The sequence below is a fragment of the Aythya ferina genome, assembly GCF_964211825.1.
Source record: "Aythya ferina genome assembly, chromosome: W".
NCBI lineage: Eukaryota > Metazoa > Chordata > Aves > Anseriformes > Anatidae > Aythya > Aythya ferina.
This window is the reverse complement of record NC_140313.1, coordinates 8608326-8669273: the sequence shown is the minus strand read 5'-3', so window position 1 is coordinate 8669273 and position 60948 is coordinate 8608326. Positions and strand designations below refer to the sequence as shown.

The 60948-nt window shown below is 48.5% G+C and overlaps 2 protein-coding genes across 2 annotated transcripts; both read right to left on the bottom strand.

The window, feature by feature from the left end:
- Window positions 1-22683: 22683 nt before the first annotated feature.
- Window positions 22684-26231, bottom strand: LOC311426358 (adenosine 5'-monophosphoramidase HINT1-like). The gene is made up of 3 exons (XM_084502815.1): window positions 26064-26231; window positions 23734-23839; window positions 22684-23029 (listed from the first exon to the last, which is right to left on the bottom strand). The coding sequence occupies exons 1-3, from the start codon at window positions 26198-26200 to the stop codon at window positions 22775-22777; spliced, it is 498 nt and encodes a 165-aa protein (XP_084358941.1). The 5' UTR covers window positions 26201-26231; the 3' UTR covers window positions 22684-22774.
- A 23711-nt stretch (window positions 26232-49942) lies between these two features.
- LOC311426341 (adenosine 5'-monophosphoramidase HINT1-like) lies at window positions 49943-53533 on the bottom strand. Its single transcript, XM_084502790.1, has 3 exons — window positions 53323-53533; window positions 50993-51098; window positions 49943-50288 (listed from the first exon to the last, which is right to left on the bottom strand). The coding sequence occupies exons 1-3, from the start codon at window positions 53466-53468 to the stop codon at window positions 50034-50036; spliced, it is 507 nt and encodes a 168-aa protein (XP_084358916.1). The 5' UTR covers window positions 53469-53533; the 3' UTR covers window positions 49943-50033.
- Between the last annotated feature and the right edge of the window lie 7415 nt (window positions 53534-60948).

Genomic DNA, 60948 nt, shown 5'->3' with positions numbered 1-60948 from the left:
CCTTTTAACCCATGGTCCACCAGGCAGCCATGAAGTTTAGTTTAGTTTCATTTAGTTTTCCACACCCCACCCCCCCCTTCTGCTAGTAAATAGCAGAACAACATTCTATGTTGAAAAATAGCATTCCTCATCTGGGTGGACTGGTCAGCTAAAAGATCCAAAGCTGTCGCTGTTTGATTGGTTATTATTTCGAGGACAGCTTGCAACCTAATTATTCGATTCAAATTATAAATAGGTTCTCGGGCTCCAGATATTACCTCATTCGGGTTCCAGGTAGCTGGTCCATAATACTGTATGATTCTTTCAGGGGGCCATTCATTTTCTCTCCATTTTTGAGCACTACCTCCGGCTAAGGAAGCATCAATAGATCGTTTTTCTCTATTCAGATCATCATATAATTTTATTCCTAAGTGATTTCCTTGTATTTGTGACAATAAAAAGGACAAGGGCCTTATGTACCCCACATAGCATATTCCTGACCAGTCCTTTGGTAGCCTTTTATAGGCCTGTTTGCCACACACCCAATAATGTCCCTTTAGAGCCCACGTCCCATTTGGAAAAGGACCGTCCCATTCTCTTTTATTCCTTGGGGCGTGAAAATACAAAGTGTTTCCATTACCAAGCTGTCCTGTTACAATGTTTGCCCCATTAGTACTCATATATATATACACCTCCAAGCTCCCGCACTAGATTCCCACTCACAATGACGACTAAGTTCTCCTTCACGACTTGTCATATTACGAGCTGACCAGAAATGTTTAAAGAACACTTGTGTCCCATGCTCTTTTTGCCACCTCCAGCGGTAGACTCTTACCACATGCTGCTCCCTAGTGGTGTTATCACGCTGACAACTCAGGATTTGAACGTCGAATTGTCCCTTTGATTGTGCTCTTGCCATGGCTTCACATCCAGGTCCAAAAACTTTCTTATATGAGCATTTCAGCCAAGTCCCGTTTTTCAGCTGGACATGCCTAGCATTCCATTTTCCTTTACTTGCTGTACAGTTTATAGGTCCACATTCAGGATCAGTACATTCATACCCAGGAGATAGAGCCCATTTACAAACGCTTTTTCCCACCTTTACTGTTCCTGTTCTGTTTAAACAGTATATACCTTTCTCCGACGAGTGCAATTGCCACGGGCCTTCTTCCTCTTTCCAGAATTGTGTACCATTATGAACTTCACTCAAATTACTAACCCACCGCTTAGGTTCAACCGGGCCAGCTACCCAGGGCCAACTTTCAGCTCCCCCTGGTCCCCCACAAACCCAGCAATTGCTAAGGTTAAAAGCCTTGGCCACTTCCTCCCCCAGAATGAAAAAGTTATTCCCATGGCTTAATTGCCCTTGTAAAAATAGTACCAGGAAGTATAACATCTTTCTGCGTCGTCCAGGGGGTATCGTGGGGATGTGAGAAACGCCTTCAATCAAGGGGTTGGGTCCACTTCCAGGATCTATTTGAGCTTGGGTTACTGTTCAGCCTTTGAGGGTGATCCAGCTCCTGGGAAACTAATTACAATAGGTTAAAAAAAAATCTTATTTATTATATACATATATCTTTGCTTGCTTGTTTGTTTTTTTTTCCTGGGACAACCTGGCTTTAGTGCGGGAGAAGTCCGGTCGAGGCCCTCTCACTCGGCAGTCAATACCCGTAGGGGTTGCCTCCCTCGGTAGACCATACACACCGCAGTGGAGAGTCCTGCCCCGGTCTTGCCTTCTCCCTTTCTTCCCTTCAGGCTCGTCCCCTTCTTCTGGCATCCTTAATTTATGCAGAGCCTTATTGCCAGAACATTAGTTCTTCTTTAGCTTTAATTTCAGTTCCCCAGGAGCGGACTCAACCCTCCAAGTTTCGGTATTTATTGGTCCTTTTACCCTGGATGCATGGGTCCAACCCCTTTCTGCTGTTCTCACAGCTGTTTCAGTAGTAAGTAAAACAAGGTACGGTCCCTCCCATCGGGGGTTCAATGATTCTTCCCTCCAGGTTTTTATTAAGACCTTGTCTCCTGGTTCTATCTTATGAATAGCAAATCCTAAAGGTGGTGTTTGAGCCATCACTCCAATTTCTCTTAGCTCTTGTAATCTCCTTTCAATAGTAATTATATATTTCTGGATGCTACGACCCTCAACTACATTGTTGCCTAGAGGCATCCCTTGAGAATAAGGCATACCATATAACATTTCATATGGCGATAATCCAGTCTCACTGTGTGGTTTAGTTCTTATGTTTAGAAGTGCCAATGGTAAGCATTTCATCCAGGGCATTTGTGTCTCGATCATTGATTTAGCCAATTGTTGTTTTATTGTTTGATTCAATCTTTCTACTTTCCCTGAGCTTTGTGGGTGCCACGGAGTATGATATTCACAGAATCACAGAATTTCTAGGTTGGAAGAGACCTCAAGATCATCGCGTCCAACCTCTGACCTAACACTAACAGTCCCCTCTAAACCATATCCCTAAGCTCTACATCTAAACGTCTTTTAAAGACTTCCAGGGATGGTGACTCCACCACTTCCCTGGGCAGCCTGTTCCAATGTCTAACAAACCTTTCGGTAAAGAAGTTCTTCCTAACATCCAACCTAAAACTCCCCTGGCGCAACTTTAGCCCGTTCCCCCTCGTCCTGTCACCAGGCACATGGGAGAACAGACCAACCCCCACCTCGCTACAGCCTCCCTTGAGGTACCTATAGAGAGCGATAAGGTCGCCCCTGAGCCTCCTCTTCTCCAGGCCGAACAAGCCCAGCTCCCTCAGCCGCTCCTCGTAGGACTTGTTCTCCAGACCCCTCACCAGCTTCGTCGCCCTTCTCTGGACTCGCTCAAGCGCCTCGATGTCCTTCTTGTAGCGAGGGGCCCAAAACTGAACACAGTACTCGAGGTGTGGCCTCACCAGAGCCGAGTACAGGGGGACGATCACTTCCCTAGCCCTGCTGGCCACACTGCTTCTTATACAAGCCAGGATGCCGTTGGCCTTCTTGGCCACCTGAGCACACTGCTGGCTCATATTCAGCCGACTATCAACCAATACTCCCAGGTCCTTCTCCGCCTGGCAGCTTTCCAACCATTCCTCTCCCAGCCTGTAGCTCTGCTTGGGGTTATTGCGCCCCAGGTGCAGGACCCGGCACTTGGCCTTGTTGAACTTCATGCAGTTGACCTCAGCCCATCGGTCCAGCCTATCCAGATCCTCCTGCAGAGCCTTCCTACCCTCGAGCAGATCGACACACGCGCCTAGCTTGGTGTCATCTGCGAACTTACTGAGGGTACACTCAATGCCCTCATCCAGATCATCGATGAAGATATTAAAGAGGACTGGCCCCAGCACCGAGCCCTGGGGAACACCACTAGTAACCGGCCTCCAACTGGATTTGACTCCATTTACCACGACTCTTTGGGCCCGGCTATCCAGCCAGTTTCTAACCCAACGAAGCGTGCGCCAGTCCAAGCCAAGAGCAGCCAGTTTCTCGAGGAGAATGCTGTGGGAAACGGTGTCAAAAGCCTTGCTGAAGTCAAGGTAGACCACATGCACAGCCTTTCCCTCATCCACCAAGCGCGTCACTTTGTCATAGAAGGAGATCAGGCTCGTCAAGCAGGACCTGCCTTTCATAAACCCATGCTGACTGGGCCTGATCGCCTGCTTGCCCTGCAAGTGCCGCGTGATGACTCTCAAGATAATCTGCTCCATGAGCTTCCCTGGCACTGAGGTCAAACTGACAGGCCTATAGTTGCCCGGGTCTGCCCTACGGCCCTTCTTGTAGATGGGCATCACATTTCCTAGCCGCCAGTCAACTAGGACCTCCCCCGATAGCCAGGACTGTTGATAAATGATGGTAAGCGCCTTGGCCAGCTCCTCTGCCAGTTCTCTCAGTACCCTCGGGTGGATCCCATCCGGCCACATCGACTTGCGCGCATCCAAGTGCCGTACCAGGTCACCAACCATTTCTTCGTGGATAGTGAGGGCCACATTCAGCCCCCCATCCCCTTCTGCCAGCTCAGGGTACTGAGTATCCAGAGAACAACCGGTATTGCCGCTAAAGACTGAGGCAAAGAAGGCATAAGCACCTCCACCTTTTCCTCATCTTTTGTAACAAGGTTTCCCCCCCGCATCCAGTAAAGGATGGAGATTCTCCTTAGAATTTTCCCACTGAATACCCAATTAGATTACCACACCAGAGGAAATAATCTAGCAGATAAAGAATACCACTTAGAATATTCCAATACCACTTAGAATATTCCCACTGAATACCTAATGATTGACATAATAATCTTATTATTTTAGAAGTAAAGTGTGTGCCCTGATCAGAACCAATGTACTGTATTATCCCATATCTAGGTATCAGGTGTTCTAATAAAATTTTTGCCACCATTTGTGCCGTAGCTCGTGCTACGGGATAAGCTTCTACCCATTGCATTAAATGATCTACTATTACCAATACATACTTTATCCTCCCTACCTTGGGCAATTCAGTGAAATCAACTTGTACTCTCTCGGAAGGCCCATAAGCTGTTTTTCTCCCTCCCGTGGCTGCTTGTCGAAACACTTTCTTATTTATCTTCTGACAAGTTAAGCAACGTGGTGTAATTGGCTTTGCTATTTCAAAAAAAAAACAAACAAAAAACAAAAAACAACAATGCAACCAAATTGTTTTAGTAAATGGTCACTTAACACCTGTGTACCCCAATGTGTTTGTGCATGCAAACGTCCCAATATTTGCTTATCGGTTAGAAGACCTCCGCGCTCGCTTCGGAACTACGTTCCGTCTCAGTCACACTCTTACACACACGCAGGCAACCGAATCCCACCCAACCGAACGGTATACGCCTTAAACACTTACGACTCTGTCGTCTTCGTCCAGATCTTCGCGCGCAGAATTACGGGCAAAAACAATGCTGCAGCCGGCAAGGGAGCTCATAACAAAAACAAAATCTTTGCTTACCTTTATTCAGGTTCAAATGGCATTGGTTCCGGACAGGAGCCACCAAATGGTGGGGCGCCTCTCCTAGATTAAAATCCAGGAACCAAAACCATCCCGGACGAGCCCCCAAGTTGTTATAAATAGCTCAGTCCCAAAAGAGGACTATAATCAAAGTTTACAATTTATTAAAAGAATAGAGGTAAGCAAACAGCGCTGGGTGCGCCAGGAGTCTCCGCTCCACCTAGTCGCACACCCGTTACATCAAGATGCTGATTTTTTATGCTCCTAGACTAATACATATTCATTACTATTTCTAAAAAAAAAAAAAAAAAACCACAACAGAGTTATTATAATTAGTTCCGGAATCTGAACCCTCCTACTGGAGCATGCGTATCAGTCTCTGGTGGTCCCTCTGGAGGTCTTCCATGATGAAGCCTCATAGTCTTCCCCTCCGGCTTTTTTTTTCTTGTCCTTCTTCTTTGTACTCCTTGGCTGCATGTCAAAAGCTTGCACAGCGTTCCCTGCGAGCTTTGTCTTTTAGCCGTCCTTCAGCTTTTCCCTTCTCCTTAATCTCCTGGCCAGATATCAGGGGCTTGCATAGTGTCCCGTTCAGAAGCCAGAACAGTTAGCAGTTGTTCTGAAACCCCCAGGTATCAGAGACTTCAAGGAAAGAACATACGAATACATTTTCCTTCAAGCTCTCCATTGACACGAATGGTTAAAACATTCCTCACAGATCATAATAGGCAAGACGCCTTCAATCAAGGGGTTGGGCCCGCTTTCAGGGTCGATTGGGGCTTGTGTTACCATTCAGTTCAGCCTGTCGGCGTGATCCAGCTCCTGGAAAACAAATCACAATTTTATATGGGTTTAAAAAAAAAGGTTCTTATGTTATTTTCTCGGGACAACCTAACCTTAGCGTGGGAGAAGTCCGGTCGAGGCCCTCTCACTCGGCAGTCAATACCCATAGGGGTTGCCTCCCTCGGTAGACCATGCACACCGCAGTCGAGGGTCCTGCCCCGGTCTTGCCTTCTCCCTTTCCTCCCTTTAGGCTTGTCCCCCTTATTTAGCGTCCTTAATTCATGCAGAGCGTCACTGCCAGAACATTAGTTCTTCTTTAGCTTTAGTTTCAGTTCCCCAGGAGCGGACTCAACCCTCCAAGTTTCGGTAGTTACTGGTCCTTTTATTCTGGATGTGCGGGTCCAACCCCTTTCTGCTGTTCTCACAGCTGTTTCAGTAGTAAGTAAAACAAGGTACGGTGTTGTCGACGGAAGGAAGACACAGACACTCAATATGAGTGAACAATGAACTTCAACTTTCATTGATAGCTCAGTCGCCTTTTATCTAGTTTGAACATAATCAACTCATACATATTGCAAAAACTAAGCTCAGGATTGGCTAACATTTCCCACTCTTTTCAGTTAGTTCCTCCTTCTTTTAGCCACCGTCCTGCCTTAGGGACTTTCCCCATCGCTCAAGGGCATCGTGTCCTTGATCCTGATTGGCTCTCAGCCAGCTGCGTATGTGCCAGACTCATGTGAGTTGAGTACGGTACTTTACTAGCCCATTGCCTCCTAACTGCCCAACATCCACATGTCCTATTTTACTTAACCATTCCTCCACAGTACGGTCCCTCCCATCGGGGGTTCAATGATTCTTCCCTCCAGGTTTTTATTAAGACCTTGTCTCCTGGTTCTATCTTATGAATAGCAAATCCTAAAGGTGGTGTTTGAGCCATCACTCCAATTTCTCTTAGCTCTTGTAATCTCCTTTCAATAGTAATTATATATTTCTGGATGCTACGACCCTCAACTACATTGTTGCCTAGAGGCATCCCTTGAGAATAAGGCATACCATATAACATTTCATATGGCGATAATCCAGTCTCACTGTGTGGTTTAGTTCTTATGTTTAGAAGTGCCAATGGTAAGCATTTCATCCAGGGCATTTGTGTCTCGATCATTGATTTAGCCAATTGTTGTTTTATTGTTTGATTCAATCTTTCTACTTTCCCTGAGCTTTGTGGGTGCCACGGAGTATGATATTCACAGAATCACAGAATTTCTAGGTTGGAAGAGACCTCAAGATCATCGCGTCCAACCTCTGACCTAACACTAACAGTCCCCTCTAAACCATATCCCTAAGCTCTACATCTAAACGTCTTTTAAAGACTTCCAGGGATGGTGACTCCACCACTTCCCTGGGCAGCCTGTTCCAATGTCTAACAAACCTTTCGGTAAAGAAGTTCTTCCTAACATCCAACCTAAAACTCCCCTGGCGCAACTTTAGCCCGTTCCCCCTCGTCCTGTCACCAGGCACATGGGAGAACAGACCAACCCCCACCTCGCTACAGCCTCCCTTGAGGTACCTATAGAGAGCGATAAGGTCGCCCCTGAGCCTCCTCTTCTCCAGGCCGAACAAGCCCAGCTCCCTCAGCCGCTCCTCGTAGGACTTGTTCTCCAGACCCCTCACCAGCTTCGTCGCCCTTCTCTGGACTCGCTCAAGTGCCTCGATGTCCTTCTTGTAGCGAGGGGCCCAAAACTGAACACAGTACTCGAGGTGCGGCCTCACCAGAGCCGAGTACAGGGGGACGATCACTTCCCTAGCCCTGCTGGCCACACTGCTTCTTATACAAGCCAGGATGCCGTTGGCCTTCTTGGCCACCTGAGCACACTGCTGGCTCATATTCAGCCGACTATCAACCAATACTCCCAGGTCCTTCTCCGCCTGGCAGCTTTCCAACCATTCCTCTCCCAGCCTGTAGCTCTGCTTGGGGTTATTGCGCCCCAGGTGCAGGACCCGGCACTTGGCCTTGTTGAACTTCATGCAGTTGACCTCAGCCCATCGGTCCAGCCTATCCAGATCCTCCTGCAGAGCCTTCCTACCCTCGAGCAGATCGACACACGCGCCTAGCTTGGTGTCATCTGCGAACTTACTGAGGGTACACTCAATGCCCTCATCCAGATCATCGATGAAGATATTAAAGAGGACTGGCCCCAGCACCGAGCCCTGGGGAACACCACTAGTAACCGGCCTCCAACTGGATTTGACTCCATTTACCACGACTCTTTGGGCCCGGCTATCCAGCCAGTTTCTAACCCAACGAAGCGTGCGCCAGTCCAAGCCAAGAGCAGCCAGTTTCTCGAGGAGAATGCTGTGGGAAACGGTGTCAAAAGCCTTGCTGAAGTCAAGGTAGACCACATGCACAGCCTTTCCCTCATCCACCAAGCGCGTCACTTTGTCATAGAAGGAGATCAGGCTCGTCAAGCAGGACCTGCCTTTCATAAACCCATGCTGACTGGGCCTGATCGCCTGCTTGCCCTGCAAGTGCCGCGTGATGACTCTCAAGATAATCTGCTCCATGAGCTTCCCTGGCACTGAGGTCAAACTGACAGGCCTATAGTTGCCCGGGTCTGCCCTACGGCCCTTCTTGTAGATGGGCGTCACATTTCCTAGCCGCCAGTCAACTAGGACCTCCCCCGATAGCCAGGACTGTTGATAAATGATGGTAAGCGCCTTGGCCAGCTCCTCTGCCAGTTCTCTCAGTACCCTCGGGTGGATCCCATCCGGCCACATCGACTTGCGCGCATCCAAGTGCCGTACCAGGTCACCAACCATTTCTTCGTGGATAGTGAGGGCCACATTCAGCCCCCCATCCCCTTCTGCCAGCTCAGGGTACTGGGTATCCAGAGAACAACCGGTATTGCCGCTAAAGACTGAGGCAAAGAAGGCATAAGCACCTCCACCTTTTCCTCATCTTTTGTAACAAGGTTTCCCCCCCGCATCCAGTAAAGGATGGAGATTCTCCTTAGAATTTTCCCACTGAATACCCAATTAGATTACCACACCAGAGGAAATAATCTAGCAGATAAAGAATACCACTTAGAATATTCCCACTGAATACCTAATGATTGACATAATAATCTTATTATTTTAGAAGTAAAGTGTGTGCCCTGATCAGAACCAATGTACTGTATTATCCCATATCTAGGTATCAGGTGTTCTAATAAAATTTTTGCCACCATTTGTGCCGTAGCTCGTGCTACGGGATAAGCTTCTACCCATTGCATTAAATGATCTACTATTACCAATACATACTTTATCCTCCCTACCTTGGGCAATTCAGTGAAATCAACTTGTACTCTCTCGGAAGGCCCATAAGCTGTTTTTCTCCCTCCCGTGGCTGCTTGTCGAAACACTTTCTTATTTATCTTCTGACAAGTTAAGCAACGTGGTGTAATTGGCTTTGCTATTTCAAAAAAAAAAAAAAACAAACAAACAAAAAACAACAATGCAACCAAATTGTTTTAGTAAATGGTCACTTAACACCTGTGTACCCCAATGTGTTTGTGCATGCAAACGTCCCAATATTTGCTTATCGGTTAGAAGACCTCCGCGCTCGCTTCGGAACTACGTTCCGTCTCAGTCACACTCTTACACACACGCAGGCAACCGAATCCCACCCAACTGAACGGTATACGCCTTAAACACTTACGACTCTGTCGTCTTCGTCCAGATCTTCGCGCGCAGAATTACGGGCAAAAACAATGCTGCAGCCGGCAAGGGAGCTCATAACAAAAACAAAATCTTTGCTTACCTTTATTCAGGTTCAAATGGCATTGGTTCCGGACAGGAGCCACCAAATGGTGGGGCGCCTCTCCTAGATTAAAATCCAGGAACCAAAACCATCCCGGACGAGCCCCCAAGTTGTTATAAATAGCTCAGTCCCAAAAGAGGACTATAATCAAAGTTTACAATTTATTAAAAGAATAGAGGTAAGCAAACAGCGCTGGGTGCGCCGGGAGTCTCCGCTCCACCTAGTCGCACACCCGTTACATCAAGATGCTGATTTTTTATGCTCCTAGACTAATACATATTCATTACTATTTCTAAAAAAAAAAACACAACGGAGTTATTATAATTAGTTCCGGAATCTGAACCCTCCTACTGGAGCATGCGTATCAGTCTCTGGTGGTCCCTCTGGAGGTCTTCCATGATGAAGGCTCATAGTCTTCCCCTCCGGCTTTTTTTTTCTTGTCCTTCTTCTTTGTACTCCTTGGCTGCATGTCAAAAGCTTGCACAGCGTTCCCTGCGAGCTTTGTCTTTTAGCCGTCCTTCAGCTTTTCCCTTCTCCTTAATCTCCTGGCCAGATATCAGGGGCTTGCATAGTGTCCCGTTCAGAAGCCAGAACAGTTAGCAGTTGTTCTGAAACCCCCAGGTATCAGAGACTTCAAGGAAAGAACATACGAATACATTTTCCTTCAAGCTCTCCATTGACACGAATGGTTAAAACATTCCTCACAGATCATAATAGGCAAGACGCCTTCAATCAAGGGGTTGGGCCCGCTTTCAGGGTCGATTGGGGCTTGTGTTACCATTCAGTTCAGCCTGTCGGCGTGATCCAGCTCCTGGAAAACAAATCACAATTTTATATGGGTTTAAAAAAAAAGGTTCTTATGTTATTTTCTCGGGACAACCTAACCTTAGCGTGGGAGAAGTCCGGTCGAGGCCCTCTCACTCGGCAGTCAATACCCATAGGGGTTGCCTCCCTCGGTAGACCATGCACACCGCAGTCGAGGGTCCTGCCCCGGTCTTGCCTTCTCCCTTTCCTCCCTTTAGGCTTGTCCCCCTTATTTAGCGTCCTTAATTCATGCAGAGCGTCACTGCCAGAACATTAGTTCTTCTTTAGCTTTAGTTTCAGTTCCCCAGGAGCGGACTCAACCCTCCAAGTTTCGGTAGTTACTGGTCCTTTTATTCTGGATGTGCGGGTCCAACCCCTTTCTGCTGTTCTCACAGCCGTTTCAGTAGTAAGTAAAACAAGGTACGGTGTTGTCGACGGAAGGAAGACACAGACACTCAATATGAGTGAACAATGAACTTCAACTTTCATTGATAGCTCAGTCGCCTTTTATCTAGTTTGAACATAATCAACTCATACATATTGCAAAAACTAAGCTCAGGATTGGCTAACATTTCCCACTCTTTTCAGTTAGTTCCTCCTTCTTTTAGCCACCGTCCTGCCTTAGGGACTTTCCCCATCGCTCAAGGGCATCGTGTCCTTGATCCTGATTGGCTCTCAGCCAGCTGCGTATGTGCCAGACTCATGTGAGTTGAGTACGGTACTTTACTAGCCCATTGCCTCCTAACTGCCCAACATCCACATGTCCTATTTTACTTAACCATTCCTCCACAGTACGGTCCCTCCCATCGGGGGTTCAATGATTCTTCCCTCCAGGTTTTTATTAAGACCTTGTCTCCTGGTTCTATCTTATGAATAGCAAATCCTAAAGGTGGTGTTTGAGCCATCACTCCAATTTCTCTTAGCTCTTGTAATCTCCTTCCAATAGTAATTATATATTTCCGGATGCTTACGACCCTCAACTACATTGTTGCCTAGAGGCATCCCTTGAGAATAAGGCATACCATATAACATTTCATATGGCGATAATCCAGTCTCACTGTGTGGTTTAGTTCTTATGTTTAGAAGCGCCAATGGTAAGCATTTCATCCAGGGCATTTGTGTCTCGATCATTGATTTAGCCAATTGTTGTTTTATTGTTTGATTCAATTCAATTCAATGATTTCTACTTTCCCTGAGCTTTGTGGGTGCCACGGAGTATGGTATTCCCACTGAATACCCAATGATTGACAGAATACTTTTATTATTTTAGAAGTAAGGTGTGTGTCCTGAGCAGAGTCAATGTACTGGATTATCCCATATCTAGGTATCAGGTGTTCTAATAGAATTTTTACCACCATTTGTGCCGTAGCTCATGCTACGGGATAAGCTTCTACCCATTGCGTTAAATGATCTACTATTACCAATAGATATTTTATCCTCCCTACCTTGGGCAATTCAGTGAAATCAACTTGTACTCTCTCGGAAGGCCCATAAGCTGTTTTTCTCCCTCCCGTGGCTGCTTGTCGAAACACTTTCTTATTTATCTTCTGACAAGGTAAGCAACGTGGTGTAATTTGCTTTGCTATTTCAAAAAAAAAAAAAAAAAAAAACATGTAACCAAACTGTTTTAGCAAATGATCAGTTAACACCTTTGTACCCCAATGTGTTTGTGCATGCAAACGTCCCAATATTTGCTTCGCGTAAGCTTTTGGCAGTATCTCTCGCCTGTCTGGCAGCGTCCATTTTCCTTGTTCTAACTTAGCCCCTATTTTCTCCAGTTTCGTTTGTTTGTTTTGTTTTCCATTGCATTTCAAAGTTGGTCCAAAAGTTCCATAGGGGTTTCTTTTGGACCTTGTTGGAACTGATTCTCCATTCCCAATTTAACCAGATTTTGGTATTTACCGTTCATTATTTCCGGGGTGGCTATAGTCTCAGTGGGGGGTCGGTCAGGGGAATGCAATTGTCAACAGTTCCCTGAGCGGTCCCATCGGCAATCTGAGCTCACTCATAAACTCAGGTTGTTTTAAGAGTTAGCTGCCCTTCTGTTTCCATGACAACTCTCTCGGACCCATCATGGTCCCTCTGCCCCAAAGGGCTCACACCGGTGATTTTGAGATCACAGCCTCCTGTTGAGGCAGAACTATTAACATTCCTACATCCTCTTTCCCTGCTCATTCAACTTCAAACAGCTCTGTTAAATACTACATGCCACACCTTTAACACCGTCCACAACTCTTTTAACACTTCCTTTTATCTTTCTCCAGCCTGTACTTTTCTCATGCCAACACCAAAGGCTCAGTCAAGGGCCAATTAATTCCACTCCTTTTCTCTCTAAGATGCTGAAACAACGTATCAGTATACTACACTTCATCCTATTTTCCTTCTCTCCTCAAAAACATTAGTTGCAAGATAGTGTTACAGTCGACTGATCCATAAAGTGGCCATTTAGCTTATGTAGTGGCCACCACTGATTGCAATACTTAGTGGAAGTCCTCTTCCTTTCTGCGCTCCAAGTTCTAACAATATCCTTCGAATGTGCCAATATGCACCCAAGGAGGCTTTCTTTAAAACGTCTTTGTTTTGGATATTACTCATTTCTTTGATTTTCCATTCCCTTTTATTTATTTATTACTGTTCCTTATTAGTTGCCGCCCTTTGTTTCAATTTCCACGCAAACCTTTTTACTATCTTTTCCTAATCTTCTTCCCAAATGTCCCAGTTCTCTGGGATTAAATGCTTCTTCCCGCATACAAACTTTACTATTTCAGATTATTAAGGAGCCCCGTTCCAATCATAAATCCACGGAACTTCAGGAAAAGAGCTGAAGCACTCAGCCTTCCGTCTTCTAGACGAACATGACCACCTTTTCCACAAAATTTACATTTCAACAGGACCGAATTTCAAGCCGAATGCCGATTTTTCTCATGCACTTTCTTAGTAAGCCCATACAAAACAAGGGATCACTCCTGTGTATCCGTCAATATGGGGGCTTTAAAAAGGTATTGAGGCCTAAATAAACTCGCTCTCCCCCTTCTTACCGGATTCCCAGGGCTCAAACCCGAACCACCAAAGAAATGACTCTCTCCGTTCTACCGCTTCGATAATCAGTCAGCCCCCTCCCCCTCTCCAGTACTTGGGAAACTGACCAAACACCACAGCAAATACACCAAGGCTTCTAAACTGTTAGTTACTTAGATAATGCTCCCGCCTTTTTTCTTGTCACACTCAAAGCATTTAAGAGCAAAAATAGGATCACAAGATACACTGCCAGGCCCACATATTGGGCACCACCAATCAACACTTGGATAAAACAGCACTTCTTTTCAGTCTGTCACGCACTTCGTTCGTCTCCGGACGCTCCCCTCACGGAGAACACGGAACCGCGGATCGGAACTCCGCACTCGCTTCGCAGCGACGCTGCGTCTCACTCCCACAGCACAATCATGCAATCACACAGAGAGGCCTCTAGCACATCTCATTCATACCACAAGAATATAATTTAGAATGATAACCAACCAAACAAGTATTGCCTCTGACTGTGTTCTTCGTGGAGTGACTCATTCCACTTGGTTTCAAACCCTTACACAAACGCTTTCAACACAAAATACCTGCACGTTTAAGAATAAGACATACAATTATTAACACTCCAGTTAGTATCCCTCCAGCAGCTGAAAACATACCGCTTGTCCGCAGCTTCAGGAGGCCTTTGTCTGCTCCTGCGGTGAGCGGCCGAGAGCGGAGTCCCCTCCGAGCAAAACACTCAGGCTGCACCTAGGGGCGTCCGCTAATCATTATTCCTAATGGACTTTCTGGTGGTATGTCTGGTAATTTGCTCCCTTTCTTCTGGTCCTTGGTCTTCAGTTCTGTCTGACCCATCTAGGAATTTTACCATGGCAATTCCCACAGCCCTTGGTTACCTTAGTAAGAGTGTCTTGCAGGGGGTTCAGGACCTATCACCCACCCACAAATCCTATAGGAATCGCTTCGGTCCTTCACCGGCCAAGTCCCTCGCGGGAGACTGGAGCCGCGGTTAGAAGACCTCCACACTCGCTTCGGAACTAAGTTCCGTCTCAGTCACACTCTTACACACGCAGGCAACCGAATCCCACCCAACCAAACGGTATACGCCTTAAATGCTTACGACTCCGTCGTCTTCGTTCGGATCTTCGCGCGCAGAATTACGGGCAAAATACAGTGCTGCAGCCGGCAAGGGAGCTCGTAACAAAATCAAATTCTTTGCTTACCTTTATTCAGGTTCAAGATGCCATTAGTCCCGACCTGACCCGAACAGGAGCCACCAAATGGTGAGGCGCCTCTCCTAGATCAAATCAGAATTCAGGAACCAAAGCCATCCCGGACGAGCCCCCAACTGTTATAAATGACAATTCCCCCCTTTTCTTCTTTATAAACCGTTGATTTTTGAAAAACCTTTCTCTAAGGTGTAATTTGGTAGATTTCGTCTTCTCCTTCGCTTTCTTTGCTTTCCATCTCCTCATTATCACCTTATCTGAGTAAGGTGGTGGCTCCATGGTCATTTGTTTCAATAGTGCGGTTTCAGTTAACCACTGTACTAGTCCTCTTACACGGGGGATAATGCAGCAACCAATGGCTGTCAAAACTCCTACAACTACGATCAAGGATGTAAATATGCCTACTTTTTCTGCCAATTCACTGGCAAGGGTGGTAAGCCCTTGCAATGCTCTAGTTACTGAGCCATCTGGGGCAGTATTGCTGGGTGTAAGAGTGCAACAATGGTTGCTCAGTATCACACACACACACCCCACCTCCTTCCTCCGCGAGCATCATACCTAATGATGTTCTGTTTTCCCAAGCCATTTTGCTGGTGCCATCTAGTTGTTCGGCAATTCCTCTCATCGCATCCCTTGTATAATTTATGACTCTCCGCTGATTAGAATAAATATAATTAATCCAATCCACATTCTTATCGATCGTTACCCACCAGAACAGTGACTCAAACCCTGCAGCAATTTGATTCCTGGCTTTCTGTTCATCGGAAACTCCTCTAGGCACCCCAATAGAATCTACGTATACTCTGTCATCGAATGATACTCCTAAGCTTCTTTAACTTCTTCTGGGTATTTGTGATGTTTCTCTTTCAAATGCCAGGGTGAAGGGTATAGCTAAACGAACAAGCGCACAAGTGCCTCCCCAGTTATATGGTAGGGTGGACCGTAAGATCTTCCCTCCACCGTACCACCAGAGATCTGCCCTGGGTGGGGATCTCAAGTCTTGAGCAGTTTCCCATCAAGTCCTTGGTAGCACAAGGCAAATTCTCCCAGATGCTGGGTAGCACTCACACCCTGCCGTGAGAGGCAAGCTGTATGGTTACCTATAGCTGTAGAGAATGCAGGGGGAACCGCGATGTTGCTATCACACAAGGAACAGCAAAGAGAGACTTACAGGCCTCATTTCCCCAGGCAGTCTTTTCTTGGTACAATGTAATCATACATTGCATCCCCTGGGAATCCTTGGTCACACTTAAAACATCTTATCAAAGCCTGTCCCTGCTAGGATTCAGGCCACAACACAGGCAGCCTTCTTTGCCTGCCATTCCTTCATCTCTCTTCCTCTCCTTTCCATCCTGGCCCTGACTCCCCCTGAAGATTTTCTTCCTCTTTCTCCAACCCTCTGCCTCACTACCCGCTGCACTGTCAATACCATTAGTTTCGCTCTCTGCTTTTCCTTCTCATCTCCCCTCCGGAAACACACACCTCCAGGGCCTCCCGCAGGAGGGCCCCCCAGTGACTGTTCACTACATCCCCCCACCTTCTGGAGCATTTTCTGCATATCTTGCCAGGCTTTAATCACACAATGAACTTTCAAGAGCCCTTGGGATACCGGGTCCTCGGGACTCATCCCCGAGTACTTTCTCATTCTGACCCCAAGTCTCTCATATGATTTCTGTGTTGCACACTATCCTTACTCCAGCCAGGATTGGCAAGTGGGTATTTCTGCTCTGCCGGTAGTACCCCTGGTCCTGGAGGCTCTTTCCCATTCTTGTATAGCAGCTCTCCTCCTGATCATTCCCATCTCTTTCCCTGTAAACAACATACTTATAGGCATAATTCCCTCCCCCAAGAGTATAAGTCAGGTCCTAGGAACTGGTCTAATTGTTCAGCTAGGCTGTTGGGGTCCTCGAATAAAGACTTCCTCTCCTTCTTAAAAGTCCTAACCTCTCTGCTGCTAAGGAGGGGGGGTAGTTCACCTAAGAGGATACACCGTTAGTGTTAGTACTGTTAGTGCCAGGGAAGGCAAAATTCTCAATATATCTTCTACCTTGTTCTAATTCTTGACAGAGCCTAGAGTACGATCCTTCTTTAGGGACAGTGTTAACTACAGTCCCTGTCTCCCTTCCTGGAGTGACTGCTGCTGCCACGGGTACAATATTAGGATTATAGGGAGCATAACTTGGCTCCTTCTCCGAAAAAGGAAGCTTATTGTTTACACATAAACGTAAAGCCTGAATTTTCATCAGACCCGTATTTTGGCCAAAATACTGCTGTTTCCTTAATTGGTTCTTTTGTCCAGACTGATACACAGTATTTAATTTTTTTTTCTCCCCTTCTACAATCTCCTCTAATTTTGGGATTATGTTTCCAATTTCTTATCATTCTTCAGGAAGAACTGTTGGTAGGCACTCCCCCAGGGATATTTCCCATTTTTCCTAGCCCTTGTCAGCGTGCTGCTACAGAAATTTCCCTCCTGCAGGGTACCTCACACTAACGTTCCGATTCTGGAAAATGGGGGTGTACTGCCAAGCACTTCCCCATGCAAGGGCTACCACACACCTATGAATTTACCAGATTCCCTGGTGTACTTCCAAGCACTTCCCCCGTGCAAGGATTACCGTACACCAAATTTCCCTGGTGTACTTCCAAGCACTTCCCTGCGCAAGGGCTTACCGTACACCAAATTTCCCGAGACTCTTCCTTTCTCTCCCTTATCTCACGCTTCGTCCGTCTCCGGCCGCGCCCCTCACGGAGCCACGGAACCGCGGATCAGGACTCCACACTCGCTTCGTACAAAAGTACGTCTCAATCACACATCACGCAGAGTCTCACCCGACCCCCAAGGCAATACTTAACATTTCTTACCTTGGTCTGTGCACAGAGTTACCGGATCAATTAGCAAACCCGGAGTGCCTACCTTCTTCTCTTTCCCAGTACTTCACGGATCCCGCCTCTTTAATCAGTCTCGGGCCCTCTGTCAGCTCTCCGCAGAACCGCCACCGTCGATGCACAGGACCGTTGAAATCAGCGGGGCATGCTTTCCTCCTGCTGCGGCGGTGGGGCTCCCCGGTAGGTGACTGGATCCCGGACGAGCCCCCAAATTGCGAGAAACACTCCGTAGCCAATAACTTAGGCTCAGGCGAGGATCTCAGTGAAGTAGTAATTTACTCGCGATTGATTGCAATGGTGGGCGCCCCACAAGCAGGAGAGCACACCTACTAGTTCCAAAACACAGTTTATATGCTTTTTGATGACAGGACCCTCCCCTGTTTCCCCACTGAGGGGGTAATCCAGGGACCTTAAAGATCACCTAATTCCAACCCCCCCCCCCACCCTGGGCAGGGACACCTTCCACTAGACCAGGTTGCTCAAAGCCCCATCCAACCTGGCCTTAAACACGTCCAGGGACAGGGCATCCACCACTTCTCTGGGCAACCCGTTCCAGTGCCTCACCCCCCTCTCAGGAAAGAATCGCTTCCAACTATCCAACCTAAGTCTACCCTCTCTGACTTCAAAACCATTACTCCTGGCCCTATCGCTCCTCTCCCTGGCAAAGAGTCCCTCCCCAGCTTTCCTGTAGGGCCCCCCCCCCCCCTTTAGGTACTGGAAGGCCCCTCCAAGGTCTCCCCGGCGCCTTCTCTTCTCCAGGCCGAACCACCCCAACTCCCTCAGCCTGCCTTCCTAGGAGAGGTGCCCCAGCCCCCGGTCATCTTCGTGGCCCTCCTCTGGACGCCTTCTAGTACGTCCACGTCCTTCTTGTGCTGGGGACCCCAGAGCTGAACACAGTACTTACTCTAGGTGGGGCCTCACAAGAGCACAGCAGCAGAGAGGGAGAATCACCTCCCTCCACCTGCCGGCCACCCTCCTTTTGATGCGGCCCAGGATACGGTTGGCTTTCCGGGCTGCAAGCGCACGTTGCATTGCCGGCTCCGGTTGACGAGCTTCTCATCAACCAACGCCCCCAGGCCCTTCTCCTCAGAGCTGCTCTCAATCCATTCTCCGCCCAGCCTGGATTTGTGCTTAGGATTGCCCCGGACCAGATGTGGGACCTCACGCTCGTAGCCCCAAGCGTTATTTATGACCCTATCAGCTCCACCCCAAAGGCGCTGGTGGCTTTTGGGCGCTGCTCCCTGCAGGCAAATCCCCGCTTTTGCCAGGGCAGGCCTTACCTTTTCAGAACTTGCTCCACAACCTTCCCTGAGAGCCCCACTTCAACTGCTGGTGTTTCCGAGGGGGAAAGCTGCACCTCCCGTGCAGGGGGTGGCGGGAAGGAATACAAAGCCTGCGCTCAGCCCTGACGCATCACAACTGGGTTTCTGCTCAGCTGGGGAGGAAGCTTCTGGAAAACTAGGCAGCGCCCCCCGAGGCTGCCCAAGCGTGGTCCGCGGTGCCCTGCAGCCGCACGGAGAGCGGAGCTCAAACTGGCCCGACACGGCGGCAGGGACGCGGCCGTCCCCACACGTGCAGTTCCTGCCTGAGGAGGCCACAGCGCTTCTGCCTCTCTGACAGGCTTGGAGGGTAATGACATCAGAATACGCTCGCTTCAGTTTGAGCTTCCAGGCGGGCGCTACTGCCATCGGGATGGCCCACGGGGACGGGGCTGGGGGCAGGCAACCACAGGCAGCTTTAACATCTCAGTCCTCCCCGTCGGCCATCTCCCAGCTACCACGTGGGCCAATCAATGTGACCAGACACCAATTCACCCAAGGCAACAAAAATATTTACAAAGCTACATCTCTCTTCATAACTGTTTGTTGTTTACGGCTGAAACCAGTCCTGGGATAGGATATGCTACCTGGACCGAGCAAAGCCTTTGATGTGGTCCCTCACCACATTCTTCTCTCTAAATTTCACAGGTAGGGCTTTGAAGGATGGACTGTTGGGTGGATAAAGAATTGGTTGGCTGGTCGCGGCCAAAGGGTTGTGGCCAATGGCTCTATGTCTGGGCGCAGGCCGGTCACAAGTGGCGTCCCTCAGGGGTCAGGCTCGGGACCGGTGCTCTTCAACACCCTTAGCAATGGCATAGACGACGGAATCGCGCAAGTTTGCAGATGACACCAAGCTGAGCGGTGCAGTCGATACAATAGAGGGAAGGGATGCCATAAGTGCAAGGCGTTGACCTTGGGCTGGGGCAATCCTAGGTATCTCTATAGGCTGGGAGAAGAAGAACTTCAGAGCAGCCCCGCGGAGAAGGACTTGGGGGTCCTGATGGACGAGAAGCTGGACGTGAGCCAGCAGTGCACGCTTGCAGCCCGGAAGGCCAACTAAGTCCTGGGCTGCATTAAAAAAGGGGTGACCAGCAGGGAGAGGGAGGAGATTCTCCCCCTCTACCCTGCTCTTGGGAGACCCCACCCGGAATACTGCGTGCAGGCCTGGGGCCCCCAGCACAAGAAGGATGTGGAGCTCTTGGAAAGGTCAGTCTCACCTCTGTCCCTGAAAAAGCTGTTGGAACAGCTTGTTCCGGATGCCATCTCCAAGCCACTGGAAGAGAAGAAAGTTATGAGGAGTAGTCAGCATGGATTCACCAAGGGGAAATCGTGCTCGACCAACCTTGTAGCCTTCTATGATGGAATCACCAGCTGGGTTGATGGAGGGAGAGCAGTGGACGTCATCTACCTTGACTTTAGCAAGGCTTTTGACACTGTCTCCCACGACATCCTGCTAGCAAAGCTGAGAAGGCGTGGGATAGACAAGTGGACGGTAAGGTGGGTTGAGAACTGGCTGACTGGCCGAGCTCAGAGGGTGGCGATCGGTGGCGCAGAGTCCGGCTGGAGATCTGTGACTAGCGGTGTTCCCCAGGGGTCGGTGCTGGGTCCGGTCTTGTTCAACATCTTCATCGACGACCTTGATGAGGGAATAGTGTCCACCCTCCGCAAGTACGCCGATGATACAAAGCTGGGAGGAGTGGCCGACACGCCAGAAGGCTGTGCTGCCATTCAGCGAGACCTGGGCGGGAAGAAACCAAATGAAGTTTAACAAGAGCAAGTGTAGAGTCCTGCACCTGGGAAGGAACAACCGCATGTATCAGTACAGGCTGGGGGATGACCTGCTGGAGAGGAGCTCTGCGGAGAAGGACCTGCGGGTCCTGGTGGACGACAGGTTGACCACGAGCCAGCAGTGCGCCCTGGTGGCCAAGAAGGCCAATGGGATCCTGGCGTGCATTAAAAGGAGCGTGGCCAGCAGGTCAAGGGAGGTGATCCCCCCCCTCTACTCTGCCCTGGGCAGGCCTCACCTGGAGTACTGTGTCCACTTCTGGGCTCCCCGGTACAAAAAAAGACAAGGATCTCCTGGAAAGAGTCCAGCGGAGGGCAACAAAGATGATAAGGGGCCTGGAGCATCTTCCCTATGAGCAAAGACTGAGAGACCTGGGTCTGTTCAGCCTGGAGAAGAGAAGACTGAGAGGGGATCTTATCAATGTTTACAAATATCTTCTGCGTGGGAGACAGTGGGATTTCGCCACCCTCTGTGCAGTGGTTAGTGGGGATAGGACAAGGGGCAACGGCCTGTACTGGGTCTGGCTGGGACGTTAACTTTCCCTGCAGCAGCCCATACAGTGCTGTGCTCTGCACTTGTAGCTAGAACAGCAGTGGTATCACACCAGTGTTGCGTCTACTGCCGAGCAGCGCTGGCACAGCATCAGGACTCTCTCTAACCCTCCTAGGGGGTGGGCAAAAAAGCAAGAAGACAAACATCACCAGGGCAGCTGACTTCAACCAACCAAAGGGATATTCCATACCGTATGATGTCACACTCAGCAATAAAAGGTGGAAACAGGAAGAAGAGGGGAAGGCTGGGCTCTCGTTGTGAAAACGTCGGTCTTCCTCCCAAACACCGGCTACGCACGTTGAGGCCCTGCTTCAAGGACGTGGTCAAGCATCGCTCATTTGTGGGAAGTAGAGAGTAATTTCTTTCCTCTGCACTACTTCCACGTAGCCTTTATTTGTTTTGGTTTTTTCCTTTTTTCCCTTTCCCCCTTTCTTTTCCCCTTTCCCCCTTTCTTTTCCCCTTTAGTTACATTGTTTAATTAATAATAATAATCAATATTATCAAGGAAGGATCATATAGGACAAGGGGGAATGGTTTTAAACTAAGACAGGGGAGATTTAGGTTAGATATTAGGAGAAAGTTTTTCACTCAGAGGGTGGTGAGGCACTGGAACGGGTTGCCCAGGGAGGTCGTGGATGCCCCATCCCTGGGGGCTTTCAAGGCCAGGCTGGATGCAGCTCTGGGCAGCCTGTTCTAGTGGTTGGCTAACGAATCAAGTTTCTTTATGAGGAACGGAGTCACAAAAATCATTTCATTTAGCAAGTTTCAAACACTAAGAGTATTTAATAGCATTTTAACGTTCCCACGCTCCAGTAAGCCTTGAATGTAATCGCGATTAAACAAGGAGCAGAGCGAAGCCAGAGGTCTAACAAAGCACGAGAGGTGATCGCATTTAAAAGCCTTATGGTGCCTTTAGCTAATCCTTCTTCTAGTTACTGAACAACGGACTTCGTTTAGGGAAAAAAAAAAAAAAAAAAAAGACACTAAAAATAAACACAAAAAAAAAAATAAAGAGAACGGCAGCCGAGTCTCGAACTTATCAGAAGCCGACTCAAGCATCCCAGAGCCTTCTACATCCTGTGGGAGGAATTCCTTCTCAAAGTTGCGAAACCCACGAGGAGGACCGAAAAGAAAGCGGTAGCAAAACTCCTAGGGTAGTCAAGAACAGGCTGACAAGCACCTGTCAGAAATTACACCCGGTAGAGTTTATTCTGCCTCCTCCTCGGGACAGGGGCAGACAACAGACAATGCCTGGAAGCTTTCTTCCAACCTTATTCTTCTCTGGTTCTACATCTGCCAGTCCTCAACTCGGCTATTTCGCAATAAAAGGGCACGCTTTTATTCGGGAGCAGGGGGAAGATAGCAAGGCCTCAAACACACAGCACATCCTAGATCGTCTTAGGAAGACGGAGACCCACAGGACCGCCGAGCGCTTCTAGCTTCGCGTTCCAAATGAATGGGCAAACCACCACCTACACGACACTGTCAACGGACCAAAACATTCTGCGCACGTGCGCTCCAGGGAGACGCCGTTTTAACTTGCGGAACTATTTCCATCGGTAAGACACGCAAGACAGAGGTGATATCCCCATGCTCCATCTTTATTGTGCAAATGCTGCTCAAAAGCTCTTTATTACCCTCCACAGACAGCCGTCCAAAAAAAATAATAAATCAAACCTCAACAGGGGCTAGACTGATGGGCAACATATGAAACCTATTCGGCGGCGACCCGTACGCGTGCAGTGACGCCTGCGGTGCAAAAACCTTAGCCGGGAGGCCGGCCCAACTGACCGCCACCCAGAATACATAGATGTACACGATAGTCTGAAGGGCCCGAGGGTGGGCATTCACAGCCATCCGGAATCCATTGGTCAGGTCCAGGTTAACAGCACACTTCTTGCCAACAACCACGAAACGCCCAAGAAGCTGGAAAAAGGAAATAACGTCACCTAACGTGCTGTGCCACGACGCACAGAATGAACGCGAGCGGAGAACCACCCACAGAACACGGTTAGCTAATCCTTCACAATTCAACCGCCGCTCTTTGAATTACCCTCTAGACAGTAACAGACTACAAAACAGTCACAGAAGCTGAATTTGTCTTGGGGCTTAAAGCCCCCGTCATAGCTTCGGGCAACGTAAGCCACTCTGGCGGAAAATAAAAGCTTCACGGTGCCTTTTCTCTTGCGTGGGCTCACAGAGCCTTGGAACTTGACTTGCATAGCTAACAGCGAAACAAACACCCAAGCGCCGCTCAACCAGCTTTCCCTTTCCTCGCCTCTGACCTGCCCAAACCCCAAGCCCTCTTCTGCATAGTCAAGGCACCACCCCCGCTGTCCGGAAACCGTGAAAACGGGCATCAGACCGCACGCCGGAACAACGCTGCTTTTTGCACTGCAAGCGCGTAGCTGGAGACGAGCATCGCTTTATATCACTGCTCTCAGTCAAAAAGCTCAACTCCATTACAAGCTAGAGGCGAAAGACTACAGCATCGGACAACCCCAAATAGCCTACTGTGCGCCCCTCTGCAACAGCCAGAGGAAAAGAGGGGACGGGAAAGAGTCTAGGAAGTTACAAACCTGTTACAGGTACAGCCAGCCTAGCAAACAGAAAGCTCCCACAGTACTCACGGGTCCACCAGAATCGTCTGCTTCACATAACCGGACAACTGCCTTCTCAGGAAGGACTAGGAAAAAACACTGGAGCCTGAGGCGAACTATCACGGAACGCAAGGCACTGGAGGAAGAGTAAACAGTTAAAACGTAGTCGGCTTCAGAGAAAGGCAACAGCTTAAGCAAATCACTATGCCCCACTGAACTCGTCCTACCGAAGCAGATTATCAGGCACCCCAAACGCGCACGACAAAACAGCGATTCTTCTTAAGCGAGCTTTGAATAGGCAAAGTTCTCTACCTTCTACGCACAAGACACACAAGCGGCAAACAATGGCTAACTGTCCTTCGGTTATGTCCAAATATTGCCTCGGCCAGAGGCAGGAAGGCATCTTCAAAGAACCTGGAGTAATCCGGCTGAGGCCGTATTAACTCTCCGTCCTCGAGAACGCCACGTACTCAGGGGAAGGAACGTTCCAAATTAGCCCGTTACGGCTGGACCGATGTCAGACACCTCCAGACCGAGGCCAAGGCACCACCTTCGAAACACGAATACCACCGACCTGTAGGAAACCATCAACTCGCAACTACTTGCGAGGGAACTCCCCAAATCACCAGCAGACAGAAACTGCATACGGCGCCAGAAGCAGGATCCAGCGCGCAAGGTGACGGGGGCAGCGAGACAGCCAAGTACTTCAGGTTAGCGACTTCCGCTATTTTTATTTGTTTTAGATGCGACTGAAACACTGCCGATAAGACTCGATTCCACAGATGCTTTGTACTTCTTACTCACCATCGCCTTTCACTGCACGACAATCGAGAATTATAAGCCTTCCTCACGCTCCTCCCTATAACATCGCTCAACCGTAAAACAGGCCTTCGGTACAGCGAGCTAAGCAAATTCAAGACCATTCGCTAGAGCCAACTATGCTCCAAAAGCGGTTCTAAGCCCCCGCCCCCTCCCCCCACCTCAAGTTGAGACCAAGCGAGAAACTGCAACTAATTCGTCCTCCAGGAAACGCGTCGCACTAAGAGCGGTCAGAGTAGGTTGTCTGCTCTCAAGTCACTCATCAGACTCAAGTTAACGGCCTGGTTCTCCAATCAAGCACAGCGTTCAGGTTACATACGTTGCTGCAGCCAGTACGGCCGAGTCAAAACAGACGCGCGTGCGCACACACACACACACACGCACGCACACTCCTCGCACAGCCTTCACCACGAAGGAGACAGGAAACGCGCCCTTTCGTAAAGGCGGGGCGCTACCGCAAGCACGGTTTCCGGAGAGCAGTTGAACGCTTCCAATACTCCAAACGGGCGGCAGCTGCAACATTACCGAGACCTATTAAGAAAGCGCTGTTCCAAGCAACGCGTCAACGCTTTGAGCAACCCGATCTAGTGAAACACGTCCCTGACCGCGGCAGGCGGGTTGGGCTAGATGATCTTTAAGGGTGCCTTCCAAGCCAAACCATTCTACGAGTCAGCACGCAGAGCGGGCAACGCAGCCCCTTTCACTAAGGGCCTGTTTTCCACGCTGCAGATAAACCCTGCCGTCAGAAGCAGAGGAAATCCCTAACTGTCCTATCTTTAGCATTTCAAACTTAAAAACAGCAACAACGGTTATGCTGGACACTAACTTAGAGTTAACACCTTGCAGATAACATCTGCAATTTTTTCATAACTCTCAGCAGCTGCTCACTTAGTTCCTAGCACGTTGCGGCGCACCAGCATCAGTGAACCTTGCCAGCGTGTTCTTATCACGGTCCACCTCCAGCACGGAAATGAGAGCTGGGAAGCTCTCGCAGCCTGCGAGATTGACTGGTTTCTAGGTGTTTAAGAAAGCTAGGAAAAGCTGCAATTCTTCCCTTTCACAAGCCACTTTGGAGAGAGCGCGCGCTCGTGTGCGCGGTGGGGGTGGTGCCATAACCAAAGCCTAGCACAGCCGAGCCGGGGCGTCTCTAGAACGCTATCACGAGGCGCATCAAGACCTGCATTTCTGCTACGCAGAAACGACTGATTACGGTCACTACTGCGATGCTCACTGCCTATATGCATACAGTCCGAACCCCCAAGGAGACCGACTGCGCCGGCGACCCAGTACGCGCCGTGGCACCCCGGGGGCAGGCACCGAAGAAGCGCGGCGTTTTAGAGGCGCTGCAGTAGAGAGCGCCACGAGCCGGAGAGACCCCGACCGACCGACCGACCGTCCGTCCGTCCCTCCCTCCCGCAGCAAGGCCACCACCCGCCCTGCCGCACTCCCGGGACCCGCGACGGGCCCTCGTTTCAGAGGGCCTGCGAGCGGCCGAGGGAAAGGAAAGGAAGGAAAGACTCGCACAACAACGCCGCGGCTACCTCCTCGTCCACGACCGCTCATCCTCACGGAGAACGTTGGCGGGGACCTCCTTGCCCTTGCAGGCGACCGCTCCGAAAGCAGCGGCAGCGCCGCCACCGGGCCAGGCGGCCTGCGCCCTAACAATCCCGTCGGCCATGACGGCGCCCGCTCGGTACAACACCCCCTCGCTTCCCGCACTCGGCCCGGCCCTCCGCGGCGCTCATTGGGCCGACAGATCGCCGCCGACCGCCCCCGCGCCTCGATTGGCTGCCTCGCCTGCCCTCTTCCCTTGTCCCCGCCCTCTCGGCGGCTCCGCTCCCGTCGACCCGGTGCTTATCGGCGCTCAGGGAGGTCGCGTGCCCTCGGGGCGCGGAGGGAGCCGACCGGGAGGGAGGAAGTGGGCGCCCGAAAACGGGCTGGGCGGCTCCGCGGAGGGAATCTGGGCCCTGCACGGCTGGGAAACGAGCTCCACAGAACAGGCGCTCCGCTCATAGAATCATAGCGTGGCTTGGGTTGGAAGGGAGGGCGAGAAACACTCCGTAGCCGATAGCTTAGGCTCAGGCGAGGATCTCAGTGAAGTAGTAATTTACTCGCGATTGATTGCAATGGCGGGCGCCCCACAAGCAGGAGAGCGCGCCTACTAGTTCCAAAACACAGTTTATATGCTTTTTGATGACAGGACCCTCCCCCGTTTCCCCACTTGAGGGGGTAATCCAGGTTCACAATCTATCTGATGTGGTAATGTTTCTTCACTTATCTGACTTGACACCGCCATTTTCACCTAATTGTCCTAAGGAGTCTGGTTGTCTGCATTTTACGAGGTCGCCTGCTAAGCTTTCTTATCACTGCAAGCATATCTCAGTACCACGTTCCTTCCCTCTAAACAGCGGAACTCTGCAAAAACAACGTTTCTATTCCCACAACAGGTACCGCAGGTATTTGCATTCCTTGTATAACCGAGTGTATTGGGCTGGTAAAACATGGAATTATTTAAATCCTCCACATATCCCCCCAGTACAACCATCCCAATTTTAGTAAGCCAATCAACACCCATAAAGCGCGCCCCCCCCCCCCCCCCCCCCCGATAATCCTCCTAGATCGATTCCATAGCGAGTTTGAACTGGGGCATGTGCAATTTTCTTCGTTTCTTTTACAAGTTCATTTACAGCTTTTCCTTCTGTTGTGGTTTAAGCCGGCCAGCAGCTAAACACCACACAGCCGTTCGCTCACCCTCTCCCCTCCCTCTCTGGGATGGGGAGAGAAACGGGGAAACGGGAAAGCGAAGCCCGTGAGTTGAGATAAAGACAGATAAATAATAATAATAACAATAAAGACAATCATTATGATAATAGTATTACTAATAATAACGTGTATGAAACAAGTGATGCACAATGCAATTGCTCACCACCCGCTGTCCGATGCCCAGCCTAACCCTGAGCAGTCCGGCCCTCCTCCCAGCTCTTGCTACACCCCCAGCCTGCTCGCTGGCAGGACAGAGTGAGAAGCTGAAACGTCCTTGGCTTGGTGTAAGCACTACTCTGCAACAATTAAAACATCAGCATGTTATCAGCACTCTTCTCATCCTAAGCCAAAACATAGCATTCTACCAGCTACTAGGAAGAAACACCTTCATCACCAATCTATAAAACAGCAATTACTAAGGTTAAATTTTCCACAGACTTCTCCTTCTTGTGCAAATAATCCAAAGCTAAGCGATTTTGATACAAAGCAGTCCTCATCTTAGTATTTTGCTTTGCAATTAATCCAAGTGCATCTCCGGTTTTATTTACTGTTATAAATTAGACCACACAATTTACTGGTCTATTGAAATTATTTTATTAATCAAGTAAGCAGACACAAGCAAAACAGCGCTGGGCGGCTGGGGAGTCTCTGCTCCGCAACAGCACGCAACTTCCCTTTCCAGTGTTGCTGTTTTATAGCAGTTGAATTCCGGCTTATCAGGACTTGTTGAACTGGCTGAGGCTGCGCAGTCTATTGTTGAGAGGGGAGGTCGTTATTCCTCTGCTTCGTGTTCAGGTGGGGGTAGTGAAGCGGCAAAAAGGATGTCTTGTGGTAAGGAATTTCACAGAGTCTGGTTTAACTCAAGGATGTTCACCCAACACCCCCTCCTGCTTCCTCCCTTATCAAGGCCATTAAATTTTACAACCTTTTCTCCCCAGCAGATTCTCCAAATTCCTCAAAGACAATGAACAAACCCCCACTAATTTATCACAATCCCCCCTTTTTCTTTTTCTAACGTATTTTGTTCATTGAATTTTTGCAATATTTGCTTGCTGAGCATCAAAGTTTCTGCGTCGTCCTTCTCCTGCTCAAGAGATTCATACTTAGCACGCACGAGCATAAGATGAGCTGCCTCTAATCGGCTTTTCACAACTGTGATTGCTCGATTGAATATACATGGTCCAAAAGTCAGTGCTAATGTAAGTAACAACAAGAGCCCCGCTATGGTTGATAGCAGGGTAGTAAGCCAAGGTGAGTAATTAAACCAGGATTCATACCAATTCTGACGAGCCTCATTTTCCCTTTTGCGTTTTTCTAATCCTTCTCGCAATTTAGTCATTGTATCTCTTACCACCCCAGTATGATCTGCATATACACAACATTCTTCACGTAGGGCTGCACACAGTCCTCCTTGTTGTAAGAAAATCAAATCCAACCCTCTACGGTTTTGGAGTACCACTTCGGATAATGACCTAACCGATTTTTCCAGAGCTGTTATTGACTGCTCTATACGGGCCAGATCCTCATCTACGGCAATGCGTAGAGAAGTAAATTCCTGGCTTTGTTTTATCAGGGAAGCAATTCCAGTTCCTGCACCTGCAGCCCTGAGAGCCATTAAAGTGGCTAAGGTGACGGCCGTAATAGGCTCCCTCTTTACCAGATGGTATTCAGCCACTGTGTGATGGGTATACATATACTCTTCAGTGTGGTATAGAATCCTTGGTATAATGACCACCTGTACACAAAAATCATGAGATGTGCTAAACAATTTTAAAGATATGCAAGGAGTGACTCCTAACGATGAACATACCCACCTAGTGTTATTTGCAGGAATTAACCATTTGTGTGTTTGGTCCATTTTTTCAGTGACATGGCACAGATCATTTTTATCTCTTGGAACTGTGCCGATACATCTACCTTTTCCCGTAACTTGAGTCAAAGTTATCCCGATTTCCTGACCCCAACTGCATTTGGAAGGATTTAACTCATTTGAATATTCAGACCTCCCCATATCTCCTATAGCTTCATAATATGGGGGCTTAACACTTACACATAGCCAGCACCCTTCAGTTATCTCAGGATTAGTTTGATTTAGTACCTGGAAACTAGCATTTATAACTTTCCACATACTACTCTCGGGTACGACCCCCTTTTTTTTTTTTTTCACAATGTTTGGAAGCAGTGTGGGAAAGGATAACTCTGTCGACTTACTAGAAAACACTGTAGTAGATTGGGCAGTCCCAGGTATATTTACAGTCTGGACAACCAAACCTTCCCCTAGTAACTCTTTATTAGGCCCGACTACCTTGGAAGTCTCGGGTTTTCCCTTCTTTATTAGTATGAGTCCTCCCCTATCTGTTCCGTGTTCGTAAAATCTGACATTTTTCCTAGTACCCAGCTAGTATCGTCCGAGTTTGTTAGATTTATATATAGAACCTTGCAAATTTCTTTATTTCCGTGGAAGGTTCCTGTATACCCTATACCATGCCCTCACCACCTGCAACGGGGATCCAATTGTCGGTTACAACCTTGCAGCCCATATCCCACTTGTAAGAATTTATCCCGACCAGCCCCGAGTGTCCAGTCTGTAGCAATGGTTTCACACCCCCGGTATGCACAATAATACACGTTCAGGCATTTACAGTACCCCCTTCCCAGGTTAGAACTTGGGCAGAAATAAAATCCCATACATTCCCAGCATCGGGGCCTCGAGATCAGCTGACATAGTGTAGAAGTAAAGCTTGCCCCCCCCCCCGATGTTATCTGGGTTGCAATAACCTGTTGATCTTCGAATCGACTTAAAGTCCATTTAAAAGGTTGGTGGGGGTGGTGTTGAGTCGCTACGCAGGATGAAATCACTGCGAGAACCCCCAAATACCGATAGGAATGGCTGAGGCCCATGTCTTTCCCCACTTATTCACTCCTCTGCCTCACTCGTCAGTTGGGTTGCAGCCAACTACGAGGTTTTAGTTCTTCTCGGCAGCAGTAGTGTTCTTCAGGGGAGAGCCTCTACCTTAACCCACGGTACCTATCGAGTTCGTCGCAATGTGAGCTTCAGGTCTTTGTTTCCTGGAGCGATCTCCCACTTCTTGTCACAGATGGGTCCTTTAACACGGCTGGCATGCGTCCATCCTTTCTCCGCAGTCCGGACGGCTGTTTCTGTAGTAAGCAAAACAACATAGGGGCCTTCCCCATCGTGGTGTTAAAAAAAGTCTCTTTCCAAGTCTTAATTAGAATTGAGGGTGATCAAGTGGCAATTCCAAGTCATAGGGCATACCATATAGCATTTCAAAAGGAGAAATTCCTACATCAGTTCTGGACTGCGTCCATATGTTTAACAGTGCAAGGGGTAAGCATTTTACCCAAGAAGCCTTAGTTTCCAGCATAAGTTTTGTTAGTTGTTTCTTAATTTCACCATTCATTCGCTCTACCTTTCCAGAAGAGGAGGGGTGCCAGGGGCTGTGAAAATCCCACTCAATCTCTAAGGCCTGCTTTTATCCTTGCAGTAAAGCTTTACACCCATTCAGTCACGTGGTCAATTAGGACAAACAAGTAACTCAGTAAAGTCTACCTGTATATTTTGGAAAGGTCAAAGCCCTGGCTCCCGTCCCCCTCAAGATAGGTTACAGAAGACCTTTTTATTTACCTTTTGACACATAGTACATCCTCTGCATGTGTGCTTCCCTAAAGTATATATTCCTACGCAGACATGCTTTCTTAGAACAACATCACACATTGCTTGCACCTCCCAATGACTCTTCTGATGTAAAACATCAGAAGGATTATAATCAAAGTTTACAATTTATTAAAAGAATAGAGGTAAAGCAAACGGCACTGGGTGCGCCGGGAGTCTCCGCTCCACCTAGTCGCACACCCGTTACATCAAGATGCTGATTTTTTATGCTCCTAGACTAATACATATTCATTACTATTTCTAAAAAAAAAAAACACAACGGAGTTATTATAATTAGTTCCGGAATCTGAACCCTCCTACTGGAGCATGCGTATCAGTCTCTGGTGGTCCCTCTGGGGGTCTTCCATGATGAAGGCTCATAGTCTTCCCCTCCGGCTTTTTTTTTCTTGTCCTTCTTCTTTGTACTCCTTGGCTGCATGTCAAAAGCTTGCACAGCGTTCCCTGCGAGCTTTGTCTTTTAGCCGTCCTTCAGCTTTCCCCTTCTCCTTAATCTCCTGGCCAGATATCAGGGGCTTGCATAGTGTCCCGTTCAGAAGCCAGAACAGTTAGCAGTTGTTCTGAAACCCCCAGGTATCAGAGACTTCAAGGAAAGAACATACGAATACATTTTCCTTCAAGCTCTCTATTGACACGCATTGTTAAAACATTCCTCACAATCCCTTATCTTCTTTTTAATATCCTCAATTCATGTCTCTTTTTCAACTTTTGTCATTAATAACTGGATTTCATCAGTCCGTTCTCGGAAGGTCCAATTCTTAAGCAGCATAATTGACATATCCCCTTCCTTTTTTAATGAAGTCATTACAAATGTACTATTTATCATCCGGCGCATCAATAATGTAAAGCAAGGTATCATACAAGGTATGAATAATAACATCATTACAGCACATAAAAATAAAAATAACATCCTTTTAACCCATGGTCCACCAGGCAGCCATGAAGTTTAGTTTAGTTTCATTTAGTTTTCCACACCCCACCCCCCCCTTCTGCTAGTAAATAGCAGAACAACATTCTATGTTGAAAAATAGCATTCCTCATCTGGGTGGACTGGTCAGCTAAAAGATCCAAAGCTGTCGCTGTTTGATTGGTTATTATTTCGAGGACAGCTTGCAACCTAATTATTCGATTCAAATTATAAATAGGTTCTCGGGCTCCAGATATTACCTCATTCGGGTTCCAGGTAGCTGGTCCATAATACTGTATGATTCTTTCAGGGGGCCATTCATTTTCTCTCCATTTTTGAGCACTACCTCCGGCTAAGGAAGCATCAATAGATCGTTTTTCTCTATTCAGATCATCATATAATTTTATTCCTAAGTGATTTCCTTGTATTTGTGACAATAAAAAGGACAAGGGTCTTATGTACCCCACATAGCATATTCCTGACCAGTCCTTTGGTAGCCTTTTATAGGCCTGTTTGCCACACACCCAATAATGTCCCTTTAGAGCCCACGTCCCATTTGGAAAAGGACCGTCCCATTCTCTTTTATTCCTTGGGGCGTGAAAATACAAAGTGTTTCCATTACCAAGCTGTCCTGTTACAATGTTTGCCCCATTAGTACTCATATATATATACACCTCCAAGCTCCCGCACTAGATTCCCACTCACAATGACGACTAAGTTCTCCTTCACGACTTGTCATATTACGAGCTGACCAGAAATGTTTAAAGAACACTTGTGTCCCATGCTCATTTTGCCACCTCCAGCGGTAGACTCTTACCACATGCTGCTCCCTAGTGGTGTTATCACGCTGACAACTCAGGATTTGAACGTCAAATTGTCCCTTTGATTGTGCTCTTGCCATGGCTTCACATCCAGGTCCAAAAAAACTTTCTTATATGAGCATTTCAGCCAAGTCCCGTTTTTCAGCTGGACATGCCTAGCATTCCATTTTCCTTTACTTGCTGTACAGTTTATAGGTCCACATTCAGGATCAGTACATTCATACCCAGGAGATAGAGCCCATTTACAAACGCTTTTTCCCACCTTTACTGTTCCTGTTCTGTTTAAACAGTATATACCTTTCTCTGACGAGTGCAATTGCCACGGGCCTTCTTCCTCTTTCCAGAATTGTGTACCATTATGAACTTCACTCAAATTACTAACCCACCGCTTAGGTTCAACCGGGCCAGCTACCCAGGGCCAACTTTCAGCTCCCCCTGGTCCCCCACAAACCCAGCAATTGCTAAGGTTAAAAGCCTTGGCCACTTCCTCCCCCAGAATGAAAAAGTTATTCCCATGGCTTAATTGCCCTTGTAAAAATAGTACCAGGAAGTATAACATCTTTCTGCGTTGTCCAGGGGGTATCGTGGGGATGTGAGAAACGCCTTCAATCAAGGGGTTGGGCCCACTTCCAGGATCTATTTGAGCTTGGGTTACTGTTCAGCCTTTGAGGGTGATCCAGCTCCTGGGAAACTAATTACAATAGGTTAAAAAAAAATCTTATTTATTATATACATATATCTTTGCTTGCTTGTTTGTATTTTTTTTTTCCTGGGACAACCTGGCTTTAGTGCGGGAGAAGTCCGGTCGAGGCCCTCTCACTCGGCAGTCAATACCCGTAGGGGTTGCCTCCCTCGGTAGACCATACACACCGCAGTGGAGAGTCCTGCCCCGGTCTTGCCTTCTCCCTTTCTTCCCTTCAGGCTCATCCCCTTCTTCTGGCATCCTTAATTTATGCAGAGCCTTATTGCCAGAACATTAGTTCTTTTTTGCTTTAATTTCAGTTCCCCAGGAGCGGACTCAACCCTCCAAGTTTCGGTATTTATTGGTCCTTTTACCCTGGATGCATGGGTCCAACCCCTTTCTGCTGTTCTCACAGCTGTTTCAGTAGTAAGTAAAACAAGGTACGGTCCCTCCCATCGGGGGTTCAATGATTCTTCCCTCCAGGTTTTTATTAAGACCTTGTCTCCTGGTTCTATCTTATGAATAGCAAATCCTAAAGGTGGTGTTTGAGCCATCACTCCAATTTCTCTTAGCTCTTGTAATCTCCTTCCAATAGTAATTATATATTTCTGGATGCTACGACCCTCAACTACATTGTTGCCTAGAGGCATCCCTTGAGAATAAGGCATACCATATAACATTTCATATGGCGATAATCCAGTCTCACTGTGTGGTTTAGTTCTTATGTTTAGAAGTGCCAATGGTAAGCATTTCATCCAGGGCATTTGTCTCTCGATCATTGATTTAGCCAATTGTTGTTTTATTGTTTGATTCAATCTTTCTACTTTCCCTGAGCTTTGTGGGTGCCACGGAGTATGATATTCACAGAATCACAGAATTTCTAGGTTGGAAGAGACCTCAAGATCATCGCGTCCAACCTCTGACCTAACACTAACAGTCCCCTCTAAACCATATCCCTAAGCTCTACATCTAAACGTCTTTTAAAGACTTCCAGGGATGGTGACTCCACCACTTCCCTGGGCAGCCTGTTCCAATGTCTAACAAACCTTTCGGTAAAGAAGTTCTTCCTAACATCCAACCTAAAACTCCCCTGGCGCAACTTTAGCCCGTTCCCCCTCGTCCTGTCACCAGGCACATGGGAGAACAGACCAACCCCCACCTCGCTACAGCCTCCCTTGAGGTACCTATAGAGAGCGATAAGGTCGCCCCTGAGCCTCCTCTTCTCCAGGCCGAACAAGCCCAGCTCCCTCAGCCGCTCCTCGTAGGACTTGTTCTCCAGACCCCTCACCAGCTTCGTCGCCCTTCTCTGGACTCGCTCAAGCGCCTCGATGTCCTTCTTGTAGCGAGGGGCCCAAAACTGAACACAGTACTCGAGGTGTGGCCTCACCAGAGCCGAGTACAGGGGGACGATCACTTCCCTAGCCCTGCTGGCCACACTGCTTCTTATACAAGCCAGGATGCCGTTGGCCTTCTTGGCCACCTGAGCACACTGCTGGCTCATATTCAGCCGACTATCAACCAATACTCCCAGGTCCTTCTCCGCCTGGCAGCTTTCCAACCATTCCTCTCCCAGCCTGTAGCTCTGCTTGGGGTTATTGCGCCCCAGGTGCAGGACCCGGCACTTGGCCTTGTTGAACTTCATGCAGTTGACCTCAGCCCATCGGTCCAGCCTATCCAGATCCTCCTGCAGAGCCTTCCTACCCTCGAGCAGATCGACACACGCGCCTAGCTTGGTGTCATCTGCGAACTTACTGAGGGTACACTCAATGCCCTCATCCAGATCATCGATGAAGATATTAAAGAGGACTGGCCCCAGCACCGAGCCCTGGGGAACACCACTAGTAACCGGCCTCCAACTGGATTTGACTCCATTTACCACGACTCTTTGGGCCCGGCTATCCAGCCAGTTTCTAACCCAACGAAGCGTGCGCCAGTCCAAGCCAAGAGCAGCCAGTTTCTCGAGGAGAATGCTGTGGGAAACGGTGTCAAAAGCCTTGCTGAAGTCAAGGTAGACCACATGCACAGCCTTTCCCTCATCCACCAAGCGCGTCACTTTGTCATAGAAGGAGATCAGGCTCGTCAAGCAGGACCTGCCTTTCATAAACCCATGCTGACTGGGCCTGATCGCCTGCTTGCCCTGCAAGTGCCGCGTGATGACTCTCAAGATAATCTGCTCCATGAGCTTCCCTGGCACTGAGGTCAAACTGACAGGCCTATAGTTGCCCGGGTCTGCCCTACGGCCCTTCTTGTAGATGGGCGTCACATTTCCTAGCCGCCAGTCAACTAGGACCTCCCCCGATAGCCAGGACTGTTGATAAATGATGGTAAGCGCCTTGGCCAGCTCCTCTGCCAGTTCTCTCAGTACCCTCGGGTGGATCCCATCCGGCCACATCGACTTGCGCGCATCCAAGTGCCGTACCAGGTCACCAACCATTTCTTCGTGGATAGTGAGGGCCACATTCAGCCCCCCATCCCCTTCTGCCAGCTCAGGGTACTGGGTATCCAGAGAACAACCGGTATTGCCGCTAAAGACTGAGGCAAAGAAGGCATAAGCACCTCCACCTTTTCCTCATCTTTTGTAACAAGGTTTCCCCCCCGCATCCAGTAAAGGATGGAGATTCTCCTTAGAATTTTCCCACTGAATACCCAATTAGATTACCACACCAGAGGAAATAATCTAGCAGATAAAGAATACCACTTAGAATATTCCAATACCACTTAGAATATTCCCACTGAATACCTAATGATTGACATAATAATCTTATTATTTTAGAAGTAAAGTGTGTGCCCTGATCAGAACCAATGTACTGTATTATCCCATATCTAGGTATCAGGTGTTCTAATAAAATTTTTGCCACCATTTGTGCCGTAGCTCGTGCTACGGGATAAGCTTCTACCCATTGCATTAAATGATCTACTATTACCAATACATACTTTATCCTCCCTACCTTGGGCAATTCAGTGAAATCAACTTGTACTCTCTCGGAAGGCCCATAAGCTGTTTTTCTCCCTCCCGTGGCTGCTTGTCGAAACACTTTCTTATTTATCTTCTGACAAGTTAAGCAACGTGGTGTAATTGGCTTTGCTATTTCAAAAAAAAAAAAAAAAAAAAACAAACAAAAAACAACAATGCAACCAAATTGTTTTAGTAAATGGTCACTTAACACCTGTGTACCCCAATGTGTTTGTGCATGCAAACGTCCCAATATTTGCTTATCGGTTAGAAGACCTCCGCGCTCGCTTCGGAACTACGTTCCGTCTCAGTCACACTCTTACACACACGCAGGCAACCGAATCCCACCCAACTGAACGGTATACGCCTTAAACACTTACGACTCTGTCGTCTTCGTCCAGATCTTCGCGCGCAGAATTACGGGCAAAAACAATGCTGCAGCCGGCAAGGGAGCTCATAACAAAAACAAAATCTTTGCTTACCTTTATTCAGGTTCAAATGGCATTGGTTCCGGACAGGAGCCACCAAATGGTGGGGCGCCTCTCCTAGATTAAAATCCAGGAACCAAAACCATCCCGGACGAGCCCCCAAGTTGTTATAAATAGCTCAGTCCCAAAAGAGGACTATAATCAAAGTTTACAATTTATTAAAAGAATAGAGGTAAGCAAACAGCGCTGGGTGCGCCGGGAGTCTCCGCTCCACCTAGTCGCACACCCGTTACATCAAGATGCTGATTTTTTATGCTCCTAGACTAATACATATTCATTACTATTTCTAAAAAAAAAAACACAACGGAGTTATTATAATTAGTTCCGGAATCTGAACCCTCCTACTGGAGCATGCGTATCAGTCTCTGGTGGTCCCTCTGGAGGTCTTCCATGATGAAGGCTCATAGTCTTCCCCTCCGGCTTTTTTTTTCTTGTCCTTCTTCTTTGTACTCCTTGGCTGCATGTCAAAAGCTTGCACAGCGTTCCCTGCGAGCTTTGTCTTTTAGCCGTCCTTCAGCTTTTCCCTTCTCCTTAATCTCCTGGCCAGATATCAGGGGCTTGCATAGTGTCCCGTTCAGAAGCCAGAACAGTTAGCAGTTGTTCTGAAACCCCCAGGTATCAGAGACTTCAAGGAAAGAACATACGAATACATTTTCCTTCAAGCTCTCCATTGACACGAATGGTTAAAACATTCCTCACAGATCATAATAGGCAAGACGCCTTCAATCAAGGGGTTGGGCCCGCTTTCAGGGTCGATTGGGGCTTGTGTTACCATTCAGTTCAGCCTGTCGGCGTGATCCAGCTCCTGGAAAACAAATCACAATTTTATATGGGTTTAAAAAAAAAGGTTCTTATGTTATTTTCTCGGGACAACCTAACCTTAGCGTGGGAGAAGTCCGGTCGAGGCCCTCTCACTCGGCAGTCAATACCCATAGGGGTTGCCTCCCTCGGTAGACCATGCACACCGCAGTCGAGGGTCCTGCCCCGGTCTTGCCTTCTCCCTTTCCTCCCTTTAGGCTTGTCCCCCTTATTTAGCGTCCTTAATTCATGCAGAGCGTCACTGCCAGAACATTAGTTCTTCTTTAGCTTTAGTTTCAGTTCCCCAGGAGCGGACTCAACCCTCCAAGTTTCGGTAGTTACTGGTCCTTTTATTCTGGATGTGCGGGTCCAACCCCTTTCTGCTGTTCTCACAGCTGTTTCAGTAGTAAGTAAAACAAGGTACGGTGTTGTCGACGGAAGGAAGACACAGACACTCAATATGAGTGAACAATGAACTTCAACTTTCATTGATAGCTCAGTCGCCTTTTATCTAGTTTGAACATAATCAACTCATACATATTGCAAAAACTAAGCTCAGGATTGGCTAACATTTCCCACTCTTTTCAGTTAGTTCCTCCTTCTTTTAGCCACCGTCCTGCCTTAGGGACTTTCCCCATCGCTCAAGGGCATCGTGTCCTTGATCCTGATTGGCTCTCAGCCAGCTGCGTATGTGCCAGACTCATGTGAGTTGAGTACGGTACTTTACTAGCCCATTGCCTCCTAACTGCCCAACATCCACATGTCCTATTTTACTTAACCATTCCTCCACAGTACGGTCCCTCCCATCGGGGGTTCAATGATTCTTCCCTCCAGGTTTTTATTAAGACCTTGTCTCCTGGTTCTATCTTATGAATAGCAAATCCTAAAGGTGGTGTTTGAGCCATCACTCCAATTTCTCTTAGCTCTTGTAATCTCCTTCCAATAGTAATTATATATTTCCGGATGCTTACGACCCTCAACTACATTGTTGCCTAGAGGCATCCCTTGAGAATAAGGCATACCATATAACATTTCATATGGCGATAATCCAGTCTCACTGTGTGGTTTAGTTCTTATGTTTAGAAGCGCCAATGGTAAGCATTTCATCCAGGGCATTTGTGTCTCGATCATTGATTTAGCCAATTGTTGTTTTATTGTTTGATTCAATTCAATTCAATGATTTCTACTTTCCCTGAGCTTTGTGGGTGCCACGGAGTATGGTATTCCCACTGAATACCCAATGATTGACAGAATACTTTTATTATTTTAGAAGTAAGGTGTGTGTCCTGAGCAGAGTCAATGTACTGGATTATCCCATATCTAGGTATCAGGTGTTCTAATAGAATTTTTACCACCATTTGTGCCGTAGCTCATGCTACGGGATAAGCTTCTACCCATTGCGTTAAATGATCTACTATTACCAATAGATATTTTATCCTCCCTACCTTGGGCAATTCAGTGAAATCAACTTGTACTCTCTCGGAAGGCCCATAAGCTGTTTTTCTCCCTCCCGTGGCTGCTTGTCGAAACACTTTCTTATTTATCTTCTGACAAGGTAAGCAACGTGGTGTAATTTGCTTTGCTATTTCAAAAAAAAAAAAAAAAAAAAAACATATAACCAAACTGTTTTAGCAAATGATCAGTTAACACCTTTGTACCCCAATGTGTTTGTGCATGCAAACGTCCCAATATTTGCTTCGCGTAAGCTTTTGGCAGTATCTCTCGCCTGTCTGGCAGCGTCCATTTTCCTTGTTCTAACTTAGCCCCTATTTTCTCCAGTTTCGTTTGTTTGTTTTGTTTTCCATTGCATTTCAAAGTTGGTCCAAAAGTTCCATAGGGGTTTCTTTTGGACCTTGTTGGAACTGATTCTCCATTCCCAATTTAACCAGATTTTGGTATTTACCGTTCATTATTTCCGGGGTGGCTATAGTCTCAGTGGGGGGTCGGTCAGGGGAATGCAATTGTCAACAGTTCCCTGAGCGGTCCCATCGGCAATCTGAGCTCACTCATAAACTCAGGTTGTTTTAAGAGTTAGCTGCCCTTCTGTTTCCATGACAACTCTCTCGGACCCATCATGGTCCCTCTGCCCCAAAGGGCTCACACCGGTGATTTTGAGATCACAGCCTCCTGTTGAGGCAGAACTATTAACATTCCTACATCCTCTTTCCCTGCTCATTCAACTTCAAACAGCTCTGTTAAATACTACATGCCACACCTTTAACACCGTCCACAACTCTTTTAACACTTCCTTTTATCTTTCTCCAGCCTGTACTTTTCTCATGCCAACACCAAAGGCTCAGTCAAGGGCCAATTAATTCCACTCCTTTTCTCTCTAAGATGCTGAAACAACGTATCAGTATACTACACTTCATCCTATTTTCCTTCTCTCCTCAAAAACATTAGTTGCAAGATAGTGTTACAGTCGACTGATCCATAAAGTGGCCATTTAGCTTATGTAGTGGCCACCACTGATTGCAATACTTAGTGGAAGTCCTCTTCCTTTCTGCGCTCCAAGTTCTAACAATATCCTTCGAATGTGCCAATATGCACCCAAGGAGGCTTTCTTTAAAACGTCTTTGTTTTGGATATTACTCATTTCTTTGATTTTCCATTCCCTTTTATTTATTTATTATTGTTCCTTATTAGTTGCCGCCCTTTGTTTCAATTTCCACGCAAACCTTTTTACTATCTTTTCCTAATCTTCTTCCCAAATGTCCCAGTTCTCTGGGATTAAATGCTTCTTCCCGCATACAAACTTTACTATTTCAGATTATTAAGGAGCCCCGTTCCAATCATAAATCCACGGAACTTCAGGAAAAGAGCTGAAGCACTCAGCCTTCCATCTTCTAGACGAACATGACCACCTTTTCCACAAAATTTACATTTCAACAGGACCGAATTTCAAGCCGAATGCCGATTTTTCTCATGCACTTTCTTAGTAAGCCCATACAAAACAAGGGATCATCACTCCTGTGTATCCGTCAATATGGGGGCTTTAAAAAGGTATTGAGGCCTAAATAAACTCGCTCTCCCCCTTCTTACCGGATTCCCAGGGCTCAAACCCGAACCACCAAAGAAATGACTCTCTCCGTTCTACCGCTTCGATAATCAGTCAGCCCCCTCCCCCTCTCCAGTACTTGGGAAACTGACCAAACACCACAGCAAATACACCAAGGCTTCTAAACTGTTAGTTACTTAGATAATGCTCCCGCCTTTTTTCTTGTCACACTCAAAGCATTTAAGAGCAAAAATAGGATCACAAGATACACTGCCAGGCCCACATATTGGGCACCACCAATCAACACTTGGATAAAACAGCACTTCTTTTCAGTCTGTCACGCACTTCGTTCGTCTCCGGACGCTCCCCTCACGGAGAACACGGAACCGCGGATCGGAACTCCGCACTCGCTTCGCAGCGACGCTGCGTCTCACTCCCACAGCACAATCATGCAATCACACAGAGAGGCCTCTAGCACATCTCATTCATACCACAAGAATATAATTTAGAATGATAACCAACCAAACAAGTATTGCCTCTGACTGTGTTCTTCGTGGAGTGACTCATTCCACTTGGTTTCAAACCCTTACACAAACGCTTTCAACACAAAATACCTGCACGTTTAAGAATAAGACATACAATTATTAACACTCCAGTTAGTATCCCTCCAGCAGCTGAAAACATACCGCTTGTCCGCAGCTTCAGGAGGCCTTTGTCTGCTCCTGCGGTGAGCGGCCGAGAGCGGAGTCCCCTCCGAGCAAAACACTCAGGCTGCACCTAGGGGCGTCCGCTAATCATTATTCCTAATGGACTTTCTGGTGGTATGTCTGGTAATTTGCTCCCTTTCTTCTGGTCCTTGGTCTTCAGTTCTGTCTGACCCATCTAGGAATTTTACCATGGCAATTCCCACAGCCCTTGGTTACCTTAGTAAGAGTGTCTTGCAGGGGGTTCAGGACCTATCACCCACCCACGAATCCTATAGGAATCGCTTCGGTCCTTCACCGGCCAAGTCCCTCGTGGGAGACTGGAGCCGCGGTTAGAAGACCTCCACACTCGCTTCGGAACTAAGTTCCGTCTCAGTCACACTCTTACAAACGCAGGCAACCGAATCCCACCCAACCAAACGGTATACGCCTTAAATGCTTACGACTCCGTCGTCTTCGTTCGGATCTTCGCGCACAGAATTACGGGCAAAATACAGTGCTGCAGCCGGCAAGGGAGCTCGTAACAAAATCAAATTCTTTGCTTACCTTTATTCAGGTTCAAGATGCCATTAGTCCCGACCTGACCCGAACAGGAGCCACCAAATGGTGAGGCGCCTCTCCTAGATCAAATCAGAATTCAGGAACCAAAGCCATCCCGGACGAGCCCCCAACTGTTATAAATGACAATTCCCCCCTTTTCTTCTTTATAAACCGTTGATTTTTGAAAAACCTTTCTCTAAGGTGTAATTTGGTAGATTTCGTCTTCTCCTTCGCTTTCTTTGCTTTCCATCTCCTCATTATCACCTTATCTGAGTAAGGTGGTGGCTCCATGGTCATTTGTTTCAATAGTGCGGTTTCAGTTAACCACTGTACTAGTCCTCTTACACGGGGGATAATGCAGCAACCAATGGCTGTCAAAACTCCTACAACTACGATCAAGGATGTAAATATGCCTACTTTTTCTGCCAATTCACTGGCAAGGGTGGTAAGCCCTTGCAATGCTCTAGTTACTGAGCCATCTGGGGCAGTATTGCTGGGTGTAAGAGTGCAACAATGGTTGCTCAGTATCACACACACACACCCCACCTCCTTCCTTCGCGAGCATCATACCTAATGATGTTCTGTTTTCCCAAGCCATTTTGCTGGTGCCATCTAGTTGTTCGGCAATTCCTCTCATCACATCCCTTGTATAATTTATGACTCTCCGCTGATTAGAATAAATATAATTAATCCAATCCACGTTCTTATCGATCGTTACCCACCAGAACAGTGACTCAAACCCTGCAGCAATTTGATTCCTGGCTTTCTGTTCATCGGAAACTCCTCTAGGCACCCCAATAGAATCTACGTATACTCTGTCATCGAATGATACTCCTAAGCTTCTTTAACTTCTTCTGGGTATTTGTGATGTTTCTCTTTCAAATGCCAGGGTGAAGGGTATAGCTAAACGAACAAGCGCACAAGTGCCTCCCCAGTTATATGGTAGGGTGGACCGTAAGATCTTCCCTCCACCGTACCACCAGAGATCTGCCCTGGGTGGGGATCTCAAGTCTTGAGCAGTTTCCCATCAAGTCCTTGGTAGCACAAGGCAAATTCTCCCAGATGCTGGGTAGCACTCACACCCTGCCGTGAGAGGCAAGCTGTATGGTTACCTATAGCTGTAGAGAATGCAGGGGGAACCGCGATGTTGCTATCACACAAGGAACAGCAAAGAGAGACTTACAGGCCTCATTTCCCCAGGCAGTCTTTTCTTGGTACAATGTAATCATACATTGCATCCCCTGGGAATCCTTGGTCACACTTAAAACATCTTATCAAAGCCTGTCCCTGCTAGGATTCAGGCCACAACACAGGCAGCCTTCTTTGCCTGCCATTCCTTCATCTCTCTTCCTCTCCTTTCCATCCTGGCCCTGACTCCCCCTGAAGATTTTCTTCCTCTTTCTCCAACCCTCTGCCTCACTACCCGCTGCACTGTCAATACCATTAGTTTCGCTCTCTGCTTTTCCTTCTCATCTCCCCTCCGGACACACACCTCCAGGGCCTCCCGCAGGAGGGCCCCCCAGTGACTGTTCACTACATCCCCCCACCTTCTGGAGCATTTTCTGCATATCTTGCCAGGCTTTAATCACACAATGAACTTTCAAGAGCCCTTGGGATACCGGGTCCTCGGGACTCATCCCCGAGTACTTTCTCATTCTGACCCCAAGTCTCTCATATGATTTCTGTGTTGCACACTATCCTTACTCCAGCCAGGATTGGCAAGTGGGTATTTCTGCTCTGCCGGTAGTACCCCTGGTCCCGGAGGATGAGCTCTTTCCCATTCTTGTATAGCAGCTCTCCTCCTGATCATTCCCATCTCTTTCCCTGTAAACAACATACTTATAGGCATAATTCCCTCCCCCAAGAGTATAAGTCAGGTCCTAGGAACTGGTCTATTTGTTCAGCTAGGCTGTTGGGGTCCTCGAATAAAGACTTCCTCTCCTTCTTAAAAGTCCTAACCTCTCTGCTGCTAAGGAGGGGGGGTAGTTCACCTAAGAGGATACACCGTTAGTGTTAGCACTGTTAGTGCCAGGGAAGGCAAAATTCTCAATATATCTTCTACCTTGTTCTAATTCTTGACAGAGCCTAGAGTACGATCCTTCTTTAGGGACAGTGTTAACTACAGTCCCTGTCTCCCTTCCTGGAGTGACTGCTGCTGCCACGGGTACAATATTAGGATTATAGGGAGCATAACTTGGCTCCTTCTCCGAAAAAGGAAGCTTATTGTTTACACATAAACGTAAAGCCTGAATTTTCATCAGACCCGTATTTTGGCCAAAATACTGCTGTTTCCTTAATTGGTTCTTTTGTCCAGACTGATACACAGTATTTAATTTTTTTTCTCCCCTTCTACAATCTCCTCTAATTTTGGGATTACGTTTCCAATTTCTTATCATTCTTCAGGAAGAACTGTTGGTAGGCACTCCCCCAGGGATATTTCCCATTTTTCCTAGCCCTTGTCAGTGTGCTGCTACAGAAATTTCCCTCCTGCAGGGTACCTCACACTAACGTTCCGATTCTGGAAAATGGGGGTGTACTGCCAAGCACTTCCCCGTGCAAGGGCTACCACACACCTATGAATTTACCAGATTCCCTGGTGTACTTCCAAGCACTTCCCCCGTGCAAGGGCTTACCGTACACCAAATTTCCCGAGACTCTTCCTTTCTCTTCCTTATCTCACGCTTCGTCCGTCTCCGGCCACGCCCCTCACAGAGCCACGGAACCGTGGAAAAGGACTCCACACTCGCTTCGTACAAAAGTACGTCTCAATCACACATCATGCAGAGTCTCACCCAACCCCCAAGGCAATACTTAACATTTCTTACCTTGGTCTGTGCACAGAGTTACCGGATCAATTAGCAAACCCGGAGTGCCTACCTTCTTCTCTTTCCCAGTACTTCACGGATCCCGCCTCTTTAATCAGTCTCGGGCCCTCTGTCAGCTCTCCGCAGAACCGCCACCGTCGATGCACAGGACCGTTGAAATCAGCGGGGCATGCTTTCCTCCTGCTGCGGCGGTGGGGCTCCCCGGTAGGTGACTGGATCCCGGACGAGCCCCCAAATTGCGAGAAACACTCCATAGCCAATAACTTAGGCTCAGGCGAGGATCTCAGTGAAGTAGTAATTTACTCGCGATTGATTGCAATGGCGGGCGCCCCACAAGCAGGAGAGCGCACCTACTAGTTCCAAAACACAGTTTATATGCTTTTTGATGACAGGACCCTCCCCTGTTTCCCCACTGAGGGGGTAATCCAGGGACCTTACTTAAAGATCACCTAATTCCAACCCCCCCTCCCCACGCCCTGGGCAGGGACACCTTCCACTAGACCAGGTTGCTCAAAGCCCCATCCAACCTGGCCTTAAACACGTCCAGGGACAGGGCATCCACCACTTCTCTGGGCAACCCGTTCCAGTGCCTCACCCCCCTCTCAGGAAAGAATCGCTTCCAACTATCCAACCTAAGTCTACCCTCTCTGACTTCAAAACCATTACTCCTGGCCCTATCGCTCCTCTCCCTGGCAAAGAGTCCCTCCCCAGCTTTCCTGTAGGGCCCCCCCCCCCCCCTTTAGGTACTGGAAGGCCCCTCCAAGGTCTCCCCGGCGCCTTCTCTTCTCCAGGCCGAACCACCCCAACTCCCTCAGCCTGCCTTCCTAGGAGAGGTGCCCCAGCCCCCGGTCATCTTCGTGGCCCTCCTCTGGACGCCTTCTAGTACGTCCACGTCCTTCTTGTGCTGGGGACCCCAGAGCTGAACACAGTACTTACTCTAGGTGGGGCCTCACAAGAGCACAGCAGCAGAGAGGGAGAATCACCTCCCTCCACCTGCCGGCCACCCTCCTTTTGATGCGGCCCAGGATACGGTTGGCTTTCCGGGCTGCAAGCGCACGTTGCATTGCCGGCTCCGGTTGACGAGCTTCTCATCAACCAACGCCCCCAGGCCCTTCTCCTCAGAGCTGCTCTCAATCCATTCTCCGCCCAGCCTGGATTTGTGCTTAGGATTGCCCCGGACCAGATGTGGGACCTCACGCTCGTAGCCCCAAGCGTTATTTATGACCCTATCAGCTCCACCCCAAAGGCGCTGGTGGCTTTTGGGCGCTGCTCCCTGCAGGCAAATCCCCGCTTTTGCCAGGGCAGGCCTTACCTTTTCAGAACTTGCTCCACAACCTTCCCTGAGAGCCCCACTTCAACTGCTGGTGTTTCCGAGGGGGAAAGCTGCACCTCCCGTGCAGGGGGTGGCGGGAAGGAATACAAAGCCTGCGCTCAGCCCTGACGCATCACAACTGGGTTTCTGCTCAGCTGGGGAGGAAGCTTCTGGAAAACTAGGCAGCGCCCCCCGAGGCTGCCCAAGCGTGGTCCGCGGTGCCCTGCAGCCGCACGGAGAGCGGAGCTCAAACTGGCCCGACACGGCGGCAGGGACGCGGCCGTCCCCACACGTGCAGTTCCTGCCTGAGGAGGCCACAGCGCTTCTGCCTCTCTGACAGGCTTGGAGGGTAATGACATCAGAATACGCTCGCTTCAGTTTGAGCTTCCAGGCGGGCGCTACTGCCATCGGGATGGCCCACGGGGACGGGGCTGGGGGCAGGCAACCACAGGCAGCTTTAACATCTCAGTCCTCCCCGTCGGCCATCTCCCAGCTACCACGTGGGCCAATCAATGTGACCAGACACCAATTCACCCAAGGCAACAAAAATATTTACAAAGCTACATCTCTCTTCATAACTGTTTGTTGTTTACGGCTGAAACCAGTCCTGGGATAGGATATGCTACCTGGACCGAGCAAAGCCTTTGATGTGGTCCCTCACCACATTCTTCTCTCTAAATTTCACAGGTAGGGCTTTGAAGGATGGACTGTTGGGTGGATAAAGAATTGGTTGGCTGGTCGCGGCCAAAGGGTTGTGGCCAATGGCTCTATGTCTGGGCGCAGGCCGGTCACAAGTGGCGTCCCTCAGGGGTCAGGCTCGGGACCGGTGCTCTTCAACACCCTTAGCAATGGCATAGACGACGGAATCGCGCAAGTTTGCAGATGACACCAAGCTGAGCGGTGCAGTCGATACAATAGAGGGAAGGGATGCCATAAGTGCAAGGCGTTGACCTTGGGCTGGGGCAATCCTAGGTATCTCTATAGGCTGGGAGAAGAAGAACTTCAGAGCAGCCCCGCAGAGAAGGACTTGGGGGTCCTGATGGACGAGAAGCTGGACGTGAGCCAGCAGCGCACGCTTGCAGCCCGGAAGGCCAACTAAGTCCTGGGCTGCATTAAAAAAGGGGTGACCAGCAGGGAGAGGGAGGAGATTCTCCCCCTCTACCCTGCTCTTGGGAGACCCCACCCGGAATACTGCGTGCAGGCCTGGGGCCCCCAGCACAAGAAGGATGTGGAGCTCTTGGAAAGGTCAGTCTCACCTCTGTCCCTGAAAAAGCTGTTGGAACAGCTTGTTCCGGATGCCATCTCCAAGCCACTGGAAGAGAAGAAAGTTATGAGGAGTAGTCAGCATGGATTCACCAAGGGGAAATCGTGCTCGACCAACCTTGTAGCCTTCTATGATGGAATCACCAGCTGGGTTGATGGAGGGAGAGCAGTGGACGTCATCTACCTTGACTTTAGCAAGGCTTTTGACACTGTCTCCCACGACATCCTGCTAGCAAAGCTGAGAAGGCGTGGGATAGACAAGTGGACGGTAAGGTGGGTTGAGAACTGGCTGACTGGCCGAGCTCAGAGGGTGGCGATCGGTGGCGCAGAGTCCGGCTGGAGATCTGTGACTAGCGGTGTTCCCCAGGGGTCGGTGCTGGGTCCGGTCTTGTTCAACATCTTCATCGACGACCTTGATGAGGGAATAGTGTCCACCCTCCGCAAGTACGCCGATGATACAAAGCTGGGAGGAGTGGCCGACACGCCAGAAGGCTGTGCTGCCATTCAGCGAGACCTGGGCGGGAAGAAACCAAATGAAGTTTAACAAGAGCAAGTGTAGAGTCCTGCACCTGGGAAGGAACAACCGCATGTATCAGTACAGGCTGGGGGATGACCTGCTGGAGAGGAGCTCTGCGGAGAAGGACCTGCGGGTCCTGGTGGACGACAGGTTGACCACGAGCCAGCAGTGCGCCCTGGTGGCCAAGAAGGCCAATGGGATCCTGGCGTGCATTAAAAGGAGCGTGGCCAGCAGGTCAAGGGAGGTGATCCCCCCCCTCTACTCTGCCCTGGGCAGGCCTCACCTGGAGTACTGTGTCCACTTCTGGGCTCCCCGGTACAAAAAAAGACAAGGATCTCCTGGAAAGAGTCCAGCGGAGGGCAACAAAGATGATACGGGGCCTGGAGCATCTTCCCTATGAGCAAAGACTGAGAGACCTGGGTCTGTTCAGCCTGGAGAAGAGAAGACTGAGAGGGGATCTTATCAATGTTTACAAATATCTTCTGCGTGGGAGACAGTGGGATTTCGCCACCCTCTGTGCAGTGGTTAGTGGGGATAGGACAAGGGGCAACGGCCTGTACTGGGTCTGGCTGGGACGTTAACTTTCCCTGCAGCAGCCCATACAGTGCTGTGCTCTGCACTTGTAGCTAGAACAGCAGTGGTATCACACCAGTGTTGCGTCTACTGCCGAGCAGCGCTGGCACAGCATCAGGACTCTCTCTAACCCTCCTAGGGGGTGGGCAAAAAAGCAAGAAGACAAACATCACCAGGGCAGCTGACTTCAACCAACCAAAGGGATATTCCATACCGTATGATGTCACACTCAGCAATAAAAGGTGGAAACAGGAAGAAGAGGGGAAGGCTGGGCTCTCGTTGTGAAAACGTCGGTCTTCCTCCCAAACACCGGCTACGCACGTTGAGGCCCTGCTTCAAGGACGTGGTCAAGCATCGCTCATTTGTGGGAAGTAGAGAGTAATTTCTTTCCTCTGCACTACTTCCACGTAGCCTTTATTTGTTTTGGTTTTTTCCTTTTTTCCCTTTCCCCCTTTCTTTTCCCCTTTAGTTACATTGTTTAATTAATAATAATAATCATTATTATCAAGGAAGGATCATATAGGACAAGGGGGAATGGTTTTAAACTAAGACAGGGGAGATTTAGGTTAGATATTAGGAGAAAGTTTTTCACTCAGAGGGTGGTGAGGCACTGGAACGGGTTGCCCAGGGAGGTCGTGGATGCCCCATCCCTGGGGGCTTTCAAGGCCAGGCTGGATGCAGCTCTGGGCAGCCTGTTCTAGTGGTTGGCTAACGAATCAAGTTTCTTTATGAGGAACGGAGTCACAAAAATCATTTCATTTAGCAAGTTTCAAACACTAAGAGTATTTAATAGCATTTTAACGTTCCCACGCTCCAGTAAGCCTTGAATGTAATCGCAATTAAACAAGGAGCAGAGCGAAGCCAGAGGTCTAACAAAGCACGAGAGGTGATCGCATTTAAAAGCCTTATGGTGCCTTTAGCTAATCCTTCTTCTAGTTACTGAACAACGGACTTCGTTTAGGGAAAAAAAAAAAAAAAAAAAAAAGACACTAAAAATAAACACAAAAAAAAAATAAAGAGAACGGCAGCCGAGTCTCGAACTTATCAGAAGCCGACTCAAGCATCCCAGAGCCTTCTACATCCTGTGGGAGGAATTCCTTCTCAAAGTTGCGAAACCCACGAGGAGGACCGAAAAGAAAGCGGTAGCAAAACTCCTAGGGTAGTCAAGAACAGGCTGACAAGCACCTGTCAGAAATTACACCCGGTAGAGTTTATTCTGCCTCCTCCTCGGGACAGGGGCAGACAACAGACAATGCCTGGAAGCTTTCTTCCAACCTTATTCTTCTCTGGTTCTACATCTGCCAGTCCTCAACTCGGCTATTTCGCAATAAAAGGGCACGCTTTTATTCGGGAGCAGGGGGAAGATAGCAAGGCCTCAAACACACAGCACATCCTAGATCGTCTTAGGAAGACAGAGACCCACAGGACCGCCGAGCGCTTCTAGCTTCGCGTTCCAAATGAATGGGCAAACCACCACCTACACGACACTGTCAACGGACCAAAACATTCTGCGCACGTGCGCTCCAGGGAGACGCCGTTTTAACTTGCGGAACTATTTCCATCGGTAAGACACGCAAGACAGAGGTGATATCCCCATGCTCCATCTTTATTGTGCAAATGCTGCTCAAAAGCTCTTTATTACCCTCCACAGACAGCCGTCCAAAAAAAATAATAAATCAAACCTCAACAGGGGCTAGACTGATGGGCAACATATGAAACCTATTCGGCGGCGACCCGTACGCGTGCAGTGACGCCTGCGGTGCAAAAACCTTAGCCGGGAGGCCGGCCCAACTGACCGCCACCCAGAATACATAGATGTACACGATAGTCTGAAGGGCCCGAGGGTGGGCATTCACAGCCATCCGGAATCCATTGGTCAGGTCCAGGTTAACAGCACACTTCTTGCCAACAACCACGAAACGCCCAAGAAGCTGGAAAAAGGAAATAACGTCACCTAACGTGCTGTGCCACGACGCACAGAATGAACGCGAGCGGAGAACCACCCACAGAACACGGTTAGCTAATCCTTCACAATTCAACCGCCGCTCTTTGAATTACCCTCTAGACAGTAACAGACTACAAAACAGTCACAGAAGCTGAATTTGTCTTGGGGCTTAAAGCCCCCGTCATAGCTTCGGGCAACGTAAGCCACTCTGGCGGAAAATAAAAGCTTCACGGTGCCTTTTCTCTTGCGTGGGCTCACAGAGCCTTGGAACTTGACTTGCATAGCTAACAGCGAAACAAACACCCAAGCGCCGCTCAACCAGCTTTCCCTTTCCTCGCCTCTGACCTGCCCAAACCCCAAGCCCTCTTCTGCATAGTCAAGGCACCACCCCCGCTGTCCGGAAACCGTGAAAACGGGCATCAGACCGCACGCCGGAACAACGCTGCTTTTTGCACTGCAAGCGCGTAGCTGGAGACGAGCATCGCTTTATATCACTGCTCTCAGTCAAAAAGCTCAACTCCATTACAAGCTAGAGGCGAAAGACTACAGCATCGGACAACCCCAAATAGCCTACTGTGCGCCCCTCTGCAACAGCCAGAGGAAAAGAGGGGACGGGAAAGAGTCTAGGAAGTTACAAACCTGTTACAGGTACAGCCAGCCTAGCAAACAGAAAGCTCCCACAGTACTCACGGGTCCACCAGAATCGTCTGCTTCACATAACCGGACAACTGCCTTCTCAGGAAGGACTAGGAAAAAACACTGGAGCCTGAGGCGAACTATCACGGAACGCAAGGCACTGGAGGAAGAGTAAACAGTTAAAACGTAGTCGGCTTCAGAGAAAGGCAACAGCTTAAGCAAATCACTATGCCCCACTGAACTCGTCCTACCGAAGCAGATTATCAGGCACCCCAAACGCGCACGACAAAACAGCGATTCTTCTTAAGCGAGCTTTGAATAGGCAAAGTTCTCTACCTTCTACGCACAAGACACACAAGCGGCAAACAATGGCTAACTGTCCTTCGGTTATGTCCAAATATTGCCTCGGCCAGAGGCAGGAAGGCATCTTCAAAGAACCTGGAGTAATCCGGCTGAGGCCGTATTAACTCTCCGTCCTCGAGAACGCCACGTACTCAGGGGAAGGAACGTTCCAAATTAGCCCGTTACGGCTGGACCGATGTCAGACACCTCCAGACCGAGGCCAAGGCACCACCTTCGAAACACGAATACCACCGACCTGTAGGAAACCATCAACTCGCAACTACTTGCGAGGGAACTCCCCAAATCACCAGCAGACAGAAACTGCATACGGCGCCAGAAGCAGGATCCAGCGCGCAAGGTGACGGGGGCAGCGAGACAGCCGAGTACTTCAGGTTAGCGACTTCCGCTATTTTTATTTGTTTTAGATGCGACTGAAACACTGCCGATAAGACTCGATTCCACAGATGCTTTGTACTTCTTACTCACCATCGCCTTTCACTGCACGACAATCGAGAATTATAAGCCTTCCTCACGCTCCTCCCTATAACATCGCTCAACCGTAAAACAGGCCTTCGGTACAGCGAGCTAAGCAAATTCAAGACCATTCGCTAGAGCCAACTACGCTCCAAAAGCGGTTCTAAGCCCCCACCCCCTCCCCCCACCTCAAGTTGAGACCAAGCGAGAAACTGCAACTAATTCGTCCTCCAGGAAACGCGTCGCACTAAGAGCGGTCAGAGTAGGTTGTCTGCTCTCAAGTCACTCATCAGACTCAAGTTAACGGCCTGGTTCTCCAATCAAGCACAGCGTTCAGGTTACATACGTTGCTGCAGCCAGTACGGCCAAGTCAAAACAGACGCGCGTGCGCACACACACACACACACGCACACTCCTCGCGCAGCCTTCACCACGAAGGAGACAGGAAACGCGCCCTTTCGTAAAGGCGGGGCGCTACCGCAAGCACGGTTTCCGGAGAGCAGTTGAACGCTTCCAATACTCCAAACGGGCGGCAGCTGCAACATTACCGAGACCTATTAAGAAAGCGCTGTTCCAAGCAACGCGTCAACGCTTTGAGCAACCCGATCTAGTGAAACACGTCCCTGACCGCGGCAGGCGGGTTGGGCTAGATGATCTTTAAGGGTGCCTTCCAAGCCAAACCATTCTACGAGTCAGCACGCAGAGCGGGCAACGCAGCCCCTTTCACTAAGGGCCTGTTTTCCACGCTGCAGATAAACCCTGCCGTCAGAAGCAGAGGAAATCCCTAACTGTCCTATCTTTAGCATTTCAAACTTAAAAACAGCAACAACGGTTATGCTGGACACTAACTTAGAGTTAACACCTTGCAGATAACATCTGCAATTTTTTCATAACTCTCAGCAGCTGCTCACTTAGTTCCTAGCACGTTGCGGCGCACCAGCATCAGTGAACCTTGCCAGCGTGCTCTTATCACGGTCCACCTCCAGCACGGAAATGAGAGCTGGGAAGCTCTCGCAGCCTGCGGGATTGACTGGTTTCTAGGTGTTTAAGAAAGCTAGGAAAAGCTGCAATTCTTCCCTTTCACAAGCCACTTTGGAGAGAGCGCGCGCTCGTGTGCGCGGTGGGGGTGGTGCCATAACCAAAGCCTAGCACAGCCGAGCCGGGGCGTCTCTAGAACGCTATCACGAGGCGCATCAAGACCTGCATTTCTGCTACGCAGAAACGACTGATTACGGTCACTACTGCGATGCTCACTGCCTATATGCATACAGTCCGAACCCCCAAGGAGACCGACTGCGCCGGCGACCCAGTACGCGCCGTGGCACCCCGGGGGCAGGCACCGAAGAAGCGCGGCGTTTTAGAGGCGCTGCAGTAGAGAGCGCCACGAGCCGGAGAGACCCCGACCGACCGTCCGTCCGTCCGTCCGTCCGTCCCTCCCTCCCGCAGCAAGGCCACCACCCGCCCTGCCGCACTCCCGGGACCCGCGACGGGCCCTCGTTTCAGAGGGCCTGCGAGCGGCCGAGGGAAAGGAAAGGAAGGAAAGACTCGCACAACAACGCCGCGGCTACCTCCTCGTCCACGACCGCTCATCCTCACGGAGAACGTTGGCGGGGACCTCCTTGCCCTTGCAGGCGACCGCTCCGAAAGCTCCGAAAGCAGCGGCAGCGCCGCCACCGGGCCAGGCGGCCTGCGCCCTAACAATCCCGTCGGCCATGACGGCGCCCGCTCGGTACAACGCCCCCTCGCTTCCCGCACTCGGCCCGGCCCTCCGCGGCGCTCATTGGGCCGACAGATCGCCGCCGACCGCCCCCGCGCCTCGATTGGCTGCCTCGCCTGCCCTCTTCCCTTGTCCCCGCCCTCTCGGCGGCTCCGCTCCCGTCGACCCGGTGCTTATCGGCGCTCAGGGAGGTCGCGTGCCCTCGGGGCGCGGAGGGAGCCGACCGGGAGGGAGGAAGTGGGCGCCCGAAAACGGGCTGGGCGGCTCCGCGGAGGGAATCTGGGCCCTGCACGGCTGGGAAACGAGCTCCACAGAACAGGCGCTCCGCTCATAGAATCATAGCGTGGCTTGGGTTGGAAGGGAGGGCGAGAAACACTCCGTAGCCGATAGCTTAGGCTCAGGCGAGGATCTCAGTGAAGTAGTAATTTACTCGCGATTGATTGCAATGGCGGGCGCCCCACAAGCAGGAGAGCGCGCCTACTAGTTCCAAAACACAGTTTATATGCTTTTTGATGACAGGACCCTCCCCCGTTTCCCCACTTGAGGGGGTAATCCAGGTTCACAATCTATCTGATGTGGTAATGTTTCTTCACTTATCTGACTTGACACCGCCATTTTCACCTAATTGTCCTAAGGAGTCTGGTTGTCTGCATTTTACGAGGTCGCCTGCTAAGCTTTCTTATCACTGCAAGCATATCTCAGTACCACGTTCCTATCCTCTAAACAGCGGAACTCTGCAAAAACAACGTTTCTATTCCCACAACAGGTACCGCAGGTATTTGCATTCCTTGTATAACCGAGTGTATTGGGCTGGTAAAACATGGAATTATTAAAATCCTCCACATATCCCCCCAGTACAACCATCCCAATTTTAGTAAGCCAATCAACACCCATAAAGCGCGCCCCCCCCCCCCCCCCCCCCCGATAATCCTCCTAGATCGATTCCATAGCGAGTTTGAACTGGGGCATGTGCAATTTTCTTCGTTTCTTTTACAAGTTCATTTACAGCTTTTCCTTCTGTTGTGGTTTAAGCCGGCCGGCAGCTAAACACCACACAGCCATTCGCTCACCCTCTCCCCTCCCTCTCTGGGATGGGGAGAGAAACGGGGAAACGGGAAAGCGAAGCCCGTGAGTTGAGATAAAGACAGATAAATAATAATAATAACAATAAAGACAATCATTATGATAATAGTATTACTAATAATAACGTGTATGAAACAAGTGATGCACAATGCAATTGCTCACCACCCGCTGTCCGATGCCCAGCCTAACCCTGAGCAGTCCGGCCCTCCTCCCAGCTCTTGCTACACCCCCAGCCTGCTCGCTGGCAGGACAGAGTGAGAAGCTGAAACGTCCTTGGCTTGGTGTAAGCACTACTCTGCAACAATTAAAACATCAGCATGTTATCAGCACTCTTCTCATCCTAAGCCAAAACATAGCATTCTACCAGCTACTAGGAAGAAACACCTTCATCACCAATCTATAAAACAGCAATTACTAAGGTTAAATTTTCCACAGACTTCTCCTTCTTGTGCAAATAATCCAAAGCTAAGCGATTTTGATACAAAGCAGTCCTCATCTTAGTATTTTGCTTTGCAATTAATCCAAGTGCATCTCCGGTTTTATTTACTGTTATAAATTAGACCACACAATTTACTGGTCTATTGAAATTATTTTATTAATCAAGTAAGCAGACACAAGCAAAACAGCGCTGGGCGGCTGGGGAGTCTCTGCTCCGCAACAGCACGCAACTTCCCTTTCCAGTGTTGCTGTTTTATAGCAGTTGAATTCCGGCTTATCAGGACTTGTTGAACTGGCTGAGGCTGCGCAGTCTATTGTTGAGAGGGGAGGTCGTTATTCCTCTGCTTCGTGTTCAGGTGGGGGTAGTGAAGCGGCAAAAAGGATGTCTTGTGGTAAGGAATTTCACAGAGTCTGGTTTAACTCAAGGATGTTCACCCAACACCCCCTCCTGCTTCCTCCCTTATCAAGGCCATTAAATTTTACAACCTTTTCTCCCCAGCAGATTCTCCAAATTCCTCAAAGACAATGAACAAACCCCCACTAATTTATCACAATCCCCCCTTTTTCTTTTTCTAACGTATTTTGTTCATTGAATTTTTGCAATATTTGCTTGCTGAGCATCAAAGTTTCTGCGTCGTCCTTCTCCTGCTCAAGAGATTCATACTTAGCACGCACGAGCATAAGATGAGCTGCCTCTAATCGGCTTTTCACAACTGTGATTGCTCGATTGAATATACATGGTCCAAAAGTCAGTGCTAATGTAAGTAACAACAAGAGCCCCGCTATGGTTGATAGCAGGGTAGTAAGCCAAGGTGAGTAATTAAACCAGGATTCATACCAATTCTGACGAGCCTCATTTTCCCTTTTGCGTTTTTCTAATCCTTCTCGCAATTTAGTCATTGTATCTCTTACCACCCCAGTATGATCTGCATATACACAACATTCTTCACGTAGGGCTGCACACAGTCCTCCTTGTTGTAAGAAAATCAAATCCAACCCTCTACGGTTTTGGAGTACCACTTCGGATAATGACCTAACCGATTTTTCCAGAGCTGTTATTGACTGCTCTATACGGGCCAGATCCTCATCTACGGCAAAGCGTAGAGAAGTAAATTCCTGGCTTTGTTTTATCAGGGAAGCAATTCCAGTTCCTGCACCTGCAGCCCCGAGAGCCATTAAAGTGGCTAAGGTGACGGCCGTAATAGGCTCCCTCTTTACCAGATGGTATTCAGCCACTGTGTGATGGGTATACATATACTCTTCAGTGTGGTATAGAATCCTTGGTATAATGACCACCTGTACACAAAAATCATGAGATGTGCTAAACAATTTTAAAGATATGCAAGGAGTGACTCCTAACGATGAACATACCCACCTAGTGTTATTTGCAGGAATTAACCATTTGTGTGTTTGGTCCATTTTTTCAGTGACATGGCACAGATCATTTTTATCTCTTGGAACTGTGCCGATACATCTACCTTTTCCCGTAACTTGAGTCAAAGTTATCCCGATTTCCTGACCCCAACTGCATTTGGAAGGATTTAACTCATTTGAATATTCAGACCTCCCCATATCTCCTATAGCTTCATAATATGGGGGCTTAACACTTACACATAGCCAGCACCCTTCAGTTATCTCAGGATTAGTTTGATTTAGTACCTGGAAACTAGCATTTATAACTTTCCACATACTACTCTCGGGTACGACCCCCTTTTTTTTTTTTTTTTTTCACAATGTTTGGAAGCAGTGTGGGAAAGGATAACTCTGTCGACTTACTAGAAAACACTGTAGTAGGTTGGGCAGTCCCAGGTATATTTACAGTCTGGACAACCAAACCTTCCCCTAGTAACTCTTTATTAGGCCCGACTACCTTGGAAGTCTCGGGTTTTCCCTTCTTTATTAGTATGAGTCCTCCCCTATCTGTTCCGTGTTCGTAAAATCTGACATTTTTCCTAGTACCCAGCTAGTATCGTCCGAGTTTGTTAGATTTATATATAGAACCTTGCAAATTTCTTTATTTCCGTGGAAGGTTCCTGTATACCCTATACCATGCCCTCACCACCTGCAACGGGGATCCAATAGTCGGTTACAAGCTTGCAGCCCATATCCCACTTGTAAGAATTTATCCCGACCAGCCCCGAGTGTCCAGTCTGTAGCAATGGTTTCACACCCCCGGTATGCACAATAATACACGTTCAGGCATTTACAGTACCCCCTTCCCAGGTTAGAACTTGGGCAGAAATAAAATCCCATACATTCCCAGCATCGGGGCCTCGAGATCAGCTGACATAGTGTAGAAGTAAAGCTTGGCCCCCCCCCCCGATGTTATCTGGGTTGCAATAACCTGTTGATCTTCGAATCGACTTAAAGTCCATTTAAAAGGTTGGTGGGGGTGGTGTTGAGTCGCTACGCAGGATGAAATCACTGCGAGAACCCCCAAATGCCGATAGGAATGGCTGAGGCCCATGTCTTTCCCCACTTATTCACTCCTCTGCCTCACTCGTCAGTTGGGTTGCAGCCAACTACGAGGTTTTAGTTCTTCTCGGCAGCAGTAGTGTTCTTCAGGGGAGAGCCTCTACCTTAACCCACGGTACCTATCGAGTTCGTCGCAATGTGAGCTTCAGGTCTTTGTTTCCTGGAGCGATCTCCCACTTCTTGTCACAGATGGGTCCTTTAACACGGCTGGCATGCGTCCATCCTTTCTCCGCAGTCCGGACGGCTGTTTCTGTAGTAAGCAAAACAACATAGGGGCCTTCCCCATCGTGGTGTTAAAAAAAGTCTCTTTCCAAGTCTTAATTAGAATTGAGGGTGATCAAGTGGCAATTCCAAGTCATAGGGCATACCATATAGCATTTCAAAAGGAGAAATTCCTACATCAGTTCTGGACTGCGTCCATATGTTTAACAGTGCAAGGGGTAAGCATTTTACCCAAGAAGCCTTAGTTTCCAGCATAAGTTTTGTTAGTTGTTTCTTAATTTCACCATTCATTCGCTCTACCTTTCCAGAAGAGGAGGGGTGCCAGGGGCTGTGAAAATCCCACTCAATCTCTAAGGCCTGCTTTTATCCTTGCAGTAAAGCTTTACACCCATTCAGTCACGTGGTCAATTAGGACAAACAAGTAACTCAGTAAAGTCTACCTGTATATTTTGGAAAGGTCAAAGCCCTGGCTCCCGTCCCCCTCAAGATAGGTTACAGAAGACCTTTTTATTTACCTTTTGACACATAGTACATCCTCTGCATGTGTGCTTCCCTAAAGTATATATTCCTACGCAGACATGCTTTCTTAGAACATCACACATTGCTTGCACCTCCCAGTGACTCTTCTGATGTAAAACATCAGAAGGATTATAATCAAAGTTTACAATTTATTAAAAGAATAGAGGTAAGCAAACGGCGCTGGGTGCGCCGGGAGTCTCCGCTCCACCTAGTCGCACACCCGTTACATCAAGATGCTGATTTTTTATGCTCCTAGACTAATACATATTCATTACTATTTCTAAAAAAAAACCACAACGGAGTTATTATAATTAGTTCCGGAATCTGAACCCTCCTACTGGAGCATGCGTATCAGTCTCTGGTGGTCCCTCTGGGGGTCTTCCATGATGAAGGCTCATAGTCTTCCCCTCCGGCTTTTTTTTTCTTGTCCTTCTTCTTTGTACTCCTTGGCTGCATGTCAAAAGCTTGCACAGCGTTCCCTGCGAGCTTTGTCTTTTAGCCGTCCTTCAGCTTTTCCCTTCTCCTTAATCTCCTGGCCAGATATCAGGGGCTTGCATAGTGTCCCGTTCAGAAGCCAGAACAGTTAGCAGTTGTTAGCACTTGTTCTGAAACCCCCAGGTACCAGAGACTTCAAGGAAAGAACATACGAATACATTCTCCTTCAAGCTCTCTATTGACACGCATTGTTAAAACATTCCTCACAATCCCTTATCTTCTTTTTAATATCCTCAATTCGTTTCTCTTTTTCAACTTTTGTCATTAATAACTGGATTTCATCAGTCCGTTCTCAGAGGGTCCAATTCTTAAGCAGCATAATTGACATATCCCCTTCCTTTTTTAATGAAGTCATTACAAATGTACTATTTATCATCCGGCGCATCAATAATGTAAAGCAAGGTATCATACAAGGTATGAATAATAACATCATTACAGCACATAAAAATAAAAATAACATCCTTTTAACCCATGGTCCACCAGGCAGCCATGAAGTTTAGTTTAGTTTCATTTAGTTTTCCACACCCCACCCCCCCCTTCTGCTAGTAAATAGCAGAACAACATTCTATGTTGAAAAATAGCATTCCTCATCTGGGTGGACTGGTCAGCTAAAAGATCCAAAGCTGTCGCTGTTTGATTGGTTATTATTTCGAGGACAGCTTGCAACCTAATTATTCGATTCAAATTATAAATAGGTTCTCGGGCTCCAGATATTACCTCATTCGGGTTCCAGGTAGCTGGTCCATAATACTGTATGATTCTTTCAGGGGGCCATTCATTTTCTCTCCATTTTTGAGCACTACCTCCGGCTAAGGAAGCATCAATAGATCGTTTTTCTCTATTCAGATCATCATATAATTTTATTCCTAAGTGATTTCCTTGTATTTGTGACAATAAAAAGGACAAGGGCCTTATGTACCCCACATAGCATATTCCTGACCAGTCCTTTGGTAGCCTTTTATAGGCCTGTTTGCCACACACCCAATAATGTCCCTTTAGAGCCCACGTCCCATTTGGAAAAGGACCGTCCCATTCTCTTTTATTCCTTGGGGCGTGAAAATACAAAGTGTTTCCGTTACCAAGCGGTCCTGTTACAATGTTTGCCCCATTAGTACTCATATATATATACACCTCCAAGCTCCCGCACTAGATTCCCACTCACAATGACGACTAAGTTCTCCTTCACGACTTGTCATATTACGAGCTGACCAGAAATGTTTAAAGAACACTTGTGTCCCATGCTCATTTTGCCACCTCCAGCGGTAGACTCTTACCACATGCTGCTCCCTAGTGGTGTTATCACGCTGACAACTCAGGATTTGAACGTCAAATTGTCCCTTTGATTGTGCTCTTGCCATGGCTTCACATCCAGGTCCAAAAACTTTCTTATATGAGCATTTCAGCCAAGTCCCGTTTTTCAGCTGGACATGCCTAGCATTCCATTTTCCTTTACTTGCTGTACAGTTTATAGGTCCACATTCAGGATCAGTACATTCATACCCAGGAGATAGAGCCCATTTACAAACGCTTTTTCCCACCTTTACTGTTCCTGTTCTGTTTAAACAGTATATACCTTTCTCTGACGAGTGCAATTGCCACGGGCCTTCTTCCTCTTTCCAGAATTGTGTACCATTATGAACTTCACTCAAATTACTAACCCACCGCTTAGGTTCAACCGGGCCAGCTACCCAGGGCCAACTTTCAGCTCCCCCTGGTCCCCCACAAACCCAGCAATTGCTAAGGTTAAAAGCCTTGGCCACTTCCTCCCCCAGAATGAAAAAGTTATTCCCATGGCTTAATTGCCCTTGTAAAAATAGTACCAGGAAGTATAACATCTTTCTGCGTCGTCCAGGGGGTATCGTGGGGGTGTGAGAAACGCCTTCAATCAAGGGGTTGGGCCCACTTCCAGGATCTATTTGAGCTTGGGTTACTGTTCAGCCTTTGAGGGTGATCCAGCTCCTGGGAAACTAATTACAATAGGTTAAAAAAAAATCTTATTTATTATATACACATATCTTTGCTTGCTTGTTTGTTTCTTTTTCCTGGGACAACCTGGCTTTAGTGCGGGAGAAGTCCGGTCGAGGCCCTCTCACTCGGCAGTCAATACCCGTAGGGGTTGCCTCCCTCGGTAGACCATGCACATCGCAGTGGAGAGTCCTGCCCCGGTCTTGCCTTCTCCCTTTCTTCCCTTCAGGCTCGTCCCCTTCTTCTGGCATCCTTAATTTATGCAGAGCCTTATTGCCAG

Coding starts and splice junctions, on each gene's coding strand:
- LOC311426358 (XM_084502815.1), bottom strand. CDS start 26,200: ATGGCCGACGGGATTGTTAGGGCGCAGGCCGCCTGGCCCGGTGGCGGC. Junction 23,840..26,063: donor GAGCGGTCGTGGACGAGGAG/GTAGCCGCGGCG, acceptor CTCTTCCTCCAG/TGCCTTGCGTTCCGTGATAG. Junction 23,030..23,733: donor CAGACGATTCTGGTGGACCC/GTGAGTACTGTG, acceptor TCCTTTTTCCAG/CTTCTTGGGCGTTTCGTGGT.
- LOC311426341 (XM_084502790.1), bottom strand. CDS start 53,468: ATGGCCGACGGGATTGTTAGGGCGCAGGCCGCCTGGCCCGGTGGCGGC. Junction 51,099..53,322: donor GAGCGGTCGTGGACGAGGAG/GTAGCCGCGGCG, acceptor CTCTTCCTCCAG/TGCCTTGCGTTCCGTGATAG. Junction 50,289..50,992: donor CAGACGATTCTGGTGGACCC/GTGAGTACTGTG, acceptor TCCTTTTTCCAG/CTTCTTGGGCGTTTCGTGGT.